This window comes from Tachypleus tridentatus, chromosome 9 (assembly GCF_004210375.1).
Source record: "Tachypleus tridentatus isolate NWPU-2018 chromosome 9, ASM421037v1, whole genome shotgun sequence".
Lineage (NCBI taxonomy): Eukaryota > Metazoa > Arthropoda > Merostomata > Xiphosura > Limulidae > Tachypleus > Tachypleus tridentatus.
Genome location: NC_134833.1, coordinates 114,547,267 through 114,619,355, shown reverse-complemented (window position 1 = coordinate 114,619,355; position 72,089 = coordinate 114,547,267). Strand labels below are relative to the sequence as shown.

Sequence of the window (72,089 nt, the reverse complement as noted above, 5' to 3'; positions counted from 1 at the left end):
ACCAGAAAGTTGTGAAACAAGTTTGTGCAGTAATGAAAAATCTGACACTCCACAGATACAGTGTGAAAAGCCATATCATCCAGACGCACAACTAATACCACGACAGAAAGCAAAATCTCAACTTCCAGGGCAAGTGGTTTGATGAGTTCCCATGGCTGCACTTCGACAATCAGACTCAAAAAGTCGTATGCTTTCATTGTGCCAAGGCGGAAAATAAAGACCTTTTTTACAGGGAAATTGGAGAAGCCACTGGAGTATACCTTCATATCCACCGGTTTTTGCAACTGGAAAAAGGCAAAACAGAAATTCAACGAACACCAATCCTCCTCTCAGCACAGATTCGCTATATCTCCAGAAGGTTCACTTGATGTAACTCCAGTGACTGTCCAGCAACATGATGGAAAAAAGAAGCAGCAGGTAGAATGCAAAAGAAGTCTAGCCAAAATATTCAGAAGTTTACGTTTCTTACTGCGTCAAGGTTTAGCATTACGTGGACATACTGATACGGAGAGGAACTTCCTGCAGTTAATGAAGCTCCTGGAAGAGGAAGATCCTGAATTGACGGCCTACTTGTCAAAGAAAACCACATTCACATCACCCCAGGCTCAGAATGAAATAGTGGAGATGTTCAGACTGAGGAACATAGCACACGAAGTGCAGCAAAGTGAAATCTTTGCATTAATGGTTAATGGCACTCAAGATGTTACAGGTGCCGAACAGGAAGCAATATGTGTACGATACGTAGATGAGAACCTTGACGTCCATGAAACATTTCTTGGTTTGTACAGTGTTTCCAATACAACTGGTGAAACAATATCCTCGACTATACTTGATTTACTGACTAGACTGAATTTACCACTGTCAGGATTAAGAGCACAAACTTATGATGAAGCCGCTAACATGAGTGGTGCGTACAGTGGATGCCAGGCAAAAATAAAAGAGAAGCAACCGTCAGCTTTGTTTTTCCACCGCAGAGCACGCAAGGCTAATTTAATAATGCAACATGCAGTTGAAGCTTGTGAATGTGTTCGAGGTTCTATCCAGTGGGTACATGAACTTGGTGTCTTGCTTCAGAGGTCAGGCAAATACAAGACAATCTTTGAAAATATTGTATCATCAGACAGCCACAATGGTCTAGTTAAATACACCTGCCCACTGTGTCCAACACGCTGGTTGTGCTGCCTATCTGCAATTACATGTGCTAATGATCACTACAGTGACATTGTTGATTCTTTGTCTGAATTAGCAAATGAAAAATCAGATGTAGCAGTGAAAGGACGAGGTCTGCTGGACAGATTTGACAAAGGAAAAACAGTTTTAGGATTGTTGATGGCTCAGCTTCCATTAGCTGCATTAGAGGAACTAAACCGTGCATTCCAAGCAAAATCAGCGACAGTATCTAGCATGATTGAAGTATCTGCAATGACAGTTGAGCAATTAAGGATGTTGTGAACAGAGAAAAATTACAACAAGATATTTGATGAAGCTGAGAAAAAGGTAACTTCCCTAGATCTGGTGCATTCGCAGACCCCCCCCCCCCCAGAAGGATCACAGGTGATGGCTCAGCACGCCATTCTGCAATAGCTAGAGATTACTACAGAAGCCAATATTTTGAATTTGTGGACACAGTCGTAGAACATCTGACCACTAGATTCAATGCAGACAACAATGACTTGAGGCAATATCTGGCACTTGAGAACATGATCACATCTGGCAAGATTGACAACTCGGTTATCAACTTCTATCCAGAAATATCTGCACAACGTCTCGAGTTTCAGTTGTCCATGTTCAAAGGAACAACAAAGCAGTATCTCTGAAAGGTGCAAAGAATGCTTACTGTAAAATGCATGAAACAAGCCAGCAGATGTTTAGTGAAATGTTTCTTCTCATGAAAATTTTGCTTGTATGTCCAGTATTCAGCTGCGAATGTGAACGCAGCTTTTCTGCATTAAGACGGTTGAAGACGTGGTTAAGGTCAACTATGTCTCAGTGCCGCCTCAACCATGTGGCAGTTTATCACACTCACAAAGATGAGGTCGACAAGATAAATATAGAAGAGGTTATGAAATAATTCATAAACAGATCATCACAAATGAGGGCTACGTTTGGGAACATGTAGACTAGAGGACTAAATGAATCTTACTTCAATGAAAAGTATGAATAATTATGTGCTACATTGTATTGATGTGTAATTTTCAAGAGTTCGCAAAGGCATTTTAATTATTTTTATCAAACAACATGAACAGTTTTTCAGTAGATATAAACTTATCAAGGGTAATTACTAATTTTATTAATATTTGAAAACGTAATTCATGCAATGAAAGTTATTAGTAACCTTGTCAAGTACAATGACCATCTTTTATACTGTGCAGTGTGCAAAATAACTTTATGTGACAGTTAATTTGTGACACATTTATCTTTATTCTATTGACATTTTGAAAACTGTTCACAACACCTCACTTATACAAACCTACATGAAAACCTTGAAATATCGTGGCAACAAGATTACTCTGTGACTGCATGTTTACAGCTTTCAGGTACTTACGTGGATTGCAAAAATCATCCCCCCCATCGGGTGTAAAAAATCTACGCCCCTGGTATTAGCCGTACCTAATTTAGCAATATAAGACTGGATGGAAGGCAGCTAGTCATCACCATCCTCCGCCAGCTTTTGTGCTATGAATTGTGGGATTGATCATTACATTATAACGGTTATACGGCTAAAATGGCAAGTAAGTTTGGTGGATTCGAACCCGCAAACTTTACATAGCAAGTAGATCGCCTTAACCATCTAGCAATGCCAGCCAGTTTTAAGCCAGCTATGTCAAAATACTTATACCATCACTCTTTCTTTCTTCTCTGTATTCCGAAAATACACTTTGATACTTTTCGGTATACTGATGTAGTATTCTTAAGTGAAGTGACTTCCACCCAGAATGTTAAAATAAAGTTACCAAAACAACACGATCGATATTCTAACAGTATTACAAAGGCAGTCCGAATTATTTGAGCCTGACAGGGTTTGAGAAAGATAAAGAATGGACGCAATGAAATAATATTTTATTGAAAACAAAACTAAAATAATGTGTGTACAGAAAGCAACACGTTTTCTGGAAATAGTTCTCTTTTATGAAGTTGTACATATTGTTGAAGATTCTCGAAGTTTTTGCTAAATTTAGCACAGACTGAGAAAACAAGGATCATATATACGAAACAACAATGCTGTGTTTTCTCAAAGTACTTGTGCTACCATATGACTGGTGTGTTTTTTCAACTGAAAACTCAAGAAGATTGTAGCCTCGAGCATCATCTGAACAATGAGTGTAAAAGGTCATTGTCTGATCTCACACTCTTATGTAGAATTCACTTGTATGATAATCTCGTGTAAAACTGATTTCTCCCCCCGCCTCAAAGTTCTGAGTTTATCTAAAATTAGCTGAATTTGTACAAAGAAAGAGATGGGAAACAAGTGTAATCACACAGTGAGAATAATCGTTATTTATTAACAGAAGTCAACGGTGTGTTTGTGGGTGTATGTGTGTACTAGAGGATGTTCGTGATCTTTTGTAGCTCTGTGCGAGATCTATGAATTCTGTACACATTCTGCTCCTGTTTGAGAAAGCATCACATCGTGTACTTAATATTATATAGTCATAATTTCCCAGAACGAAATATATTTGTGTGAATTCTGTACACATTCTGCTCCTGTTTGTGAAAGCATCACATCGTGTACTTAATATTATATAGTCATAATTTCCCAGAACGAATAGTGCCAACTGGGTAAATCTTGTTTCTCATTAGAAAGTAAGAAAGGGTCGAATGTCGAGATATCAGCTGATCTACCATTGGGGAAAACTGTTCTCTACTTCACTACACAAAAAGCAACATTTTAGCTGTCTTTCCCATGGATAAACTAGGTGTTGTTTCTGGAGAACGATACAGAACAATGTGTAGCAAGAGCAAATGCAGCCGAAGGAACTTTCATATTATTATAAATATGTTATACTCAGAATAAGAGAACATTTTTTAAAAACCCTCATTATAAGCACAGAATGAAGGTAAGCAAAATATACTATAAAAGAATGACGTTGAAAAATAGATAGCTAAATCAAAGAGGACTTAATGACTTAAGTTCATTACCTACAGCACTGTTGATCATTCCTAACAAAGAGCCCACCGCTGGGACAGCGGTAAGTCTACAGGTTTACAATGCTAAAATAAGGGGTTCGATTCCCCTCGGTGGAAATAGCAGATAGCTCAGTGTGACTTTGCTATAAGAAAACACACACTCACCCAACAAAAAGTAAAGGAGGTTGTATCTTTATGTTACCACCTGACCCGCCAGAAGAAATTATTGCTCTCTAATTCTACTTGCTATGTCTTGACTTTCATAAATACTTCCTATAAGAGGTGTACATGATACCATGGTTGAATGACTCAGGACAATATAGGTAATAGGATGAAAGAACTAAAATACTTATTCTATAACAGTTCTATGTTAAGCCTGCATACTCTTATATGCACTAACGTTTTAAACAATTTCATATACGAGTATAGTTAAAATTCACTCAATTAATATAGTAAAAACACTTGGTATGTCTGAATACTATAAACTTACGAAAATGTGTGACAGCATAAAAAGTAATTTATCTACATTCCTTGCCTTATTTCTCAATAAAATAAACTCTGCATGTGCTGAACTTGTGTACTTCTGAAATTTGTTGAAAATTTTGCTGAAATTAAACTATTCAGTTTTTCCAAGATAAAAGGTAAATAAATTAATGTATTTTTTTTAACTACCAAAACCGTAATAATCCAGGATTAGTGTTTATTGTACATAACACTACCAATTTCGACATTATTTTTCACTCCTGCAACATAAGCATCCTCATATTTTTGTAAACTCACTTTTTCTTACACACCCTTGCTTAATCTTATTATTATCAAGCCTCTGTACTAAAATTATTCTACAATTTTCGGAAGTCTTAGCCATTGTCCACAGTGTTCCATGAATTCCTCACATTTTATGATTCTCTACGTTATTGCACCACTATGTTCACACATAAAATAGTCGACCTTTTCTAACATTGACCATTTTCTTCAAACAGCTTTTGTGGTCATTATTACTCCAAGCATATCATGTCTTTCTCTATGTAGAACTTTATGTTAAAATACTTTAATTTGCGAGTTCTCGGCCAAAGCCTTCATCAGGCAATAATATAGAAAAGTCCATGTATAATTCTACACGTTAATTTACCTATGTTATTGGTCTTTAAAAAATAATTATGCTCACTCTAATTATATATGGGTGTTTTACTTAGTAAGACAAACCAATATTCATTAGTCTCCTTCAAAACACAAAGTTTTAGAGCTGTATACCTTCAAATTCTGTTTTCGTTAACTAAAGCATTACGTTTACACATTTTTGCGACATTTAATTAAAAATCATTTTTCTCAGGTTTTAGTGATATTTAAACATGCGAAGTCTTTGTGTTTTTCCAATTATTCAATACAATTAACTCAATTGAAAACAGTACTGATGGCAAAATACATGTATTATTAACTTTTGAAAATATCGCTATCAATGAACAAAGTCAACTCAATAATTTTAAACTGTATTCAGTAATAACTTACAGTTGTTTTGTTAAGCTATTTATTGTGGTGCAAAGCAGTACTTAGATATAATATAAACAGTCATACCAAAACAGATGCTGTTTATATTTTGGCAACAGTGGTTTTCTTCCTTCGAATATTTCGGAGCAAAATTTGTTTTTATTTTTCGAACTCCAAAACATAACTGGTACTGTTGTAGTAATAACAGATATATTAATTTCACATCCGTATTCAATAGTGTCCACAAGTAATTTGTGTTCAACACAATAATTTGTGATGACGATGAAAAAAACCACTTGTAGAGAAAATTATATATTTAAAAACGGCTAGTATGGATAGAGAAAGCACTAGTAGAGGAACGTACAACGTTTCGACTTCGCAATAGCACCTAGCTGCATCCCATGCTTAGAAATTAAAGCATGTTTAAAAGACCTAGCCAGGAGACTTGTGATACTTTCAACATAAAACAAAAATAACAAAAACAACCGAAAACAACCAACAGAAAGAAGACAACTTCGACAATTCTATTCACATCCAACAGCCAAACGTCCAAGGAAAAATTTAAAAAATTATATTTTCCAGAAACACCTAAAAAAACATCTTAAGCGATATTTTCAAAGATTTTTCTCACAAAACCATCAACATAATTTTACAAAACAGAAAATTAAAAACAGCCTTTCAAAAAAAGACATTAATTCCATCAAAAACCTAAAACAAGACAAAAACATTAAAATTCTAAAAGCAGATAGAGGAAACGCTTTTGTTATAATAAACATGAATGAATATTTCCAAAAAATGAAAAAGTTTCTATCAGACACATACAAATTTAAACCAATACACACAAATCCAACAAGGACACACGAAACGCAACGACACAAAATCCAACTAGAAATAAAAAAAGCAAACATAATTTCAAAAACACTTTATTCCTACCTACGCAAGACAGACTCACGCACACCACAAATATACGGGATCCCCAAACCTCATAAACCAGATTGTCCACTACGACCAATAATGTCCACATAGGAATCGCTTAATTACAACCTTGGGCATTCTTCAAATATGTAACAGCAGCCAACTCATTCATCAAAAACTCCTTTAATTTCAAATATAACTTCAATCACCTTAACCATAAAGCCTTAATGGCTAGTTTCGATGTTATATCCCTCTTTACAGAAGTCCCAACCACTGAAGCCAGCAAGATAGCCTCAGAACTTCATATCCGAGACCCTAACCCATCAATAGACATTCCCAGCAACCCTCATAGAATTCACCACGATGAAAACAAACTTCATGTTCAACAACCACAACTGTATACAAACAAATGTTGTAAGCATGGGCAATCCAGTATCACCAGTTTTAGCCAATATTTTTATGACACAAGTTGAAACACAAGCAATTAACACAGCATTACATCCACCACTATATTGGTACAGATATGTAGACGACACGATTGCGGGATTCAGATCTACAGAACACACATTTAATTTTTTCAATCACATTAACTCTATACATCCCAACATTAACTTCACATGTGAACAGTAAGAAAGCAATCAAATATCATTTCTTAACCTCAAAATTACAAGAACTGACACACAATTCAAAATAGAAATCCACCGAAAAATCACCCATACTGGACTACACATTCCTTGGAACTCAGCACATGAAACAACACAAAAACTCAACATTCTAAGAAACCAAATAAACACAGTCATAAAATTATGCTCACCAGATGAAATTAACGACGAATTTGACAAAATAAAAGAATACTTCATCAACATCAACAAGTTTCCTCCACAAACCGTAGAAAACATTATACGCACACACCTAGACAGAAAGCAAAATCAACTAACAAAAGTAAATATACCCAATGATTTAAAAATTCACGAAACCATATATGGCTGCATACCATATATTCCCGACATCAGCACAAAAATAACCAACATTTGGCAAAAATTAGCAACAAAATACGACATTCCAGTTAATACCAAATTTATTCAAAAAACCAGGCACAAAACTGAAACCTATACTGTGTAAAAACTACACTGACAAACACAATACCAACATTATTTATTTATAAAATGCAATGTGATAACTGCCACGACTTCTATATTGAAGAAACAAGTAGAAAAATTGAAACCAGATTTAAAAAACATAAAAAGTCACCTTCACACGTTTTCGAACACTGCAAATCAAATAAACATAACATAATCATAGAAAACACCCAAATACTAAATAAAGAAACAAACATAAAGAAACGCAAAATTAAAGAAGCTTTATTTACATAGCAACTCAAGCCGAAAATAAACCAATACAAACGAACACCTTTATACCTATATTAATAAATATATCTAACATCTAAGCACGCCCTATACTTCCCTACACTCCGTTACACAACCGCCTTCAAACATGTGGTCAGCTACCGGTCAGTAACTCTTTCTTTCTTTGTGAACCTGACGATGACCGAAGAAGGTCGAAATGTTGTTCGCTCCTCTACTAGTGCTTTCTCTATCCATACCAGCCGTTTTTAAATATATGTGTTCAACACAAATCTGCGCTAGCCCTCCCTAATTTAGCAGTATAAGATCAGAGGGAAGGCAGCTAGTCATCACCATCCACCCCAACCCTTGGGCTATTCTTTTACCAGCGAATAGTGGGATTGACCATAACATTATAACGACCCCACGGCTGAACGTGCGAGCATGTTTGGTGTGACGTGGAATCGAACCCGCGATCCTCGGATTACGAGTCGAACACCTTAACCATGCTGTGCCTCATTGTTTTGAACGGAGTTTGAAACAAGACACAGACTAAACACAAAGTAAACAAAATAAAAATAATCTTTATTTAGAACAAACGTCAATCAAAGTGACAAGCATGCCCTCAGGGCTTGTGGGGTCAGGGAGTCATTTGGCCATCCATTTCAGAAAAAAAAATCATAAGCTTTCCAAGGGAGATTTGAGGAAAAAAGAAAAAGGGAGGAAGAAAAAAAAACGGAGGAAAAAGAAAAGAAAACATGGAAGGGATAGAGAGACAGAAAAATCATCGTAAAAATATCAAGATTTGACTTTTGTTTTTTCTTCACTCATTTCCTTACCATTTGAGTGCGTGCATGTCAAGTAAACTATTGAACAATGGATCAAGCGAGATGATGCAACGACTAATGTAATTCTGTATTTATTTTTTCTTTTACGTCTCATTATGGTTGAATAATAAATATATAGAATGTTTTTCTGCTTTTGTAATTAATATTTATTAATAAACACATAAAATATATAAACATAATAATTTTTTTTGTTTTTATAATTAATACTTATCTTGTGATGAAATTTTTAGAAGAAAAATAAAAATTTCAATGCCTTTTTTGATGAGAAAATCTGGTGATGCGACAGTCAACACCGTTAAGTCACTAGCGACAAAAGTGATTTTTCGAAGCTAGGGGATGAAGCCACAAATTTGATGAAAGGCATAAAATAAATAATTAAGGAAGAACAAAGATAACAGTTTCAAAAACTGACCATTCCTCACCGTCAAATAGCGACAGAACGACTCTTAGAAGCTGGATTTGATTCTGCTACTGCAGATTTTCATAATCCAACTTTTTATGCAAGAGACTTTGTCTTCTTTACTACTGTTCAAGCTTTAAAAGAGCAAATTCAATCTCGTTTTGATGAAAATGATCAAAGTACTCTTTGCAGTTTCTCTTTTGCCTTAATGCAACCAGAAAAAGAAGATGCTACAGATGATGTGTCATTACTTTTTTACTTTTATGGACTGCATGAGAATCAGTTTTCTTCAGAAAAACAAAAGACTGTGGTTGGTCTTCTCGATTAAAAATAACAAAATCTCCATTTGTCTTCTGGATATAAGTTGTCAAAATGAATTTATGAGACTGGCATCTCTTAACTCCTTCCAACTTATTTTCATTTAGTGCAAATATTTAGCACTGTTACAGCCACATTCTATTATGTTGGAATATAATTCTCTGCTTTACGTCGAATCAAAACTTACTTACGCTCTACCATTGGACAAGAAAGACTGTCTCATGCCACCAATTTAAATACTGAACGGGAAATAATAAATTTTGTGATGGAGTATAAAATCTAAGAGATTATCATTGCTTTTGCTCATGAGAAGAATCGTGAAAACTTATTGCTTAGTTTAATTTTATTTGGTCTTATATTATATGCGTTAGAAAAGTAAAAACACTAGCTGCAATGAAAAATTTAAGTTTACGGTTTTTGATTCTTAAAAGTAAATATATGTTGTTACATTTTCAGAGCAATCAAGGTACTGAAAATTTATGTTTACGTTTTTTGATTCTTAATAACAAGGATATGATGTTATTTTTTTCAGAGGGGCCAGGGTACTGGCCCCCCAGTTGGGAAATCTGTCCTGCGGGCCTGGTGCCAAGTATACTGAACAATGGTTTGGTACTGGATATTAGTTGCTCTGCTTTAAACCCTATGGTTCCAAACCTGAATATAAAATTACCTAATTCATTTAATTCTGACTGAAGAGAGCACAACACTACATATACATATATATAAAAAGAGTATAATGCCATCCCTCCCAGTGCACATGTGTTTACCACAACATCTTTGATAATTTCAATAGCAAACGAGTGTATACGTTCTCGAGGTGTCGTGCGACTGCCATTGGTGTATTTTACTAAACAGACATCTTTTCAACAAAAAATAACACGACATCAAACAGAATAACTTGGAGCAACACATAACTAGGATGAAAGGAAATTTGTTACAATCTATCAAAAACTGTCGTATTCTCAGATAATTTTGTTTTTTAATTTTGCATAAAGCTTCATGAGAGTTATCTGTGGTAGCCATCCCTAATTTAGCAGTGTTAGACTAGATGGAAGACAGCTGGTCATTATCACCCAACGTCAATTATTGGCGTTTTTACCAACAAATAGTGAAATTGACCGTATGTTATAACGCTCCCACGGCTGAAAAAGTGAGCATGTTTGGAGGGACGGGGATTCGAACTCACGACTCTCAGATTACAAGTCAAACGCCCAAATCACCTAGTCATGCTCGGCGTTCTCAATAAATGACTTCTGTACAAGTATTCGATATATCCAGTTTATAATGTGGAGATCAAACAGAAAATTTACAAAACAATTTAAAAATGAAACCCCAACCGTATTTCAAGTTGAATGAGCAATGAAAGACCGGACGTTTGATTGACAGTGAAAAATATCTTTATTTTTGACATTAGTTACAAAACAAAGTGTGTACCTACTAAGATAAGTGGATGTTCACATCTACTGAATTAATAAATACGTTGTCAACTTTCCATTTCTCAAGATAAAGATCTCTACAAAATGTTTCAAATTATTATATTTTTATTATTATGTGAATGCCAATGATAAAAATATGTAGTTTTGTGTATATATATATATGTATGTATTACAGTGTGATGTATATTTAAGTGGATTCTTTTGAATTTCTACGAAACAATAATAGGAGACCAACCTACATGACAATAACAGATTAGCTCTATTCTGTTTATTTTCTCTGACGTTTCTATATTTATGTTCTCTATTCTGTTTATTTTCTCTGACGTCTCTATATTTATGTTCTCCATTCTGTTTATTTTCTCTGACGTTTCTATATTTATGTTCACTATACGTTGCAAGCCTAATTGCACAAATAACGTTTTAACATTAACTCCACAACGAAATGTAAACCGAACCTCAAATATAATGTCTCAGTATAAATTGCGAAACACATGAATGTTTAACTTAATATACTAACTAAGGTCTGTTAGAAAATCAAACAAGAATATCATCAAGTAACTCAACAATATAACAAATGTTATAATTCTCACTTAATACTCATAAGTAGCTACAGAGGCAGATAAAAGATCAGAGGGACATGGGGCTAAATTTTTTTTTACCAGACGTATAGTGGTTGCGACTAACAAGTAATGTGTGTGTGTTTTTCTTTTAGCAAAGCCACAAAGGCAACAACAACAACAAATACTGAATCTCAAGCTGTTTCATTTTTGGAAACGATAAAAAAATAATAATCACATATCTGCAATACTCTTTCACAAGTTAGTGAGCAACATTCGGTCTTGTACACCGAATGAAAGGGGAGTTCTAATTTGTGATGTCAAAAGTCAACACATTGTGCTCAGCACAATCAGCATGCAAAGCATACTAATGTTACGGAGGCCAAGAAGTATGCAACTATTTTGAGCCAAAAACCCTAATGCTTCATCAAAAAATGTATAGTGTGTAGAAAACAGTAAATACCATAAGCAGCTGTGTTACAACTATAAATCATATTTCTTTACATCGCAAAAATAGGGGGTCCGACCGATATCTCATGTGGATGTATATGGTATTAGGTGTTTCTTGAATGAGAAATGAGGTGCTTTAACAGAGACAAAATTTATTTGGATAGCAATGTATACAAACGAAAAAAATTCAAATACATAGGAAATTAACAATTCACGCATTCACGTATACTCGCACACATTTATGCATAGTTCAAATTGGTACTCGTATAGTATTCCCAGCAGTAGTAGAAGATCATGTCATCTGTACTTGTACTATTGTCTTCCTAGGTTTTTTGTAGCAAAGGTACTTGTGATATGTTTAGTATCAAGCGATTTAAACAAGTCATTTTTCATGCACAAAAGTGCCAGTGCATTAAGTCAGTCTTAGCACATTGTTGATTGAGGGTGTTCTTTATCCTTTTCAGCATCGAGAATGATATATCTCCTTAACTATTGCTTAAATGATGTACAGGTACATCCTTAAGATTAACAAAACATTTAGGAAAGTTGATTTTAGAGATGGGTCTCATATCATTCTCAGTATATTTTGAACTTTGGATTAAGACGGTTTGTCAACGAATTCTGCCTTGGAGAAAACGGCATATTGGACAGTTTCTTCCTCTGTGCAACTCTCCAATTCTATAGTATACGTACTAATCAGCTCTTTTGTGTCATTGTTGAAGCCCTCTATAGGTATGGATTATATGTTTTGTATCTGGGAGTTTTTTAATGAACCACTTATTTCATGAAACCTCTCCAGGATAGCACTCTATAATACTCTCATTATACCAGTTTCAAATTATTACAATTACAGTATAAAGCTTCTTGACTCTTAAGTGCACTTGAGGCTTTTCAAAGTCATCATTTGTAATGGAAGCGACAACTTTCATTGTGATTTTGTACCACAGTTTTAAAGTTTACATTGCATCTAAATGGGTACTCTATCTTGTGTGTTAAAACCTCTTTATTACCAGAGACCCTAGTTTTTCAAGAACATCGTGTAGGCGTTTCCACAAGCGGGTTGAAGCTAAAAAAAAAACACCTAAAGCTTCTGCACAAAGGCAATGAATAAATAAGCTTTAGTAGAACAGTCCTCAGCCCATTGTACAACCAAGTTGAGAGAATGACCAAAGGAGGGAACATAGTCTGCCAGGATGTTTATCTCTTTGAGTAAGGCTTACATGCCAGTGTATTCATTGCTCATATTGGGTGCATTGTTGTAAGACTGTTCACTGCAGTCTTGAAATCTCATGTCATTCTTTTTCAAGGAAATTTATCAGACTTTAACAGGTCCTGCTCTTGTGTGATTGCTTAACAGTAAGAATGTGGCAGATTTCTCTATAGAGCCATCATTTAGTGCATATCTAAAAATTATTATCAGTTCATCCCTGTTGGATATATCTGGAATAGAATCAAGTTTGTGTTTTTCTTATAGCAGAGCCACATCGGGCTACCTGCTTAGCCCATCGAGGGGAATCGAACCCCTGATTTTGGCGTTGTAAATCCGTAGACATACCGCTGTACTAGCAGGAGGCAAAATAGAATCAAGAGATACTGAGTAAACTTAGATGTTTTCATTTCCTGGATAATGGCAGTGAGGACTTCTTTGTGTAAGGTTTAAACGAATTTGTCATAAACTGTTGAAGATAAGTATGAAACATGACCTTTTCCCATACTTGTGTATTTTTAAATGTGTTCAGCAAAGAAAAAAAGCATCATACTCAATAAATAGCTCCAGTATTCTTAATACTTGCCGTTATGCACTGAACCAACTATTTTGTTACTTTTTCTAAATGCTGGCCCTCTGGATGATAGAAACTTTTTGTCTGAGAAATTATGTTTTAGAACTTGTTGTCAGTATTTTCCCTTTCACTTCATTTGCTCTGTTAAATTTTGTCGATTCGTCTGCTTTTATTTTTCTGAATAACGAATTGATGGCGTAACATGTTTCCAATTCTAATAACCAATTGTTGCAATGAAGAAGTTTCCATTGCTGTTGGAAACAATATGTATATTATACAGAAGACGTTTCCTCTTCGATGGTGAGTAGCAAAGCCAGTCTCTTTTAATCTTTTATACATTCAATTGTTCGCAATAAAAATGTCTTAGAGCATTAGTGTTTACACTTGTAACCTAAAGTGGATTTTCTATATGTACTAAAATCTACATCCTTGTGTTGGCAAGATGCATTCTCCGATACACAAACAAAATATCTTAATTTATCAGAAACTTCTGTCCATACCCCAATGTCACATGTAAAGGATGGGTATCTTCATCGCCATTGTAATAATTTATTTTTTTTATGTTTATAAGGGCTTAATTCAATTTCATGAGGTTTATGGTTATCAGCATCGAGAGTCGTAGTCGCTACCCTAATTGTTTTCACGTTCTTTACTGAAAGTTATGTTTTGACACTTTCTGATTGAGAGTAGGGATCAATTTGAAAGAACGGAGTTAACGGTCATATATATCCAGAGATAAAATATTTACATTGTTGTTACCACTATTTTAGTTGACGAGAGTTTAGGCACTAAAAGACAGACCCCATTAATTCGTTAACTTCATAGTTTTAGCTACTATTTTCACTATTTTGTCTTCTTCCTCGTATAATACATAAAATGAGCACTTATTGAATAATGTGTGAGCGTACTTGTGTGCGCGTTTGTGCACGTGTGTATGAGAGAGTGAGATTTTAAGACGAGCTATCTCACACTTATCACAAATTATTACTTATTTTTTGTACTTAATATTAAAATTTGTAAATTTATACTTGGATGTTTTGTATTCTATACCTATTAATGATGATTGTCAAGTTGTGAAAAATTATTTACATCTGAATCCAAACAAAAAATTAATATAATTATAAACTTTGTAAACACAATTTCAAGGTTCTGCTCAACTGACTATAAAGGATGAAAAAAACTTTCTAAAACATTTTTTCAGTCATACCAACAAATTTCAACTGATTGTTGTCGAAGAAACTTCCACACAACTATCAGAACAAAGACCTCAAAACTCAATTCACAAACAAAACTGACACTAATACAATAAACAACAACACAACATGATGCTGCAGTTTATCATTTATTCTTGAAATTAATTCAAAACTAATAAACACTTGAAGAAAACATGTCATTAACCATAAAATTTTTATTACTAAATTACTAAAAATTATATAGTATCACACAATATCAATGCTATTTATAAAATAACGTGCAATACAGGGGCGTAGCCAAGGGTGGGTTGGGGGTTAACCCCCCATGGATCCAAACTTTTTAGGCAAGTTCAGTTGCCACCTGTGAAGTTTCATAAAGATCCGTGATTGAATGGCAGATAATTTCACACACAACAAATGGTCAAATTCAAATTTCTGGTTGAACACTCTTTTAATACAGCAAGTTTTGTCAGAACTAGAGAAATACAATCGAATATTTATGAAAGGTTCAAACGCTCGTTCGTTCTTGCCAGGACATCTATAACACAGTTTGGTTCAACTTTAATATCACGGTGAATGTATAATGAGGCCATGCCATTCAATCGATCTTCAGTGGTGGTATTTCTCAAATACGTTTCGAGTCTTCTGAGAGTTGAAAACGAACGCTCCACTGAGCTCGTTGACACAGGCAGCGTGGCAAATACTTTCAACAGTCTAGAAATGACTGGAAACATTTCTGCATTGCATATTGCATATGCATCTATGACATTTTTGGTCTGTTTTTCGCAAATGATTTGTATCAAACCCTAAGTTCACCTACTGCAGCTAGTGAAGTGCTGTCAATGTCAGCCTTGTATATATTGACCAACTCTTTAATTTGGTCACATTGTTGTGCTGTAGGTTCTGACTGTTCTGTGGTAGATCCTGATGATAGTAGACACATGAAGTTTGTAAGGAGAGTTTTGAGACTGGACAGACGGTCACATATTTGTGAAAGAAAGTTATCAACAAATGGTACAAATACAACAATACGAAAGTGCTCCTTATTAAGAATATTGAGATAAGTGCTGTCACCTGTAGTTAGGAATATATTTTTTTTTACATGTGCTCTCAATGAATAAACACGTATCAACAGGTTATGGGCCCGGGAATGCTCTAATAGTGCTTAAACAGATGAAACTGTTTTAAAATTGTTTAGAACAAGTAATCCAGGAGATACTGAGGATTACTGTAGAACAGTTTTGGATGACATTTTTTGTTGGATGGCACAGGATTTACATGGATACTTTATCACAAGTGCTGGGTGATTCGTTTCCTTTGTCTGGAAGCCATTGTGAAATACCAAGATAAACTGTAAGTAAAATATTGATTGACATTCTATTTTCTCAAGTCATATAAAGGGAGAATTAGATCTAAATCAAAGAAAGGAATATTACAGTTGTGGTTGAAATAGTTTGACAATGGAAATTAAAATATCAATTGATAAGTTGGAAGAAAATAATTGGGCCACATAGAAATTTCAAATGGAACATTTATTGAGAGGAAAAGGCCTATGGGGCCATGTGACTGAAACAGAGGTAATGGCAGAGACAGCCAATGATCAAACAAGGGCAGATTTCAACAGGAAAAAAGAAAGAACATTTTCAAAAAATTGTTCTGAATGTTCAAAGTGCATAACTATATCTTGTCACCTCATGCACAACTCCCAAGGAAGCATGGGAGCTCACTGCGAGCTCACTTTGATAAGAACACACTAGCCAATATATTCCTGAAAAAGTATTTTTGATGTGAGATGAAATAAAGCATGATGGTCCAGAAACATTTGAAACAAATGAAGGAATTAATGGATCAGCTTGCTGTGGTTGGGGCTGAAATAGCAGAAGAAGATCAGATTGTTACCTTACTTGGTAGTCTGCCAGCTAGCTATGATACAATTGTAACAGTCCTGGAAACCAAAATTGATGATATCTCAGAAAAAGACCACATCGAATGAAAAAAAATTAACTGCATTAGCCACTCGCAGCAACTTCAAACCATATGAAACACAAGAAACAGAGAAAAGGGGTAACAGCTTCAAGTGCTACAAGTGTGGAAGAAAGGTACATATAAAACGCAATTGTCCAACACTGAAGGAAATGGTCCACAAAGCTAAGAATGTAGATATTAATGTGACAGGAGATTATACTGATGAAACAATGGTGTTGCCTTTGTAACAAACCAGGCTAAAGGAATAGGAAATGGGAAATGGTTGGTGGGTTTTGGTGCATCTAGGCATGTGACACACCAGAGGAACATATCATCAAATTATCACAAGTTTAGCACACCTCAACAAGTTAGGATTGGTGATGGAAGAACTGTTGAAGCTCTTGGATTTAGAAACTGTAAACTAGAAATGACATTTAAAGTCAGTAATTCAAAGCATGTCACAATGCAGAGTGTCCTTCATATACCAAAATTAGCTAGCAATCTATTTTCAGTAGGAGCTGCTACTGAAAAAGGAAATATTGTGCAGTTTGGAGTTAATCGCTGTTACATCCGAGGTAAATCAGGACAACTCTATGGCATGGGTACAAGAAAGAATGATGGTGTATACCAACTAGACTGTGAGACCAGTTTTATTGAAAATGCCTCAGTAGTCTCAAACAGCAGCATGAATGGCTTGGATATATGGCATCAACGACTAGGGCATATCAGTGTTTCACAGTTACAGATGCTTGTTAGGAGTGAAAATGTAAGTGGAATCAAATTGCAGAAGTCTGATGAAGCCAGTTTCTGTGAGGGATGCATTGAAGGTAAAATGCACAGGAAGCCATTTAAGTCAGTGGGAGAAATCAGATCAAAGGGAAGACTGCAACTGGTACACAGTGATGTCTGTGGTCCTATGCAAACTCCATCTATTGGAGGTAGCAAGTACTTTGTTACATTTATTGATGATTACTTAAGATGCTGCAGAGTGTATTTCTTGAAACAAAAGTCAGAAGTCCTTGAGAAATTCAAGGAATTTGAGAAGTTGTACTCAAATGAATCTGGAGAGCACATAAAAACCCTGCACACAGATAATGGCGGAGAATATACGTCAAATGAGTTCCAGCAATATTTGAAGTCAAGAGGCATTCATCATGAGATGTCAGTAGCATATTGTCCAGAACAAAATGGTGTTGCTGAGAGAAGGAACAGAACTCTTGTGGAATCAGCAAGAAGCATGCTGTCACATGCTAAGTTACCAAGAATCTACTGGGCGGAAGCTGTAGCAACTGCAGCGTATGTGGGTAACAGAGTATCCACATTGGCAATAAAAGATGTTAGTACGCCATATGAGAGATGGTATGGGAAGAAACCAGATGTAGAACACATGAAAGTGTTCGGATGTCTTGCATATGCACATGTTCCAGAAGCGTCAAGACAGAAATTAGACATGAAGTCTACGAAAGTACGTTTCACTGGATATGATAACTGCACCAAGGGATATCGACTGTATGATGAAAAATCCAGGAAGATTTTCATACGGCGAGATGTTATCTTTAATGAAACAGAATTTGGTCAAGAACCTGTGACAAATGAGTATATCTCATCAAGTGAACAGATAGTGGACCAAGAAACAGAAGTTAAAGCTAAAGATAAAGCTGAATGACCAGCAAGAAACAGGAAACCCCCCATCCACTATGGATATGATGATTGTCACACTGCAAACTTATACAGTATGTTAGAGCCAAGCACATTAAGTGAAGCAATGTCAAATGACAATGCAAAGGAGTGTAAGTCAGCTACAGATCCGGAATTTGAGTCTTTACAAGAAAATGACACCTGGGATCTGGTGGAATTACCAGTTGGAAGAAAACCTATAGGTTGTAAGTGGGTATTCAAAGTTAAGTATGGAAATACTGGAAATGTAGAGAGGTTCAAGAGTAGGCTGGTGGCCAAAGGTTACTCGTAGAATTATGGTCTGGATTACGAGGAAACCTTCTGCCCAGTGATGTGCTGTGCATCAATCCGCTCCTTGATTGCATTTGCTGTGCAGAACAACTTGAAAATTCACCAGATGGATGTCATAACTACATTTGTGACTGGAAATCTGGATGAAGAGATATACATGGAACAACCGAAAGGCTACGCTGTTTCAGGGAAGAAAAACCTTGTGTGTAAACTGAAAAAAATCACTGTATGGACTAAAACAGCCACCACGCTGTTGGAAAAATCATTTCATGAACAGATGATGGAACTGGAATTTGTTCAGAGTTCAGCAGATCCATGTGTTTACATAAGGAAGGGTGAAAATCTAGGAATAGTTGCAGTATATGTGGATGATATTATTTTGGTTGCTGATAGTGATGATGAAATAATCACTATAAAGGAAGCACTGAAGGAAAAATTCCGCATGAAAGACCTTGGAAAGCTCCATTACATCCTTGGTCTCAGTGTTGTTCAGGATGAAAAGAATGGATGTGTATGGTTAAATCAAAGACAGTATATCCAAACTATGCTGGTGAAATTTGGAATGACTATGTGTATGGCAGTTGCAACTACATCAGATGTAAATGTGAAATTGCAAAAGGATGATGGTGTTAGCACTCAGGTTGACTGCAGTTTGTACCAGTCGTTGGTAAGCAGCCTTCTGTATGCTGCAATGGTAACAAGACCAGATATTGCATATGCAGTGGGAGCAATATTGAAATGTTGTGCTCAGCCCAACACAGCACATTTGACAGTAGCAAAGAGAATCCTACATTACTTGAAAGGAACAGCTGATCTTAGTCTTAAGTTTGAAAAGGTACCAGGAGACGTTATTACTGGTTACTCAGATGCAGATTTTGATGGAGACCTGGATGATAAAAAGTCCACATCAGAAAATATCCTCATTCAAGCAGGAGCAGCTGTAAGTTGGATTACCAAAAAGCAATCCACGGTGGCCCTGTCCACCTCAGAGGCAGAGTACATAGCCTTGAGTCTTGCAGCACAGGAAACAGTATGGTTGACAAGACTATTGCAAGAAATAGGTTCCGAAGTTGATGACCCTGTTTGTATCATGAAAGATAACACCAAGGAACAATCGCCATGGCACAGAAACCAGTGGGTCATGCAAGAACAAAACACATTGATATTCGTTACCACTTCATTCGCCAATGTGTGCAGTTTGGATTAGTAAAACTGGAATATTGCCCCACAAACAGTATGACTGCTGACATTCTTACAAAGCCACTTGCTAGAAATGCATCTGAAAGGTTCAGAGATAATGTTGGACTGGCACCAATGGATAAATGAATCAGAAAAAGTGACGATTATATTAACATATTGACAGTAATTGTAAGTTTGTGTAAAACTTAAAATTAAGTGGGAGTGTTAAGAATATTGAGATAAGTGCTGCCACCTGTAGTTAGGAATATTTTTTTGTACACGTGCTCTCAATGAATAAACACGTATCAACACTCCTCAGGGCTAGTGGTTTGTGGGTTAGCACGGTACATCTGTCTTTTAGTCTGGGTTGGCATTATGATGCCAATTTGAAGCTCACTATACAGAGTTTGAGCCTCACAGAAAATGTTGCTAAATTCATTCACAGTATTATTTCTGTGAACTGAAAAAAATCTTCCACTATTTCTGCATGATGCATCATAGCACATAAATCAATGTTCTGTTGCCGCAGTAAGTTGCACAGAGGTATACTAAAGAAAAACAATTTAGCAATGATAAGTAGAGTGATGATGAATTCTAGCTGTGTTACAGAACACAACAATTGATTGGCTTGTGTGGCAAAATCTCTGTCTTGCCAATCTGATATGGTCTCAAGGGCATCTGTCACTGCATGGATTATTTCTAGAAAGACAATGACTGAGTCATGCCTCTCAACCTACCGGGTGGGGCAGAGATCTTTCAAACGTTTTTTTTTTTTCGATTCAGGTGCTTTATTCTCCACCGAAAGAGCCAAAACGTGCTTTCGTTTGGGTGTATTGAGAAAGTTTTCAATGCTAGAAATTACTCCCATGCAATTTCGCACAGGAACTTCTTTACAAGCATCAGAAATTGCCAAGTTTAGGGAATGGGCACTGCAGTATACATAGGGTGCAAGTGAGAATTTATCAGTTATGTGTCTCTGCACACCATTGAATTTCCCACTCATAGAGGCAGCACTGTCGTACCCTTGTCCTTGCAGGTAAGCCATGTCAATACCATATTTTGTCAGATTGGTTATGATAACGTCAGCCAAGTTTCTGCCTGTCACATCATAAACAGGTATAAATTGCAAAAAATGTTCTCTCATTGAGACAGAGTTGTCATTGGCATGCAAATATTTAACACACAGCGAAACTGTTCAATGCCTGAAATATCTGTTGTTTCATTAGCTAATATTGAGAAACACTTTGCAGCATTAACCCTGTTGACCAAAGCATCAAGAACATGAGTATTACAGACATTGATGATTTCATTTTGAATTTGAGGACTCAAATATGTAGCATTCCTCTTTGTACTCTTAAGGCTTGCTGAAAGCTTGACATTATCCTTTGCCCTGTAGTGCAAAATTGCCCAAAAATTCCCATCATTATTGATGGGCTCCTCATCAGCTTCACCAACAAACATTGGACCAGAATCATACTTTCCCCTCAAAGTTAAACCATGTCTCCTACACAGCAATACAGTATCAATAATAGGCATAAAATAATGCCAGTTCTGTTCAATTTCTTGCTTGTAAGTTGCATAAAGTTGCAAGTGCACAAATGAACTTGTGTTTACGACCTGTAGAAAATTGTTAGCTTTTTCTTTGCTGTCTTGGTGGTACTGTTTCAATTCATGTACCTTGAAGTCTTCAACAGCCTTCTTCCAGTTTGTGTATGGAAATTTCACTAGTTGTCCCAATTTCTGGCTTCCAACACCAGCACCATCAGGAGCAAAAAGACAGCAGTACTTGCAGAAAGCACCCTTTGCATGTTGACTGTAGAGTAGTCATCTCCACTGTGAAAGCCAACGATGCTGAAAACGCAGCTTTCTTGGACCACACTGGGGGAAAACATAATCACTCCCTGGGTTCCAGGCATTCTCAAGGAGGCATTTTATGGTTTCAGCGTTTATCTAAAAACGACAGAAAGGCATAGTTCTAATTAAGTTATTTTGCACATAGGAAAGTTTGTTATGGGAGTACAATAACCTCGAAGAGAAAGGCTTAGAGTTGTACTTCACAGAGCAGGCCTAATATCCTGTGGCTGTAGGCCTACAATCACTAGCAGCAATAAATATTCAGTCTAAAACTCATCAGAGTGTTTGCATGATTTTTAATACAAAAGTAATATAATGAGGAGCCGACTTACCTGTATACTAATGCTGACATCATCGGAAATGTAATTTCCAATGTCCGAGACTGGACCTGAGGTGGTAGTGGCAGCGCTGGCCACGGTGATGACTCTGACAATTCAGTTGACAATTCTGATTCAACCTGATTGGCTGCAGCAGATTGATCAGGTTCAGCCTCATGAATGGGTTTAAAGAACCCAATGCAGTGTCTTTTGCATTTTCAAGCTTGACATAGTGAATGAATGTTCATCGCAACTTTTGTTTGTCAACGTCACATTCCTTTTGTTAACGTCACATTCACAGTACTATTGGCGCCATCTATAGTGAATGATTCACTATAGATGGCGCCAATGGTACAAGGTTAGTGCCATGGTGCTGCCAGCCTGTCACGGTGCCACTCACTGTTTACTTGGGAAGTTAATTTTTGAAACACACAGGGAATCTGAACATACACTGTCCATGAAATTTGAATACAGATTATAAACACTATTCATATATTTTGCACTCTCCTGAGTGACTCTATATTTTATATGTTGATGACAGGACTGTAAGCCTACTTTGCTAGGTCCGATAACTTTAAGTTATATATTATATATAGGCCTATATATTTATTTATGATTAAAAATGATGACAAACACAAATTTGAGAAAAATGTGGTCTCAGAATGCATAATTCAGGTTTTTCTTTTATGTCTTTATTTAAAACTTTCCCGGCGGGTATGCCCCTCGGACCCCCTAGCATGTCTTCGCGCCTACGGCGCTTGCATCAAACACTCAAACTAATCCACCCCCAATGGCCATTTCTGGCTACGCCCCTGACGCAATAATAGTCTAGAATTCTACGTCAGAGAAACGAGGAGAAAATTGGAAACGAGATTCATCGAATCTAATAGAGACCCTCCAAAGTTTACCACCATTGGAACTCAAAAAGTACAGTGTATCTATAAAAACCCTATAATTTTAAACAAAGAACCAAACATCAAGAAAAGAAAAAATAAAGGAAGCTATCTTAATTGACTGAAACAGTCCTACTATAAACCAACACATCAAGGTACCAAGATACCTTTACTAAGCTGTTAAGTAATCTCCTGTCAAGTAACCTATTTGCTCCCTACTGTGTATATCTAAACTAATTGTACTTGAGGATGGCATAATTTTGTCGAAACGATGTACATCTGAATAAAGTTTTCTTCATTACCTATCCAAGCCATTTCCAAACTTGTATCTTCACAGATAAACTTCATCTTGAATTATTTCAAAGTTCTATTTCAGTTTTATTAAAATGCTTATTTCTGATATCACTGTTGTAACTTTGCCGTTTCGACGTTGGTTCCTTAAATTTATATTGTGAAAATAATTCATTATTCAGTTTATCCAAAAATAATAAATTAGTGTAATTCTCCTTGAGATTACTACACAGGTTTGTACACTTTGTAAGTTATAAGTTGTAAGCCTGAGTAATTTTACAAGTCACTATCAAACAGAAATACATTAACTAATGTTTAAAATAAACTTACTTGTATAAATTCACGTCTGATCGATTGATCAGTTAACTGAAAACAAAAACTTTCTGACTAAATAGCCCCTAGTAGCTCAGCGATATCTCTGTGTTTGTGTGTGTTTTTCTTATAGTAAAGCCACATGGGCTATCTGCTGAGCCCACCGAGAGGAATCGAATCCCTGATTTTAGCGTTGTAAATACATAGATGTACCGCTATACTACTGGGGGGGGGCGATATCTCTGTAGATTTACAATGCTACAAATTTGGCGTCGATATTTTTAATGGGCGCAACATAGAGAGCCCATTGTGTAACTCTGTCATTAATCTTAAAACAAAACTAATTGAATGGACTATCTAGATTACACTGATTCATTCCGTAAGCTTAAATACTAAGTCACTATATTTTCGTAACGTCAATTTAGAATATCCTAGAGTTACTCATACAGACATACTTGATTTTAACTTCGTGCACTCTTAGCTAACAAACAAATTACAACATTAAATCATTGCTTATAGCATTAATAATAGTGACGCATTATTTACGCATTAACAAAACAAATAAAAACAAGAGGTAGAGGGAACGATATAAATATATTCACACTTTTTACGTGGTTTGACTGAGAATAGTGAAACCTGAAGATACATGTAGTGGGTACTGTTATAATATTTGTTGTTTTAGAGAAAACAGAATACTTCGATGAGTCAAAATACGTAACCTGCTCGTTCTTATGTAATTAAAATAAAATTAAACTCTATTGATTATTTTGGATATTAAAATATTAGGTACAACATATTTACTGAAATTGTGTAAAGTATGAAATAATATTGCTAATTGCAAAATATGAAAACGTTTATTTTACTTTGGACTTAATAACATTGCACGTAAAAATTAGATGCAAAAGACGTGCGCCCTCTTCTGGAGTAATTGAGTTGTCGATGTGGTTCAGTTTAGTGTATTGGTATCACTATGTTGTTAATGGTATTAAAGGAAAATAGGTAACGGTAAGGACATCGTACCATGGGATGAGTTAAGGAAAAATAGAAGAAAATATGGAGGCAGTCTTAAGAGATAGATGGACAGTAATTGCAGCTTTAGGTGCAGGAGTCGTTGTAGGTGTCAGCGGAATTTACATGTACTACAAACTTAATAGAAATGTAACACAAGAATTATCTAATTTAGCTGGTACTATTGAAAGTTTAAAAAGGGAAATAGAGGAATTAAAAGTCAACCATTTAGACCAACGCAGTCGCATTCCACTAACATTACAATCAATAGCTGCAGCTCCACCAAGTTCCGTCTCGAGCGTTCGCGTAGGACTTGAAAAGTCGAGTGATAAAAGAACTGTCCTATCTCAGTATCATCTTTCAGTAAATAGTTCAGTCTCAGATGAGACAGATGAAGTATATTATGATTTTACTGATGCGTAAGTTTTTTATGCTGCATTTTGAAGTTCAAAATAGAAATAGATGATTTGTGAATATAATTACCTCAACTGTTAAAACTATAAAAAACATTAGCAAATAGATTATGGAAATTTTAACTACTATTTCTCAAAAGACACCGTAGACATGTACGAGTTAACTTCCTGATACTTGGAATATTTTTTAGCGTGATGCCTAAGGTTTTAATTTGTCTATCGTGATAAGAAACGGTAAATGTATGAAAAATTCTTTGTACCTTAATGCGAGTTTGATAGCATTTATACGTGGCTCTTTTAAATTTTACTTGTAGAGTTACTTCATAAAGATCACTATGCCACATTTTCTAACTCAGCTTGTCATTGGGCAGCTACAAGAATTGAAATTTGATTACCTGCTCAGTCACCGAATAGAAAACAGTGCAATAACATTTTTATTTTGAACAGGTTTGAAATAACTTGGGTATATTTTTATTCATTTTTAATTACGTAAGCCTTTAACAAAGTATTTTTGTTTGTGATTTTTAAATCACCATACAGTAAACATCAGATTATGTAGAAAATAGGAAAAAATGTATAAATAATAATTTAAACTGTTTCAGAACGGTAAGTTTCTTTGATGAGAAAAATGTCACTGTTATTTTATTCTAAAAACTTTGTAACTGCAACTGTAATCTCTGTAAAAGATGTCTGATGCAAAGCATAGAAAATAATAATCCTATTACTGAAATTTTTATTTTGAAAGTGATGGAACTTGCTACCAGAAATTATTTTGGAAATGATTAAACCTGACATGAAGTAATACACAACCTTATTTTGTTAGGCTTTTATGTTCTTAAGATAATGCACAAAAAATTGTTCTGTATCTTAATCTGTAACATATTTTAATTGGGTTCCTCATTAAATGTTAATATTAGATTTTGTAAAGATCTGTTAGAGATGTTAAAAAAGAAAAGGTAGAAAATTGTCTTGGAGGTAGAAAGAAACTGCAAGATATATGCATATTTTCCAGGAATTTTTAGGTGTGTTTAAACTATTTTTCTCAGTAGCACTTTTCTGTAACTTTGGCTTCATTTATCTATGGAACATACAATTTTATTTTGTAAATAAAAACAAATGGATTAAATCAAAGATTATAGAAATCTCAGTATGACAAGACACATTACTACTTTTACTGATAAATGACTTTCATTACAGAAAGTATTTATTATATTGTCACCATTTTATACAAAAAATAATTAAAATAATAATTTTAAGAGTGTCATTAGAGGTTCATTTTACTTTTGAATGCACAGCAGAAAGTTGTTAAAGGTTTTTTTTGTACACCATTTAGAAATTAAATTTAGTTGCATATATTAGTGCCTTTAAAGGTTATTGTGGGTGGATAGCTTTGACAATACATTGACAGATGTAGTTAAATTACATACCCATTTATTTCATTATTATTACTAGTGAAGAAGGGCTTGATTCATGGGCCTCAGTTAGTAAGCCGTTTATCCAAGCCAAGGATGAGGTTAAGAGTAATGCAGCATGGATTGAAGAAATTGACCAAAAGCTGGATGGGGATGCTTCTCAGAGAGAAGAGGCTTATACAGCACTGTTGGCTAGAAGTGCAGAGGTTAGGAATATTTTGTTAAAACATCTTAGAAATTGGTAGTGTAGCTGAATAAAATCACTAGTTAATTTCCAAAGTTTTAATTTTACTGTAGGATTGAAAAAATTGAATGAATTTTTCTTGCATATACTTTATAGGTATAGGCTAAACAAACAATTCAAGAATTTTAACTTATCGACACATAATACCATAAAGTAATGGATAGTGATAGCCTTCTAGTAGGCAGAAGGTAATAGTCAGTTCAGTATTTATTTAGAGATGGCTGGCTCAAAATTGTAAATTGTACTGACCCTGCAATCAAAAGATATCTAGATTGTGAAGTCAGAAGTTCCAAAATAAATTTACCTGTTAGTTCTAAAGAAACCACATTTAATGTTATCTGTGTTTCAACTTAAGTTACTTATTTCTAAAATTTTATTTTAAATTAGCAAAAGTACTCAGCTTTGCTGGGATTATTAGGATGATATATTCTAGTTGACTATGTCATTGTTTGTTTTCTGAACCCATTTTAGCATAAATGTATAACCTATTTACTTTTATTGCTAAGCAAAATGACAGAAGTCATTGCTAGAATGAATTGTTACCAAAATCCAGTGCTTTCCATATACCAAAAGTTATATAAGGAAAAACTTTTTTCCTGTGTTTTTTTTTTTCTAGTATGCCTTATTAAAAAGATTCGAACATGCATGCTCACACTCACCCACGTTTGTCTGTCTGTCTCTGATTTCAATTCTTTTCTATGTGGGTTTTCATTATCTCGTCTCATTAAAAAGATGAGCACACATGAATGCATGTGGGTAAGCTAAGTAATGCCAAAGTAGACACCCTCAGAATCAACTTATTGTAGGTGCAAAATATTAGGTTTCTAGGTTTTCCTCATAGAGTTGTGGCAGCCACACCAACACAGATGTACACACTCATGCATGTATGTGTGTCTGGCTGCCTGAGACTTCTTGTCATAATATAGGGAACCACTTATTTTTATATGCTGACACATAGACATGGATAACATAAGTAATAACACCCAGGTGTACATTTTCAGAGTCTACTTAGTAGTATAGTTCTAAAACTTCAGGTTTATAGTTTGATTTTTCTTAGAGCTATGGTGGCCACATTTCTTTGTGGTTTTTTGTTGGCTTGTCTCAGAAAAAGAACTGCATGTAGATGTGCACATGCACCTGGATAAGTAATAATATCCAGTTGAACACTCTTAACATCTATTATGGGTTTCTAGGTTCTTTCCTGTTGGAGCTATGGAGGTCACACACACACACACACACACACACACACACACACGTTCGTCTGTGACTTATATTCATAATATAAGGAACCACTTCTTTTTCCATGTGGATTTTCACCACCTTGCCCCATTAAAAATGTGTTTGTATGCACACGTGGATAAGTGATACTCATGTATGGGTATTATACCCTTAGGATATACTTACTGCAAGTCCAAAATTCCAGATTTTTAGGTTCTTTCCTATTGGAGCTATGGAGGTCACATATGCACAGACATGCTTGTGTGCACTCAAGCTCACACACATCAGTCTGTCTGATTTCTGTTTCTAATATTATGAATAACTTTTTTCTGTGATTTCTTTCACTATTTTGCTAGATTGAAAAGATGTACATGTGAGCATGCAAATGGATCAAATAAGCACTAATACCTAGATGCACACCCTCAGGATCCACTTAATATGGGTGCAAAATTTCATGTTTGTAGTTTCTTTTTACTTGGAGCTACAGCAATCACTTTTTTTTTGCTTGCTCACCTAATAAAAACAGCCATGTTTTTGTATGAGGATAAGTAATAATACCCAGGTGCACTCTCTCAAGGTCCACTTGATGTGTGCAAAATTTCAGGTTATTTCCTCTTGAAGTTATGGAGGTTGCACACAGACCCACAAACCTCTATTATTATAGATAAATAATGCAGGAGACTTTGGATTTAATTTTTGTGACATTTAATGTTGTTTTTCTTACAGTTTGAAAATAAAGCAGAAATTTTGTGGAGGCTTGCAAAAGCTGCCCATCTTTGTGGAATAATTGCTGAAAAAAGACATGATCTGGAGAAGAAAAAGGAATTAGTAAAAGAAGGTATTATAAACTAATTTTTCATAGAACAATGCTAGTTGTTTTATATGAATAGTGTTGAATTTTAATAATGTTATTAAATAATTAGCATAAAATATATAAGATCAGTCTTTTTCAGTCACTGAAAGATTGAACTTTAAGTTTTCATTTACCCATATATGTATACAGTACTGTACAAAAGGTCTAGGACTAAGTTGAAAATTAGATTTCAGGCTACTTTCAAAGAATAATGGAAGGCATGTTGAATTCAAAACATAGAATTTTGTTAAACTTGAGTACAACAGAAACTCAGTGGAAGTGCTTGAGCTCGGTAAACAGCTGATATTTTGTGTATCACTTTTGATTTAATAATTGAAGACAATATTTCAGACAATATTGAAACATATTTAATCAAAGTGTCTTGAGATTTTATTCTAAATGCCTCCTGCAAAGTTTCTTTGGAAGTAACTTTTGATTTGTCAAGTTTTTGATCTATCAAATCCCAGAACTGCTCAATTGGGTTGAAGTTAGAACTGGGACCAGTGCATCACTTGATTGACTCCAGCAGCAGCTTTTTTAATTAAGTAGTTTCTGCATATGTTGAATGAGTATTTGGAATTATTAGAACCCTTTATCAATAATATGCAAGCCATTGGGTGTACCATGGCAGATCAGTATCTGATGGTACTTACTGGTCTATTATTCTATTTTGCAAATATCTACTGTCACCTCAGCAGAAAACACCCACAAACCACTACACTGCATCTCTTATGCTTCATGGTAGGTACTATGCAATGAGGTATATTTCACCTTTCTTCTGCTAAATGTACAACCTATGTTTTTTAACAAAATATTCCAAACTTGGATTCATTCACCCATAATACCCTTTTCCAGTTATCAGCATGTCAGTTTTTGTACTTTCTAGACAACATCAGTGTCTTGACAATATTTGGAGATTGAAGTAAATGTTTTTAACTGCTATGTGACCAAATATTCCATTCTTGTTGAATATTTTTGATACTGTAGATCTAGACACTTTTCTATCGTTTGGTACATAGTCATTTATTTCATGTTTGAGATCAGTGGCAGTCTTCCTTCTGTTCTGAAGACTGCATAAAGAAAGATATTTATTATCAGTATCATTGAGTTTAGGTGTTTTGCCTCTTCCTTTCCTGCATACAAAGTTACCTGTCTTGATCTCATGATCAGGAGTGTTCTTGACAATGTGTGGGGAGTATTTCAAATCTACAGCAATTTGACAGAGAATCCAACCAGCATCATGTAAAGCTTTCATGCAAACTTTCTGCTCTGCTAACAATTTTCGATGCTTTTTAGAGCCATCATATGACAATAAAATTTAACATGTAGTGTCAAACACTATTTTTATCAAGGTTTATTTATGGAGTACTATAAATTGATTCCTTCTGGTATATACTAGTACTGCTTGCTATTTTCTCATATAGTTAAGACAATGCAATTGGTACTATAACAGTTATTTTAGACCCTAAATTTCATCACTATGTTCATTCAAGCAAGAACTCTTATGAAGTGCCCTTGGTACAAGTATATGGGAATTCTAAAGACAAGTTTTCTCATCATGACACATTCAGTTATCAAGAGAGATCAGTGAAGAATTACCATAGTGTTGAAATTTACATTCTGTAATGTTATGGAAGAATTAGTCCTGTAAAATGGAAATAATGACAAAATATTCTCTTGTTCTAACATTTTTTACACAGCACTGTATGCTCACACTTGCATGTGGTTAAAAAGTTATACCTTGTCATAATGTAATTTCTAATTTCCATATTTTACTATGATTTAAGAGTCTTTACTTTTCTTCTTTTTTTTCCTGATATGGTTTTGTAAAAGACTAAGTGGTTAGTATCTTTTATTTTGACATGGTGTTTTTTCAATGATAATTTTTATTTGATTGAATAATTTCAGATATTCATAGGAACACCTTGACAATGTGGTACTGGAACAGGATCTATATTTATGTGGGACACACAAGGGAGCTGATTTACTGTGTACATAAATTTAGTATGGCATATTAAAAGTGTTACATTGTTACAGTATGTTGCACTTCTGCTTGTGTTTTATTTTATGACCATGCAGTTTGATGGTAGTCCTGCAGTATAATTTCATTTACAGAAGTTTCCATAGGTAGATTGTTTTGTCAAAAGCACATCATTACTCCCTTCACTTGGAAGCAGTAGCTTCTGAGTGGCTATTTCAATGGTCCAGGTGTACAGAAATCCACATATCCTACATCTGATTACTTGACTAGTATGTCTTTGTGTGGAATAGCTTGAATATGTGTTTCAGTCTTCAACTTCTTGGGACATAGTGTTTGAGCAGATGTGCCTTCACAGCAATTTATGTGTATGGGCCTTTTGTTCCTTTTTTAGATAGAGAATTTTCTTCATTAGGTGCTGTTTCCTAGGAGATGTGAAGACTTTTGCCGTTTACCTTTATTTTTATATTCTCACTGTTGCAAGATAATAAATACACTCTGTTTACCACAGGTATTATTGTCCCCTGGTGATTCTCATCTCCCTCTCATGTTGATTCTACACACCTCCATTCTCTGTTGACCAGGATAAGTCTTGTCACTTCCTTTCATTATTTGTTTTTAATTTTCAGCAACCCCAGTTATAACTACTTATAATGGGATCCCACTCTGTAGTAAGTGTTGCTTAGCGAGGTATTCTTTGCCTCAAAGCTAAACTATCTACTGATTGCACTATAACACTTATTGCATAGATGGGGTGTTTATGCAAGACCACTGGATGTGTGTCATATATTTATGTTTATAGATATTAATAGGTTTCACTAAGTAGTTGACCTCACTTATGAACTTCTCGAGTAAAGCAGGAGTTTTCTGCCCATCCTTGCTGGCCCTTTGAATGAATGAATTGGGGTCATTCTGCTTTTCAAAATATAGAATCATAGACACCTAGTATGTGATGTTTCTTTCGACTCCTCACCACTTTTTCTTCCACCTCTCCTTTTTTTTTTTTTTCTTCCAGTGGAGCAGGGAACTCCTTCCCAGTTCCAGGTTGTTGGGCTGATGGACCATGGAAGCTTCCTCCTAAGTGAATTTAGAAACTTAATGTACCATACAGATGCATGATTATCCATTCAGGAGAAGAGAACAAAGCTTGTTTTCCTCCTTGCATTTCCTGTGGGTGCTTTTTTCCCAGGTGGACAGAAGTTGAAAGGTAAATAGGTTTGAGCAGTTCCAACTCGTGCTGGTTTCACTTTGTAATACTGGGTTTGGGATGCCACAGCCATGTTTCTATGGTTGTATGCAGTAGGGGCCCCTCTTCACATTAATTCCAGTTGCAGGAGTTTCTTTCCCTGTTCCTGTGGTTGAATTTTGAAAAACTTGTCTGCATTGTAATGCCAGTGACAGGACACGAGTACACTGTACCTATGGTTTAGTAAATGTTAGATCTTCTCATAACTCTGGATGCAGGATGTCACTTCCCTGCATTTATGATTGACGGATTTATGATTTGTGTTCGTAATACAAGTTTGGATATTGCCTTTTTCTTGCAATTGAGTTGAGGAAATGCCATGACCCATTAATGCCAGATTCTATTTGTTGCACTTACTTCTACAGTTGTTCTGAGAGTTTGTCTAGTTTCAACCAGGTGTTAACTTTGTAATTCAGATCATTTGATGTATGAAACTCTATTTACTTATGGTTGGGATTGAGGAGTATATATATAACACAGTCCATATGCCCTAGAAACTGTTAATGGTTTTATATTCTGCATTATTTAACAATACTTTTATCATCAACCTCCTGATGCTGAGGACAAGTTATAGAACCTTATCCATCTGGTTAAGGTTGTTAGTGTATAAAACTAATTCTGTTTATATTTTGGTAAGGACTGCACCTCTCAGAACAAATTTCATTGTGCACATTCTTTTTTTACTGCCTGTTTCAGGTGTGTTTCCAACTTTGGTGATGAACATATCTGTTCAAGAAGTAGTGCAGTATCCTGCGCGTGTTTATTTTCATTTCGGAGAACTCCAGTTCATTCTGGGTTGTCAGTTTCCACTTAGTTTTTATCTTGTGCATCCACACTGATCCTTCCTCATATTTTTTTTTTAAATCTGAAAATGTATTTCAGTTAGGTACTTGTCTTCTCACCCACCCTTTCTTCTCACTACTGGTGTCATTCATTTAGAGCCTGCCAATTCTCAAAAGTGAAGATTGAGCAGAAATAGCAGAGAAAGCTAGTTGCAGAAATTTAAATCAGGCAATACTATTGGTAGAGAGTAGTTACATGGTATATACGTGTTCAGAAATGGCAAAAAATTAGATATGTAGACTGGTGTACTGATTGTGAAAATGTTTTAGCAATGCTTAAAGGGTATACAGCTTTGTGTGAGGAAAGTAAGTACCTATCTTGAAATACATTTTTGGTGTAAGAACCGTGTTGACCTTTTTAGAAAGCTCTACACTGGAATTTACCCATAACAAATGTCTTGCAGAGCCAACCATACATGTGGTAATGTGTGCAGTATATTTCAAGATTGCAAGAATTTTGAACAAGACTCTTATTATGTTTTATATATTATGTGTATGTAGTGTTAAATACTAATTATTTCATGTCAAACCCCTTAGTATTTCCCATAACTAAGAAATAATTCTTTATTTTATCTTTTTGGTTTGCTTTGTGACGAAGATACCTCAATTTTATCATTCCTTATTCTCTGACTGTTATGCATGATTTTCTTTTTTATGCTGGTTGATAGTGAAGTAACTTTGGACAACTCATTTAAACATTTGTCATATTTCTGGCACTTGTAAGCATGCATTGTACGTGATTAATTTCTGAATAAAGAACAAAAATCAACTGTATGTGCTATATGTTTATAATAAATAAATCAACAATCATTAATAATTTTAATTTATATAAGTCTTGTTGTACATTATATAGAATTTTGTTGGTTTTTTTCAACATGATTTCTTGTAAAGATTTTAAGTTCTAAATATAAACTTGGCTAACAATAATATTAATTTGTAAACAGTTCTTAGAACATCAGGAAAAAAGTGACACTTAGATGACTTAAAATTTAGTGGTTTTAAGGAAAAATTAATTTTGTTTTTATACTTTACATATATTTAATAAAAATGGCTCATCCAAAGATAATCAGTGGTGGCATTATAACTTGTAATCTAAGAAATTATATAATAGTTTAATACCATACAGATAATTTACTTTGATCTTAAATAAAATTTTCTTATTAGTTAAGAACATCTTTTACTCATTTCTGTTCTGTCATTTGTTTCACAACAGGTACATATTTTGAAGTTTATAATAAAAATCAATGTAGGAATTTTAAAACACACAAACAAGTACATTGTTTTATAACATCATTAGATTATAATCCTCCATCAACAGGAGGGCAACACATCTATACATGGTAATTTCCACAAGCACTAGCATTTGAACAAAGGGTTATTCTTTTGTTAGCACTGGCAGTTTCAGAAGTTTTTTCTTAATTTCTTTTGCATAACAGTTTGATCTTTTACCTTGAGTTATTCATTCTTTGACTTGCTTATTTTGTTTTACTTATAATCTCTTGGTTTGCACTACAAGTACTGCACCCTCATTTTTAACCACATTTAACTACAGTTTATAATTGAAGACAACAAATATTTCTAATTGGAGGCATTTTGGCCATAAATTGCCATATTTACTTTTCTTCTGCTTCTCAAGGATTCTTCTCTTGCTACTTCAGTGATGACCAGAGGCTCTTTGTCTGCCAGTTATGTTGTTGTCATTGTACTTTAGGTGGTGGGTTTATTCTCTTCTGCCTAATTCATTTCAAGTGCAGGTTTTTTGTTGTTCTGTTGCTTCTGCTGAACCTACTCTGTCTTATGATGACTTGGACCATCTCTTTCTAGTGTTTGCCTTTCCTTCAGGTTCCTCTGCACCTGTCCTTTGCAACTCTAATCACCAAAGTATGTAAAAAATGTTTTCTTTTTATTTTCCAGTAGTTTTTACTATACTTTGTTTTATGAGCCTCCATCTGCTAACATTTTTTCTTCCTATTCTTAGACATTTGCTTTCATGCTGATGCTGTTCTGTCCTGTGTGCTGATTTACTTCAGCCCTAACCACCTTTTTTTCTAGTCTTAGTCTCTTGAACCTCTACTTCCCACTTAAACAAAACCCATTCCTCTGCATTGTTCCTCATCTGTAATATACTCACTTTCATTTTATCATCAAACAGTTTATTTGATATTTATTTGTACTTCACCTTTTCAGAGACTCTCCATCACAACTCCAACAGTTATGATGATGATGCTTGTTCACCACCTTGAGTTAGATCTCTTCTAGTACTGCATCCTTGTGGACCTAGTTTATTCATTTTGAGAACTTTCATGTTCATGATTCCATCCTTTTGGGTGCTCACTTCCCATTCTCTTATCTCTGAGACCTCTATCTCCCTTCTTTCCTTCATGATAGTCTTTGGAAGTCTTTTCTATTCTTTGGTATATCACTGAAGCTGCTCACTAGTATTCTTTCCTGATTTCTTTGGTTTCCTGCTATATCTTATCACAAGTGCCCTAACAGATTCCCCATCCTCTAGAGTTTTTGTGGGATTGCTTTTTATTATCCCACTCTCTCAAACAGCTAGTTGTTATTCATGGGAGGTATCCTGTGCTGCCTCTTAGCTCTGGTTCTGTGGGAATTTGACTCTTATATATAACTGTATATTTGCTTTGCCAGTAATATTTGAGTCTTAAAGATGCTTTCTCGTGATCTGGTTCGATGTTTTGACAATTCTCCTCACCATTTCTCTTGTGATTTTTCAACCTCCCTTTGATCTTGTGTATCTTCAAGACCTCTAGGAGACTGTATCCACTGTACTGGCTGTGGAAGCTATAGAGCAGGTTTTTCATCCAACTTGGGACATTTATTCCCATCTTTTTTTGTCCTCAGAATGATTGCAAAATGTGGTGCCTTGTCATATTATCCTCAGGATACAGGCCTATTATACTTCTCCTTATACCTGATTGTTATATATCAAATATTTCTTCAGTATGAAATGGTGTGATTTCTAGCCCAAGCTCCACTACACAGCCACACTTAGCTGGCCACATGTAAGATAATGCAAGTTAAGCATATTATATTCCATAAACCTTAGTGAGTCTTTAACAAGAAGCAAAAGATCTTTATAATATTTTATTTTGCTCTACCTCCTCCTAACAGTTAATACCACAATAACATTGGGCAAAGGGTATTCCTCACATGAGATGGATGTGATTTCCCACCTAGTGCTGCCCTACATGGCTAACCTTTGCCTCATGTGTGTCGCACACAGTGAGCTTACCCATTCTGATGCTGTTTTCATAAGGGAGGTCATCTTTATTATTTCTTTCTTTGCACAATGAGGGATTCTAGTTATTTGTAGTGAAGAGAAATTAGTGTAATTTCTAAAGTTTCTTTCTTACCTTAAATGTATTTTAGATTCCTTTTTGCACAACATTCCTTCCTCCCTCCCCATTTCTGGTGCATTTTGTTTACCTTATCAAAAATGAGCCTGTGTTCATGCACTAGGGATTATTGTATATGTAAGGTCAGTTGACCTCCTGTTGGAGGAGGGCTATAGTCTAATGATGATTACATCAAAGGCTGGAACAATATACATTGACATGTGTAGGGGCCAGAATTTTGTTCAAGATTTGTGGCACATGCAGGAATTTACATGGCAGTGCATGCTACATAAGACCTTTTTTGTGGTGCAGAGAGTTGAATATTTATTTGAAATACATCTTCAGGTAAGGAAAATTTAACTTTTTATTGTAAGTATTAAATTAATGTATGATATATGAATTATGGTATTTGTGTGTATATATATATATACATCAGTAGTATACACATTTGAAGTTATTTGGATGCAGACATGGGTGCCAAGATTTAAATGTCTTTATGGTGGGGACATAACACTGAAACATTTTTATATTAAAAATAAAAATGTAAAACTCTGTAGCTTGACATCTCTAGAAGACAAACTGAGAATGACTAAATAAAGTGAAATTTGATGAAAGGAGGAGTAATGTCATGGTTTGAACCATGACACCTGAAAGGTGTTTTGACTGACTTTTAAAGGATTGTTGCAGGGTGTCTCATTTCTTTTGTGTAATGTGATAGGATATTAGAATATCAGATATAGTGCTTTTTTACAGAAATGTCAAGGGTAACTATTTGGTATTGAAGAAATACATTAAATGTATGTCAATTAAAGTTTGAAACCCTTGCTTCTTTTTTGGTTGTAGCTTTTAACTATGCAAGCTCAGCGCTAGAAGCTGACTCATCAGATCCAGAAGTCCACAAATGGTATGCTATCACTGTGGGAAGCTTGTCCAATTATGGAGGCCTCCATGAGAAAGTGAAAAATGGATATTCTTTCAAAGTAAGTAAATAATTTAATTAGTAGTTGAACTCAAATATGTTTGAAAGCACTGACATATAAACAAACCAAAGGAAAATCAGTCACTTCTGTAGTTGATTGTAAAAATGTAGTTTCTTGTAACTGGCACTTTGGTGAAACTGAACTATTACATGTGATTGAAGTTTTTCATTCAGCAGCTTTATTTTCAGTTTTCTTCAGCTTTTTTACACAATCCAAACTTACTTTGTTTTGAGTTTCAGTTTTAAATCTTGACATACAATGACTTGGAATCTTGTTGTGCATGTAATAACCTTTCAAACAATATAAAGTTGTGAAAATTAAGTTGCATATAATCCTTTTTTCACAAGTTTATTTATCACAGGTGTGAAAGAACCTAAACTAATATGTTAACTGATTCAGAGTCTATCTGGTTAGGCTATTCTGCAAATTAATCACCTGAAGAGAAATGCAATTCTGTTTATCAACAAACTTAGGTATTTAAGACCTGTATTTCTATTATTTTAAATTTTCTTTTGCTGGATGTGAAGCTTCTATTTCTAGAACTCTAGAAATATTTCAAGAATATTACAATGTCCTGTAATATAAGGACTTTTTTAAAGTAATGAGAGCAGAACATGTACGATTAGAATCTATGGTCTGCTTATTGAGAACATGCTTTAGCCAACCATCCTTTGTTGATCAGAGCCACTGCTTTTCTTACCAGTATTTTAACACCATGCTAAAGATAGATTCCTAATCATTATAAGATAAACACTTTCTATGCTGTAGAAGCTGGGTAACAATTAATTATACTTGTCATAAGACATTAGTATTAGGCCCCTTATATGCAATGTCAAAAATATAATAATAATTATCAGCCTTTGTATCACTTTGATTTACTTGCATTTAAGAGTACAGAATACATTAATATTCCATTATTCAAATATAATATTTATTATTACTCCTTTTCTTTCTTTTTTTAATATTTGAGGATTAAATACAATATTATTAAAAGGATAAGAACATAATGTTGTTAATGACAGTACAGAATTTAAAATATATTGGTATCAAATTTAGTAATAAATATTTGTGGAAGTTTAAATCTAGCTCCTGTTATTATTTGCCATGGTATTGGCCACACCATTACCTGTTGTTTGTATTTACAGACAAATTCACAAATACATTTTTGAATTATTTTGGCTGCTATGACTTCAGTACTTTAATTTCAGTTGGTCTTGACTAGCAAAGTTACATTAACAGTAATGGCATTTTAAAATTATATTCTATATAGATATCAGATATTTGTAACTAAAAAACCAAAATCAGTGTTTTAAAGTTTAAATATAAAAACTGGATATTAATTGTTAGCAAGTTCAAAGTAGCAGGAAAAGTTTGGGCAAATTTTATTGTAATCTAAATTAATTTGATGGACTACTTTCTGCATGACACAAGGCTGCAAAGGCCACTGTACTAATCAGAAGTTGTCACAGTTCAGTGGCATGTTGTGAAACATTTGTTAAGAGAAAAAACAGTACAACTCAGTCAATACAAGCTAACTTTTAATGTCTAATTATGTTTACAAAGAATTGAGATATGGAATCAGCCTGCTTATAGTTCCTTAATTTAATAAAATGGCTTAATAATACTTTGAATGCAAGTTGTATTAAGTTTAATCTCTTCTAAAGGAAATTCATTGTGAAAAAAATTTAAGTAAATTATTAAATCTACCAACTAGTGCTTTGTTTGTGGATTGTATTAAAACTTAATTTGTTAATTGTATAATTTTTTGAAATAAATCCATATTCAGTTAATTCTCCCCTTTTCAAATTTTATAGACCAAGAATATTTTTTTAAGTTGTTACAGTTTAAATTAAAATTATTGATCTAAAATATGAATTTAACCGTATTAATAAATGCTACACAGAAAATATTTCTCCCAATGATATTATATGAAATTTTGAAGCTTATATGGTAACCATTAAGTTTAACTAAATATGTATTTATGATCAAATTGAAAAACTTAAAATTAGCATCAGTAGAACATCAGCTTTTTTGTTTCATGTAAACAGAGAGGTTCTTAGGTTTTAAGTTTGTTACCCTAATAAACAATGACACATTTCATTGGGAAAATTCCACTAATCAATTAACCAATTCCACTAATTGATCATTCTTGTGTAACACTAACCTTTGTATCTTTAAAGCTAAGCAATTAACTTGGTATAATCAATTTCCCAGGAGCACTAATTACATCAATCAGTGTCATATAAAATTAATGTGTAATCAAAGTTACTTTCAAATCAATTGATCTCATGAAAATGGTCAAGTAATTAGAATTAACATCTCCAGTTATTACTGTTTTTGATCATTTTAGCTATCCAAGTAGTCAAGTTATTTCCAATTTTATTTCTCATTTTTATTAATTAAAGTTTGTTAAGCTTAATCAGTGTCATGAATTGCAAAAAATGACATGCACTGTTAAGTTTGTCCCTTTGTACAGCAAAGGTGCACTTAAAAGATCCTGATGCTTAAGCCTACATTATGTTTACCACCATATACTTTGACTCAATGTAGTTGTCCATATAAAATTTATAAATTTGATCCTTAAACTAAGACTAACTTATGATAACTAGGATCTAATAGTAATCTCACTTGTATCTTTTATGTTTAGCAATCTTTTTATTTATAATCAAGTAGTGTTCATTTTCATAAAAGAAAATTCAGTAGTTTTAGTAGTATTGTGAAAAATTGTATTTAAAAAAGCTTGCAGAATGGTATTGTATTTTCAGTGTAGATTTGGGGATAAAATTAATGATTTTATACATCAACACAACTAATATATATAATATTCATAGCTATCTCTTGGTGATTAAACAGATGGGTACTTTATATGTAACTTTGTGTTTAAATGGACAACATACATGAAAGCACTTACTAATTTGTTTTAGGAAATAACATTATCATAAGTATAAAATTGGTCATTGTTCTGTACAAAACAATGTTTGAACACAAAGTGATCCAAAAATATATTTTGAATAAGCAAAAAGTAAATACAACACTTATTTGTGATTTAAATTGAACAAGCATGAATTAATAAAAAAATGAGATTTCATAATGATGATATTTTACTTAAGAGGCTTACTTAAATGGTAATCAGAAATACTAATTTAGTTTTGTAATTATAACAATATTTTGTAACATTAATCAATCTTGATTTGATTATTTAATGGTCATAGGTAATTAATTTAATTAATGAACCAGTTCTAGCCCTGGATAGTACATATTGGTAATAGTGTAATTTTTCTCTGCACCTTTTGAAAGTACTGTGAGATGTTTTATAATTATTGTTATTTGCTCAGGAACATGTAGACCTTGCAGTGGAACTCAAGCCAGATGATCCAACTTTACATCATATGCTTGGAAGGTGGTGTTATGAGGTTTGGGAATTTAGTAACTTAATTTTATTGGTTCACAAAAATAAGTTAAATGTTTTCTATAATGAAAGGTTTACATAATTAACACCAGTGACATTTCTACATAACTACTTTAAAGCAAGTTAGTTAAAAAAAAATATATATTACAGTTTGGTAGTACACTAAATGCAATGTGTTGTTTATCCTTCTTTTTGTTGTTTTGGGTATATCAAAATTTGTTGTTTTTACTTTTAGTTTAATCAGACCTACTAGTTAATAATGTATCGTAGATTGTTTGCACTTGAGTAAAAGTAGCCCTTCTGTAAATCTTTTCAAGTCTCGACTCTTGGTATCTAACAGAAATTAATGTAATCTTCAAATATGTATATTACAGTGAAAAAAAATAAATAAGTCACTAGAATAGAATGTTCCAAAACTACTATAACATCTGGCTTTCTTGATAAGCTCTAAATGGGTTATAAAAATTCAGTTGTATGATTGGAGGAGCATCATGATGCTAACAGGACAAGAAAAAATTTAATGAGTGAATAATCTAGGTGATGAAATGAACTCATACAGAGGAGAATCTCAGAGGTGCCAACCATTATGATTTGAGTGTCATCATTACGATTTTGGTGTATACATTACAACTATATGCTCATACAGACAAATATCATGCCTTGTTGCAACTCCGAAATAATTATATGTTATATAGGCCTATACAGTAAAGTGATAAATTGTTCCCCCAGGGCTTGAAAAGGGTGAAAAGAAAATTTCTAGTGAGATACAAATAAATTTTGATAATAAATAAAAGACATAGTCCAAATGGCTACTTGTAATAATCATGTTTGTGCTTGAAATAATAAAAAATATTTGTATCTCTGACGTCTACCAATAGTTTGAGTGCAGTGCTTCTCCATACTGGGAACATGGGGGAATCTATAGTTATGTCATCAGTGCTTGTCAGCCAATCGGTGATCGCATAGATGGGTATTTCTCGTTTTCTAAGCTGCATAGAAACACCAATGCGATTGTTCACAAGATGGGAAAAAAAAAGAGGCCTCATTCACCAGATTGTCTTGTTTCTGGCAAATCTAAAAGGACTAAAACTGTGAAAGGGCTCTGTCTACAATCACTCAGTCATTTGAAATAGTTGGCATCTCTGGAATATGCTCTGTATAGTACTTAGTAAACATGTTTTATCAGTCATGTAATGTTGATTAACAAACACCTTGAAAGTTAAAGCAGGGATGGGCTTCTGTGGTGGGTTTGATAGATTAATTAATCTCTTAGCAAATCAAGAAAATAGGAGATTCAAACTTTATTTTATTGTTTGTAATTATATATAGTTTGGGTTCCTAACTGATTTGGAACTTCAGCAGCTTATGTTTGATGTTAAAAAATTCTGAAAAGGAGAAATTAGAGCTTTGACACATCATGTGATACAAAAATGAAGACTGGCAGTTGTTAAAATACTTATTTTGAATTTCTTTAACTTAGATAATGTACACAACTGAATTATAAACTGTTTTCATTTTAAACTATTGACAATAATAAATCATTTTAATTAAATTTTGAATGTAACATGAAAATGTCACAACATTCACAAAAGAGTAGGTTCCAATATGGTACATTACCTATATATAATAATATTATTATTATTCAGTGCTACCTTCTTTCTGCAATTTGTTTACCTGCCACAAGCCTTGCTCTCCTACTTGCCCTCACAATTATGATGGTTCCATTGTGTCTTGCATGTAACTTATGCGAGAACCCTCCACCAATAGGAGTGCGACATGGAAGGTCTTCTACTGTTGGTTGTGACATTGGGGGTGTTTCCTATTCGTTTTATTACCAGTTTAACAATTTTTCTGTTCAGTCATGAATTTGGTCATGTCTATCACTGAATATCAAGCAACCTTATCCCACACTTTCCATTCTACCTGGAAATGTCTTGTATTTACTCCCTTATCCTCTCCATCCTATTATGCTCTTTTCAGATTAAGATGTCAGTATGGTTCTTCACTGCCTTGCTTTACCTCTGTTTTAACCTTTATTCTCCTGTTCTTTGTTTCATTTATTCTTTAAGACCTACTTTCTATCTCTTTTAGTCTATGGGTATCATCGGTCTGAAATGTTTGCCCTTGACATCTTCTGTGCTCTGTACTGTTCCACATTTGTTATCCTTTATCTGGATCAGTCTTTTCTTCTGAAACTTCTCGAACTCATGAAGATAATCTTTCCTTCTCACTAATAGTGCTTCCTTCCATCTCCCACCTGGATAGGCTTCTGAGTTCAATAATAGCTCTTTGTTGTTACATTTCATGCATGACTTCCTTCTATAGTTTTCTTTCCTGCCTTTTCATCCCTGGCAACAATTCTATGTTTATGACCTTTCTTCTTCAACATTTGCCAGTTGTATTCAGTATTCTAGGGTTGATGTTGTACCTGGCTTCTGTGACTGTTGTGAGACTGCATACAATTTATAGGGGCAATCCACTTCCATGTGGTGGTAACAAAAAGTTAATGATGTGCTCCAGTACTGTACAGTCCTGTCTGAGGGGATGAGATAGCACATATAAACTAATAATAACAATGCTCCATTTCTGTACAGTGGGCTCTGAGGAATTACATTATGCTCAGTTCCTATAATTATCCAGAAGGTGCTGTTTAATATGTTTTTTGAGGCATTCCACTTCTGTTTGGTTGTATCCAGGAGTTCATGATATGCTACAGTGCTGAACAGTTTTGTCTGAGGAGATGATATTGCTTTGGAGTTAATCTGTCACATTGCAGTTTACCCATTTGATTGGGATCTGTCATTCTACCTTTACACAAGTGTTGATTCCAGGTGACTGAATTTAGAATTCAAGTTGACATAAGACACTTAACGTAAGGTCTGTTCCTAAGATATCTGGTTAGTTATACATTACACACATATGCCTATTTTAAAGATTGGTTGTCTTCTGTTCTATGGAACATGAGGTTGGAGGTTATGCATCTGATATCAATTAGTTTTGGACAGGAGTTGACTGATTGCATGTAATATAATATGCTGTAGCCACTACACTTTGGTACACATCCAGTTTCCCCCACATTACTGTCTGTGGAGAATCCACCTACAGCCTCTCTTCATTGGCATTGAGAGTATATTAAGTGGTTCTGATACAACTCTCACTATTTTCTTTTCCTTTCAGTTGTGCTCTTTTCATTATTTTTTTTTTGTGACACCTTTTTGCACACTTGGTGAAATGTATATATAGTACAGAAGTGGTGTGGTCTTCCTTGGATGGTTCTTTATTGCAAGAATTATTAGTATATTCTTCAGATGTTTTTTTATATCTTGCACAGATGTCTTTCCACCTATTCAATGTGGGATTTAGCTACCTGTGTGAGATGAATTAATACACTGAATTAGAAGTTATAATTTTCTTATATTGAAAATATACTTCCTGCTCTTCCTCTCCCACTGAAAACTAGTGCTTCCTTTTCTGTCTGAATTTGACTTGTTTGGAATAATGGAATAGATGGAGCCACATGCATCAGGAAGTTGTGTCCTGTTGGTGGAGGGTTGTAGCATGATGCTTTGCATGCAAAACACAGTAGCTAGGAGTGCAAGGCTTGTGGTATGTAAAACTATGTTTGCATCTAGATAGTAGCATTAATCAGGTATAGCTTTGTGTGTAAGAAGATAAGTATTTATTAGAAATATATTGTTGGTATAGGAAAAGTATATATCAGGAAACAATTACCTCTCTGCAAATATTCTGTTGAGAAAGCAAAAAAATATTAAAATTTGATTCATGTAGCTAAATCAGTAAATTTCAGGACATTGTTTTTAATTATTTTTCATTTTTGTCCCTTTACGATTTGGATATTGTAACATTTAAAGACTTTTCCATTATATACCTTTTTCTCTTATGTCTATCTTTTGATATTTGTCTTTTTCATTTTAAAATGGCATATTATTTATTGACTTAACAAAATTTCCCAAGCTTTCAGTAAACTTTAAAAGCCTTTTGTAAACAAAAAATCAGAAATATTAATTAAATATGTTTATTAAAACTTTCTGTTTAATTATATCGGTTCCCCTAATGGCAAAGCAATATGTCTGCAAACTTGCTATGCTAGAAACCTGGTGGGCAGAGCATGGATAGCCCATTTTGCAGCTTTGTGCTTAACTTTAAAACAAAGTAATTATATGGTTTCAGTGTTGACTACTCCAAGTGCAAAGTGAATTTCATTTTAAGATTAAAAATACTTTTCTCTGATTTCATTTTGCATGATCCATAAAATTTCCTAAATATCAAATGTTGTTCTGTCTTTTTTTTTTTTTCCCAGAGAAATTTTATATACATTTTTTTCTACCATATCTCTATACAAGGTTGGTGAATTTGACTGACATTGTATTCACCCCAAAAAATTTAAATTACCCAATTTTTTTTTTTTTTTTAGAATGACTTCAAATTGTAATGTGAAACTTGTTTCTTTTTTCTTATCTTAAATAGCTTAAATTTCATAAAAATGTTTCTGTTTATGCTTAATTTTATTGTTTTTTGAATTATATCTAAACAAATCTGCATTAATATCTAAAACTATTTGAGGAGTGTGCAGCTCACATTACCTTATCCAATTACATATCACACAAGCTACTTGTGAGATGCTTGCAAGAGTACCTTTTGAAAGAAGTTTTTTTTAACCTAATCTACCAAAAAATATTTTTAATTTTTACATTTCAGTTACTTTTACAATAAAATAAAGTATTCATCTGGGTCATTGTCTTTTACTGTTTACTATCAATGACATTTTACCCTACTTTTTGGTACTCTTGATACCACTGTAATTAATTTATTTAATTGGATAATGCTCCAAAGAACACAGAATAACAATAAGCAAAAAGTGGAATATGTCCAATAATTATAATTATTCTGGCTTTTTAACTACATGACAAGAATTGTTAGAAATTCAGCTAACCCCATTAGTGTCTTTTCTGTGGAAATTGAGTTTTATGTGGAAGAAAAACTGACAATTATCTGTGTAGAAAACAATATAATACATCACTTGATTTATTGAAACTTTGTTTTTCTGTTGGTAATAAATAATATATTAAACATCAGAGATAATTATTGGCAAGTTGTGAAAAGAGGGTGTGGTAGGAGGGGGTCTAATTTTTTTGCTTATGTCTCTGAAACAAACTGAGATTGAAGGATATAAAAATGGTTTTCCCAGAGCAATAACTATATTATAATGAGTAAATTTTGTTAATTCTACTCTTCTCAGAGTCGTGGACAATTAAATTAAAAAGGTGGAAAGACATGTATAACAAACATCACAATCCTCATACTTGGGAGATTTTTTTATTTCCTTAAAAGTTTAAAAACTTAACACAGTATATATTGATGATAAAGCAGTTTCATTAATTGTTGAATGTACCTCTGTAAAAGATTGTGATATGGACACTTTGACCGACTTGATGCGAAATGGTTAACATGTTTAAAAAAAGGGTTTGAGGCTATTAATTTTTTAGCTGTAGCATTCATGTTTTTTTTTTTTAACCATTCTATTTTGAACATGCAATATGAAACATTATAAATACACATTAATTAACAAGCTAAATAATGCAGCTTTGAGGTATTTTAACTTTTATCAGGTTAACAAAAGTAACGAGAAGTGGAACATTATATGACTATACAGATGAAGTGAAATTGTTTAAAGTTTTTTAAACAACTTCTTGAACATTTGCCTAGGATCCTTAAAACCTAAATAGGTCCTTCCTTAAGAGGTGATGTTAGGTAATGTTGACTAGCTGTATTCCTGTAGACAATCAGCCCAAAATTAGGGACAACTAAATATGGGGAGTATTTTGTGTAGCTTTGTTCAAAATTTCTGAAATTAACTTCAATCAAATTTGAATGAAAATGAACTATTCTAGCCATTTATGGGTAGTTTTCATATTATGAAGTAAAATCAAAATAAGTTAATTTGTAATATCAGTGTTTGAAATAATTTAGGAAGAAATTACATGATTTTAAACTATAGACTACTAACTGATGTCCAAGAAAGTTTACTTTGTTTGATATAATAAACATAGATTAATGTTTAGTTATGATAAACATAATAAAATTAAAAAATAAATTGTAGTAATTTGTATGCATGTGGATGAATGGTAAAGTTTACATTTTCCAATGCTGAAAGTATTTCTCACACTTACTTCCTATGACATACATCTTTCCTGCTTCTTCAGTACAGTTATTTACAATTTTCACTTGCCACTAGCCTGGAAGTTCCCACCTTAAAGTCGCATATGTTCATGCATATAAGCATGCACCAATTTTCATAGCATAGCTGGCTTCCTCTGTACCAATTGTTTTATCATAACTAAGATTAGTCAAAATGTGACCAAAGGTAGGGAGGATAGGTGAGAAGTGTGAACAAAGGTATCTATCAGAAATACATTTTAAGTGTTTTAAAGTGTTAACTTCCAACATACCTTACCTCCTATCACATATCCTTAGAACCCCACACTGAACTGGTGGAGGGACCTCAGTGCAAATGTTACCCAGATGAGTCCTCTGCAGGAAGCACCTCAAGGGAACCCATAGACTGTGACATCCTACACCATGTATAGGGACATGCCTGTGGGACATTCCTACCTCCTTTGTATTAGCTTACAGTCTTTACCCATAAAGATGTGTTGCTAGGTCAGGTGAAAAACAAGCATTGTCAAAAATTCTAATCAGTATTGTAGACCTGCCAATTTGTGTAGTGTGGCTATGGTGTACCAGAACTCGTACATGGTGGGTCAACTCCAGTCCAAAACCAGGCAGCATTGAGTCTGCGGTGTGAGGAGCATCCCTACCAGCTTCACTTCAATCCCAGTTAAGTAGAATGTAAAGGTAATATATGCCATGCAAACAACATAAGGATTTATGATAATTCATACTGTGACAGACCACCCAGGTACCAAATATCTGAGCATTGGTCGGATGGAGGAAAGTCAGCTGATGGGATGAAATTGACTATGCCAACCAAACATCTTTGCCCTACTCTACAGAGTGGAATTGATCACAGTCAAGAGGAATCCTTGAAGGTCCACTATCCAAGGGGCAAGGGCTCCTGTTTTCTACTAGTATAAGAAGTAGGGTGAAAGCATGCTGGGAAGTCTAAATGAGGACAACATTGTAAAACAACCTGATTGGTGATCATGAAACACTTTCTTAACAAACAGACCAGTATCAGTTTATTCAACTAGGCATGAAAGATGGGCATTTATCCCCAGCCTATTTTGTTTGTGATAGTCCATAGGTGGGTATGTTCTGGATTTGGCCTTGTTTAGGAAATTATGCACAGCAAGAATATTTCTAGGAATCTTGTGGAATAACCAGTCTCATAAGTGAGCACTGTATCACTTGCCACTGAGTGGGATTCAGTGAAATATGGGAGAAAGCCTAAGAAGGTAAGATATAATGAACTTACTTAGTAAGAGCCTGTAAGATGCATGAAGAATGGCAGTAGGAGGCAGTCTAATTCAATGAAGAAGAAATAGCCAAAAGATGAAGATAGCATGCAAAAAAAATGTAAGGGATCATCTACATGCCAGTCTTAATAATCTTCTTCAACAGATGGCAGAAGTGAGAAGCCAAAAAGAAAGTAAGGTGCGGGAAGCAGAATAACACCCTTTGTGGCATTTGGTTTTGTCTAGCCACCAGATGAAGTTGGGGAGCAGAAAAAGATGATGATTGAAAATCTCAAGCAAAGTTCCATTGATCATGTAAGAGTCCATTGTAAACTTCATAAGTGAGCACAACACAAGGGGATAAGGGATTTCATGGAAGCTCAAGTCCCCAAAAGAGAAAAACTTCCCAAGCTCAGAGAAACACGTATAACAATGGAAACCAATTTCTCCATGTGCTGCAAATAAACAGAAAAAGCCTGGGGCATGATGATATGTGAACTGCAAAATATGCCTAAATAAATGAGATCTTGAGTATGTGAGATGCGGCTTTATCAGTTTGGCCAACCAAAGAGCTGTTTCCCTAAAGAGAAGTGTGTGGATGGCCCTAGGAGTCTTGTTGGTATAGTCAAAAGAAGCCAGTTGTCCATATAACGGTGAAAGCTCAATCCCAATCCATAAATTTGCAAAGCAAAGGCTCTGACTATTCTACATAAAACATATGGGGCAGATGCTGCTAAAAGGAAGAGCATGGAAATGAAACAAATTGACCCTGATGAATAAATTGAAGGTAAAGTCTGGATGGAGAGGAAATAAGACTGTGAAAATAAGTACCTTAGACAATCATCATGGTCATCTAAAGAGTCAAAGCAAAAAAAAGATGTTTTTTCTTGATGATGAGAAACCCACTTGAAAGAAAAGTGTATTTCAGAATGGCTGGTATAGGTATCAACACTTTCATTGATAAGCAGAGAACATACCAGCCATTCTGAAATACAACAAAAGATGATTTTAGGGTCTCTGTGGTAAATTGAGGTAGATCAAGAAGGTGATTAAGATTTGAAAGATATGACTGGAAACCAATCCCACTTTCTTTGGAACAACAAAGAGATATGAATAATACCCAAGAGAATAATAAAGAAAAACCTATTTGAAAACATATTTAACTAACAGGTCCAATGCTGCCTTGAACAGATGTTGGCAAGAATTGAGAACCATGATTGGAGGAAAGGAAAAGGGAAGAAGAAATAATTTTGGAAGATAAAAAAATCAAGGGAAGGCCATCTAACAGGACTGAAACTACCCAACAATTGAGTGCAAGTGAAACAGGTCCTTTCTGTCTCCCAAATCTATTGGATAGTTAATGTTGAGACTTAGGCAACTGATATGTATGAGCAGTATAAGAATGAGCTGCAACAGAAAATTGGAAAGGGGGAGAGAGAGGAGAGGAAGCAGAAGGACAGGAGATATAAATAGGTAAAGGAGGAGCATTGGAGAATAGGGGGAAATGTTGGTGGGCAGTGAACTTTACACCCAAAAAGTTGAGAAAGAACACCAAGTTTATGAAATTTCACAGGTGAAAAAACGTGTGCCTTAACTTGTGAGTGCAAAATGGAGAAGTAATAATCAAAAAATCAGTACAAAAAGTCAGTTGCACTGGGTTGTGTAACACTCCTGTTGGTGAAGGTTTGTTGCATGCAACAATACAGCATTATCACAAATAAATGTGTGATTTTGAGGTGCGAGTTTCAAGTTTTAGAGACAAAACATTTTGTATATAGAGAACAACACTAAAGTGGAAAATATATGTATGAGTAGAAGTAAGGTATCTTGTTGGAATGTTTCATTCCCTTTTTTGCAATAGTATTTATGGAATATTAAGCAACACTGGAAATAAGATTGACTCAAAATAACTCAAACTTGGAAATGAAAATGTGCTATGTAAGGATCTAACATGGTGCACAGCTGAAGAACTGGTCAAAATTTTGAGAATTTCTATTTTCACAGTAGTGATTAATATGGTACATAAATTCTTTACATAACTGTCAGAGCAAACCTTCCTTTATAAATGAAAGAATTTAAACTGGAGAAAATGTTTTGTTTCTTGAATTATGTTGTTTTTACAGATATCTAAGTTTGATATGCTTTTGGATTTAAGGGGAAAAATCAGTCATTCTTGGTGTCCTGTCCTATTTTGAGGAGTGACAGCTGTGGTTCTCCATTGTTTTCTATTCTTCACTTTCCTAATAAATTTAACATTATTGAACCAAGAGAGTTTGTATCTGCTTCTCACTTTTCTTTAATTTTACCCATCATAATCTCTGCAAGTCTTCCATCAGATCTAACTATATATCCTACTAGCACATCTTCTATCCTAAACTCAACAACTGTCTTTGGAAACTTAAGACTTTATAGCTGTAACACCACACTTCAGTTCCAGTTCATCTATCACTTCTTTTATTTGATTTATCTTTTTTTCATAATTAAATAAATATGATCATCTGCTTGTATCATATGTTTACATTTAATTTTGATGTTTATTGTGGGAGCTTCTTCAGATCCTAAAATTAACATAGTTGTAGCTCAGTTGACATTCTGAGTGTATAGTCATTCCCGTTATTGACAAGCCTGTTAAATAACTATATTTTTTCTCCATATTCACCCAAAAGTACTGTATCATCAGTTACCTATTTGTACACATTATTTCCATTTTAACTCCATCTATATAAATGATTACATTTTTCATCAGCCACTCTTCATCCAAAGTATTTAATACTGATGAAAGTACATGTTCTTGTCTTATAACTTTCTTAACTGCAAACCAAGTGTTTTGTCCTTAATCCATTCTAATTGGTACTTCCTGACGTCAGTATTAATAATTAAGGTTTCTCATAACTGAATGACCTAACCGTATGATTTTTAATGGTTAATCAGTCTTCACAACTTTATTCAAATTTTGTATGCCTACCTTGGGCTATGACATTATGTTGCTCAGGTAGGAAATTTGAGAATTTGTCAGTATTTAAGTTGTTGCACAATGAGGAAAACTTTTTTTATGACACTGGGGTAAATCTACTTGTTGCACCTATGGCTATATATGTCAAGTTGTATAAATCTGATTACAGTATCCAAAGGTTAATTCAGTTTTAAAGTTACGTATCTGTATACATTTCAATGAAATCAACATGTATCATAACAGATTTACTTTCAACATTTTTTACTACTAAAGAAATTGTGACATGAAGTACTAATAATTTTTTTTTCTACATGCATATTGCATGAAAAAATATTTTAAATAGTGCTAGCTTTTATAATAAGTTATCTTTTATCATATTTCATATTTATAAAAAAATAATTCTTGAATGAATATTGTCCTTATTATAATCTAGATTGCCATGTTGACATGGTGGGAAAGAAAAATTGCATCAACTTTGGGAAGCCCACCACCAGAATCATCCTATGAAGAAGCTCGACAACACTTGTTACAGGTAATGCTAACTTGTAAATGTGAAAAGTACATTTAATGATTAAAAATGCAGAAGGTTAAGGTAACAGTTTTGAACTTGTTATAAACCTAAAATGGATGAAGAAAATAAATTGTCTTCTTTGATCCAGATGAGGCTTGTCAAAAGTAAGTTCTTTAAGGAACAAGTGGAATTAGCATCCAATTTAGAGGTGGATGGGTAGTGGTACAAACAAAGAAAGCAAGAAGGGTGTGCACTAGTCTCTTTTTTTTTTTTTTTTTGAGTGCTGCATTATTGTATCATATTACTATTTTTGCAAAAGAAAACGCATCTTTTGTCTAAAAATATTTTGTCACTTTTTTTTTTTTTTTTTTCAAAGATGATCTGGGCATTTCTTACTTGGCTAATGAATCTCTAATGTCAAGTAAATACCACCATGGGGCTACCATTATGTTTATTTTTGAAATGTCATAACCCTTGGCTGATCTTCTGTAAATCAAATTTACAATTAAATAATGATAATGTTTTATTGTCACCAATAAGGGTAATAACGTTTTTATTCAAAACATAACACTGCTATAATTAGAAATAATAGGGTAGTCTGTTAGCTGTTTTGTTTATATACATTGTTCAAATTAAATTGTTTAATTAATATTCAGTAAAGATTTGAGTCCAAAATATTTTGCAGTCACCTGCCCTACTCACTAAACAGTGAACTTAATTCATGACAGGTGTATTTGATTTGGTGAACATAATAAAAAATGTAATTTTAAAGAGACAAATAATAAGATACCTTTATTAAGCTTTAAGCAATCTTTAGCTATGTAACTTCTTTGTTTCTTTCATACTTTCATTCCTGTGTGTAAGTAAGCTACTTGAATTTGCTGATGATAAAACTCTCCAAATATTGTAACATTTATTATTGCATTAAGCTTGTGGAACTTTCCATCACTCATTCATCCCATCTCTAAACATACAAGCTTATCTTTTCTCAACTTATCTGTTTTTGCACTGAAGAAAATTTCTGTTGATGTCAAAAAGATATAATTTAATGTTCAAATACTCAAATTACAATTGAAAAGAAATTTTAACATTTACAAGTATTATTACAAAATTTCTAAACCTGATCTATATACTTATTCTACTGTTAAATGAAAGTCTAACTATTGGTCTATTCAATCATAGTTTTTCTTTATAGCTGTTTTCAAAGCTGTTTTATTATAAATGATCAAATCACTTGATGTGACATAGCAAGGTTTCAAAAAGACGTACAAAAACATTAAGAAATGCTTGAAAATCAAGAAATTGATAATATACTGTCAAGGTTCTTAACAAATTTAAATTTATTGTTTGGGATGGGTAGAAAACTTTAAACAATTGACAAGTGAGTTGTTTTGTTTACAGGCAAAATATTTTGCAGTTATACAGAAATGAAAATGAGCTTTTCTTAATGGCTTACATAAAGTTAATAAATGTCAGAAATTGAAAAATATTAATTTAAAATGCGTTGAGTTAAACTTTTAAAAATATTGTTAACATACAGAACTTACTTTAAAATTTGTCTCAAAAAATTAATAAAGTGATGAAAAATTAAAATCCAGAGGAAACTGTTTCTCCAGGCATCAGGTATAATAATTTGTAACAGTTGTTTTTTGATCCTAAATTTTGTACACAAAAATATACATGCAAATTACATCATTTATATTGTTTAACATTTAGTTATTTCTAATTGATAAAGTAAATTAGTCAGTGTATTTTCACAGTATATTTGGATCTGTTATTAACTTTGAATATACTTGAAATAGAATCTTACTGCTTGAAGATAGCAATAATGAGGTAAAAACTAAGAGCAAAACATTACTTGAGATTTTAAAATTGTTAAGAGAAGATCAAGAATAAACATACAGAAAAATAAAAGATTAAGCAGAACATAAGAAAGTAAAACAAATCTAAGACGTAATATTGGAAGAATATCACAGGAATTTAATGGAGGAGTTAAAAGAAAAAGTTATTTAAAAAATAAAAATAATAATAAATATTGAAGACAAGATTGATAAAGTGACAGAGGATATCCAGACAGTTTACAACAAGATTGAATATAGAAATGCTGTAATAACAAAATATAAAGCATAAAGAAAGACATTAATGAGATAGAAAAAAACATCAATGGAAGAAAAAATTGAGAAATACAAATTAAGTACAAAGATTAAACCAGTCAACAACTTTCTTGATTGGAAGATTTGCAGTATGTTGACTGACACTGGTTCTACAGCTACAATAGTTCAACCTGATTTAGAAATTAAAGATGAGAAATTATCCCCTGAGATTAATAAAGAAGAGAGTAATGTGAATAGAAGGTGCACATAAAGTTCCAGCAAGATAAAAATTAAAAGTTACTCTTACTGGAGGAAACGTTTTCTTCATGATGTATGGGTACTTTATACTGATGAAGGGTGCATACTGAGAATTGATTTTATGTGGAAATATGGATGTGAATTTAGGCTAGCATCACAATATATGACTAGGAAATTTCTTTGCACCACGTGAAAATTTCTACACCAGAAGATTGAACTTCTAATGAAAACAAAGAGGTCAGTAATTGTACCACAAAGAAGTAAATTACTCGTATTCCAGAACTTGTTACCAGTAAATTTACATTTAGCTATTGGGCCATAATGGAACCAAACACTTCAGCATGTTCTGATGGATTAATGGTTGGTTGAACTCTCATGGTTTTGAAGACTAAAAATGCTGTTAGTGCCATGAACATGATAAAATATAAAATTTGAATTAAATCTGGATGAGATACTGCAAGATGTGAGGCTGTACATGTTGCATTTTCACAATAAAGAACATCAAAAGTAGTCACTTTTTATAAAAGGTGTAGAAACTCTGAAACCCTTATACAGAAACAGCTTACCACATTACTTACAAGAGTTGTATGATGGTAGTTATGCAAATCTTAAAGTTGATTAGTGCTTGTGGTTACATAACTTGTTCGAAGAATATCAAGACATTTTTTCCAGTGGATCTCATGACTTAAGCTGATCAAATAAAATACCTCATAAATTTATATTAACCGTGTAACTCCAATATATCAGTTAGCCAGATGAAGTCATGAAGGAACAATGAGTAGTAGAGCAAAGTTCTTGTCTTGGAAACCACATATTATACTTATTAAGTGGAAGAATGGATCCACAAAGTTCTGTGTAGGCTATAAGAATATAAATGAAGTTCCAAAGAAGGATCCTTAATTACTGCAAAAATTTCTCAGTGTTCTAGGTCTACTTTATTAAATGTTTTGATCTGAGCATTATCACTATAACCTGCAGCTTCCCTTCACAAGCATCTAAATTACAACTATAAAGTACATCTTACTAGCATAAGTACCCGAGTTCACTAAGCTAATTAGGTTGATATATTTTAGATTTAATGATTGCTGTGGACTCCAGCTGTGTTTAGTGCAGAAAACCTCAAAAGGTTTTAATGGTATTTAATATATCTATCAACTGAAAAGAGAACTAGTATTTGTTTTTGATATTATATTATAGTTTAATGGAGGCTGGCTCTTTTTTTAATTGATTTTCTGAAAAAATGGTGGATTTGTTCCCCTTCCCCTGAACCACTACTTGAATCTACACTTACTTGTACAGTGTTAAATAATAGTTATTAATTTTCGAAAATGTGTAGAGAAAGTTCAGCCTCCCTGGACCACTCCCATTGATCCATGTCTGCTTGTGTGTTTTCTTATAGCAGTGCTACATCTGGCTGTCTGCTGTGTCCATCGAGGGAATTGAACCCCTGATTTTAGCATTGTAAATTAAAAGGCTTACTGTTGTCCCACTGGAAGACATCATTAAATAATAAATTTACATTTTAGTCAACACTTTGTAACCAGAGAACTGAAAAGTCCTGTGGTAAGTCATTGGACTTGCAACACTAAAATATGTGGGTTGATACAACACAGTGACTCTGCCTTAAAACTGAGAAACAAAAGAATTGGTAGTGGGTACTGTCAATTATTTGCCTTCCATCTAGACAGCAGTTGAAAGTTAGTGACAGTGGCAGGTAGTATCAATAGCTTTGCAATAACAACAAAGGGATGAGCAAGTTATAGCATGGGGGTTGAGTGCAGTACCCTCAAATCATGAAGCATCATGCACCCCACCTCTATTATATAGATTTGTGTTTAACAACAAACATAATAGCACTGTGTTGGTTACTTGGGTATCAGAATAATTCTAAACAGTAATAATCTGAACAGCAAATTCCAGTAGATTATTTTCATTACAGTCAACTTAATCATAATTTCAGTATTAATTTGTTTGAAAAATCAAAAATGATAAATAATTATGTTATAATATTAGATAGTTGACTATTTTTGTAACAGTATATGAGAAACTAATTAATGTAATTGTTCATAGGTTATTAATTGAATTCTCCAGCTGTACTCCAATTGAGAAACAGGAGTGATAAGGAGAGACAACCGAGAAAAATGCTATTCTTTGCTTCTGTACATCATTAATATTTTTCAAAGTTAATTGTTAACTGTTTCATATGAACAGTTCAGTATTTTAATGAAATGACAAAAAAATGACTGTTTTTAAATTAAATGCAATAGAAGTGAGTAAAATGATTTAACACCATTAGTCTATTAATCTGGATTGTTATAGTAATATTTGCCACATTAGCTGTGATCAGGTGTTAAAGTATGACATAATTGTGTCAGTTTCCAGTTGTTTTAATAAGTTCTACTTGTAACTCTAATTACGAAGTAGCTTTTAGTTTTATTCTCCATAACTAATTAAATGTGTAAAAATCTGAAAATGAAGCCAGTCCTGTAGAGATATTGATTTTGAATGAGTTTGAGATAGGATATACACACTGAATGCTGTAAATTATTTTAAAACTTTTTTGTTTTACATTTTGTTTATGTAGGCTGACCAACTAAAACCTGAATGGAAAGAAAACATGCTCTTTATTGCTAAGGTGAGAGAAAAAGTTATGTCAGTTTCATGGTGGCAATGTGTCTATAAACACTTTACAAAACATAGGGAGTCTTAAAATGAAACAATAAGAGAAAGAAAACTGCTAGAATTTTATTAATCATTTTGTAATTTAATTTAGATATTATGTATACTTGTAATATATTTATATTACATATAAGAAATAACTACACCACAAACTATTATCAGGTCTTGAAAAGCTTAGGTTTTTGTAAGAAAAGACAAACATATTGTTCTGATTAAGGACGGATATGAGTGCCATATTTCACTTGTTGGCCTCAATTTGTACAAGGCAAAGAAATCAAAATTATGTAGCTAAATGGTTGAAATTGTTTATCAGAAAATTGCTAATTATGCATAAAAAAAATTAGTGTGCATTGATTACACAGTAAACTTTTAAGTTATGCAAACTTTATCTAAAGTAAAAACAGCTTAAAACAATAACATTTAAGATAATTTTAGACATAATTAATGCAATTGTACCATTGATAGTAGTTAACACTTTTTTTTTTTTTATAAAATAACAGCAAACACACTTTTAGGTTTTATAAATCTTTTGCCAGGCAATTAAACACAGTCTTCCTAAGCAATAAATACAAGCTATGTAAAAAGTTAAGTAATAACTATACAATGCACCACAGATTATATAGTCATATAAAAATTAAGCAAACACCACTGGTAATTAAATTAAACACAAGGTCCTTGGTTCAACTCCTGGAATCTCTTTTCATTTATTGTTGTTTTTTTTTTTCACTAAAATGTAATGTTAATGTTTCATAATTTTATTGTCTTATAGTAAGGCAGTGTTATCTGGCATAGTGTGATATGCAGGCATTTTTGACTATTCATTGTAGCTTCAACTTTCACAATCATTTATTTAAATGAGGATGCAGTTATGAGTGGAGTACACAAGTCACTAACTTGAGGAAATTACAGTTAGAATAGAGAGATGCTTAGAAATGGAGATTACACAAAACATCAAACTTTAACAACACTTTTATTAGTTGTCAACTTAGCAGTTTTCAGTAGTTCTTTTATTGCTCTTAACAACTCTTCAGTCATCATATTACTAGAGGTATACTTGGACATGGTCATGTTTCTAGCTACATTATACATTGTGTCTTGGTTACACTGATTGACTAAGAGAAATAACATTTGTAGCTTACATCAAAGTTGGAGTGGTGAACTGACTTCTTTGAATATTGGATATCTTCAGCATCTTGAGCTTTTTTCTGTCTACAAAGAACTTCTCAACTGAACTTTTGCCTAGAGGAAACTAGAAAAACTCTCTCTTCCTGGGAGAACTAACCAAAACTGTTCTCTTTTTCTTAAAAGAGATTGAAAGAAACTGATTTTCAGCTCCAAACATGAATTTTTAAATATTTCCTCAGTATCTTTAAGAGTTTCCAAGTAGTATGCACAGCTATCGAGAAATAATTCTCACATTCCATTGGTTAATTTCTGGAACACATTTATACACTCCATGAACAAAACCTAAAACCCTCAAGTAATTGGTTGCTTGTTGGAAGCAGTGAATCAGTGGCCTTTTAACTTGGATGACAACACAGTCTGTCATGGATATGGCCTCAAGTGTGTTCTGCCCATGGTAGTTAACCCCAACTTTCTCATAACTTCCACTTTATCATTTTCAAACTCATGTTTTTTCCTTCTACTAAGCATCACTGTGATGGCTATGAGCATCAGTTTTCTTTTCTATATCTCTCTCATTATTCTGCAGCTACTTAGTTAACTGTAATTTGCCGGTTTTAAGCTAGAACTAGGTGATTTTTCGTATGTCATTTTCCGTGTGTGGACATAAAGATCAAAAATCTTTCTTTACTGTTTTTCTTAACTTTTATTTAATTTTTGGAGTAATTGTATTTCTAGTTGCTTCAATAACTGCAGTATTCGAGTTGAACATTGGTACCTATATCTTGTATTTTAAATAGCAGGTGATTAATTATACACTGTAGAAAATATGTCACTGCTACTTAAGGATTAATTTATAATATTGGAAACTTCAACCACGCTATGAACACAATACTTTTAGAAGAACCTGTCTATTTTGTGTTTACAGTTTCTTAAAAACAGTTTGGTAGATTTTTATTTAGATTTGAAAGAAGTCTTATCATAACAATACAGGTATCCCTACTTCTTGAGATACAGAAAATTAGAGATACTTTCAAAACATACCTACCATCTGCTGACACTATGGCTATTCCTTAATATTGGCTTTGCCTATCTTGGTCTCGTGTGCTCCAATCTTTTATATCCCACTCAAATGTTTTTAGCAATATCTGATTAGCAAATCTTTTCACCCACATTAATGCACCCTCTTTCCTGGTACTGTGTATAAGGACCTCACTCAGATAATGTGGTCTCTCAGTGGCACAGCTGTATGTCTGAGGACTTGCAATGCTATAAAGCAGGTTTTGGTACCTGTGGTGGACATAGCACAAATAGCCCTTTGATTAGCTTTGTGCTTAATTACAAACAAACATATAATGTAATCACTTTTTTCTCCACAAAGTCTAAGGGCTGTTTTTTCCTTGGGGCTTCTGTAGTTATTTTTTGGAGTTGATTCTGGTTAATATGAGGATAATTTGGACTTTGTTTTTCTAATGCCTTTCTTTATTAAGTTGAGGTTAAAACTACTGATGGACACCTGCTGTTCCTTCAACTTCAGATACATGGGTACTTCAGGTTCTGGTATTGAAATTGGGCTTTTCTTTCAGTTCTCCACCTCCATTATCCTCCAAACTTATGGTATAACAAAGTCCAAATTCTTCTCCAAATAGCCAGGATCAACAACAAAAAAAAGCAATTTAAGGAAACAGCTTTCAGGCTGAATATATATATATATATATCCCAACAGATCAGAACATAGACAGCTTCAACTATGAGTGACCTCTCCCTGATTGTAAATAGATGCTAGATGACAAACAAGGAATATGAGGAGGTTGGATTATTTGCCACGCTAACAAAGGTAGTATGGGAATTCATATCCTCAAATCTCACAGCTAAAATTTTTTTTTAAAGGAAATTATAATTATATACAAATCTACAAGGTGATATGAAAATTGCAATTCATAATGGAACGAGAGACAGCACTTCATCAAAGAAAACCATGACCAGTGCTTTGTGGAGGAAAAGTGATTACATTATTTGTTTGTAGTTAAACATAAAGCTACACAAAGGGCTATCTGTGCTCTGCCCATCACAAATAGCAAAACTCAGTTTATAGCATTGTATGTCTGCAATGTGCAGCTGTGCCACTGGGGAGCTACATTACTTAAGTGAGGTACTTATATACAGTATCGGGATAAAGGGCACATTGACCTGAGTGAAGATATTTGCAGATTATATATTACTAAGTGTGTTTAACTGGGGTATAAAAAATTGAAGTATGGGAGACCAGTGAAAGGGCAATATCGAGGAATAGCTATAGTGTCAGCAAATGGTAAGTATTATTGGAAATACATTTTCAGTTTATGAAAATGTAAACTTTCATCAGAAATTACATAACTGATTATAACTCATCACAATCTGAGTTTCCAAGCAAAATTAGTCGTAGAGGTTAAGTACTGATTGTGGTGATTTATTATTAGTAGAAAAACATTAAATAATACCATTATATGGTAAAATATGCATCACTGAATGTGATGTAATACACAAAGCATTGAAGCTGTATTCAGTTGATTACTTGGTCAATTAGTGGACTGTATATTTGTTTGATAAAAAGTCTACAAGTACCAGAAAGCAGTATTCTACTGAAAAATATAGAAGTAGTTTAATTAAATGAATGTGAAGAGTTGCTTTCAGTTCATCAGCTTAATCTAGTTCATATCATAATAGTTGTTGCTCATGCAGTTTGATGATATAAGTGCCTCAACTGCTGCTGTGTCTGTCATATCCATAGTTGGCCTGATGAGCTTTGAAATTGAGCAAAAGACCTTATCTATACTATTCTGAATATAAAAAGATACAATATGGTTGACATATTGCTATACATTCTTTACTTTCCCTTATAAGTTTTTGGAACTTATACTCTAATAAATTGTCACAGTAAAGCAAATGTATAATCTATATAGTGTATCCAGTGGTGTCATGAACAGTGTATTAATTTTTGTTTTAAATACAGTAAAAGTAAAGTGTAAAGTACGTTGGATGTTCATGTTTGCATGAATTTATTTTGACTCAAAAAAATGCTCTGAATCTTGTTGATAAAGTCATGCATTATAAAATAAATTGTTTAATGTAACAACTGGAAATAATACTTTCCATTTTAATTTCCTGAATCCAAGGTGTAACTTGAAACACTTACTGATTTTAAACTGTTTCATTCTTCGTAACCAGTGACTGTAGAACCCCAAGGTTCAAGTATCGGCATCACCCAATACTGATTCCATGGGTTCTTATTTCAAGTTTACATACAGTTTGGTATTTGTGACATATTCATATAAAAACATGTTTATATCTTTCAGTTTTTGTAGATGTTAATTATGCAAAGAAGGTACAGCAAATCATTCAGATAAAGTAAAAACATTTTTGTTTATGAGTTACCCTTTCCTGAAACACAGTTATATTTTTAAGTTTTTTATGGCTTTTGTGCTCATAAATGATAAAATAGATTTCAGCTCAGTTACTTGAAATTCAAATAACTTTTTTTTTTCCAGACTTATATTGGAGAAGGTAAATACCCTCAGGCATTATCCTGGATAGACAGAGCAATCAAGGGTTCATGTGTGAGAGAAGATGTAAGTTGATAAAATACATGGTGTATTTTTATCATTACAAAAGTAAGTATTCATTGACTTAGATGCTCTTGAACAGGGGTTGGACAAAAAATTAGAAATGTCTAGTGAAATCACCTCCATAATATGTGGTTTCTCCTTTGGCTGTTAGAACTGTTTCAGTTTTTTTACAGTAGGGCACCTGAAAACTATGTAAAGGAATTATATTTCATTCTTCAAGAACAATGTGACATAAATCACACATTGATCTTCCAACCATTGTTACATTTAGGTGATGAGCCATATAGGATAATCATCATGCTGTAATAACCTTTGATATTTGCTCCTCTTGCAAAGTCAAGAAGGTATGCAGATTGAGTGATTAAACCAATGTTAATTGGAGTTCCTATAATCTGTCTTTTTTTGAGTGTCTACATAAATTGCATGTCTTTCTTAAAGTATTTGAAACTTGTGGAATAGTTTACCAGTTTTTAAATAATAGAGGTGATCTGTGTAGGAGGTAACTGGAATAAACTTATAGCTAGTGTTTGGGTGTTCCATAAATGAGGTGTACTCTTATTTATTTTGTGTTACTTTCATTAACAGTATTAGTTAGAAGGTTTAAAATATTTAACTTTTAGTAATTTAAATATTTTATTGTTATACTTTCATTATGGAGGTTGTATTACATTGTTAGCTTAATATGTGGATTTAGTACTAACTTAAATCTCTTAAGATGGCCAAACCTAACAATATATTATTGGATTTATGGTGTTAAAAGCACCAACTGGCAACACAATATATTCTGATCATTGTAAGTACAAAGGTAAGAAAAGTATATTTAATTAGCGATACTATTTATTAGGTTGATTTTTTTTAGTTTGTTCTAAGTAGGTAGCAGTTAGTAGCCTGCTCTGATTGGAAGTTAATAGTAAATATTAATTAGCCAGTTGAGGATTTAGTCCATTGAACACCTGGGAAAGAACTGGCACATTTTTGGTTTGGTTTGTTTTAACTTTCGTGCAGAGCTACAAGAGGGCTATCTGCACTAGCCGTTCCTAATTCGGCAGTGTAAGACTAGAGGGAAGGCAGCTAAGCACCACCATCCACACTCAACTCTTGGGCTACTCTTTTACCAACAAATAGTGGGATTGACCATCATATTATAATGCCCCCATGGCTGAAAGGGTGAGCATGTTTAGTGTGACGGGTATGTGAATCCATGACCCTCGGTTTACAAGTCAAGTGCCTTAACCACCTGGCCATGCTGGGCTGAGCACAGTTTTAGTCAGGTGTTTCTTTTTTGCCCAATCCCTGTATTAAAACACATGTACTATTTTGTCTTTCAACATGGGCTTAGTCAATTTCACTGGTCATGTGACCTCTTTGTACTTGTTTAAAGTCTTTATACATTTAATATTTCTAATTTTCAACATAGTGTGTATTTTCATGAAATTTGGCAGTTTTCGTTTAACAGTACAAGTCTTTTAAGCAAAGTATTTTTAATAAATTAAAAGATTTATCCAATAATATATTGAGTATTTATTTTGAATGGCCCATGTGCAAAATAATTTTCATGTTAAGATTAAAAAAATACTCTTTCTCCTCTCAAAAATCTCAATTTCTTTTTGAAATCTCTAGGATGACTTCAGATTGTAACACGAAACTACATTCATTTATCTTGAGTAGCTTTAAGCTCATAATTGTGTACATCTGTTTATAATTTTTATTGTTTTATTGCCCTTTGAACATCTCTAACAGCTATCTGCACCACTGTAAGTTGTAAATCACTGGGGATATATTTATTATATTATTTATTTTACCTAGTCTAATCCTAGCTAAGGTAAAAAGATCCCTATTTAACATGTTATTTACTTTTATAATAACAAATAAGGAATAAACATGAAAAACAAGAAATAAAGTACTTACCCAATCTGTTTTCTTGCTGTCAGTTTCAAGGACATTTAAGCCTATTTTTGTATACTAATGGTAGTAATGCACAATTTTAATTTAACCAAATAAAGCACCAAATAACACAAACTAAAAACACACAAAAAATAGATAATTTGCCCTAACTCTTACAATTTTTCTGGCTTTCTAAATATGTGACAACAGTTTTTACAAATTATCGAAGCTATTTGTTAAGTTTCCCACTGGATTGTTGCTTATAGTGCAAGAGAAATTGACTATTATCTGTTCTAAACACAATGACATACAATACATCATTGGATAAATGAAAACCTTGACTTTATATTCATTATATGTAACGTATAATTAAACATAAGAGAGAACTATGAACATAACCTGAAAGTAAGGATTGGGCAGGTGGGATCTGATTTTCTATTGATAGCTCTGTAACCAAACAAAAGTAAAGACAATAAAAATTATGGTTTATCTGAACAATGATTCTATAATTAATAATTCGGTTTAAGTTTTTACTCTGTCAAGGAGTGATTGGGGGGGGGGGATGAGAGAAGACAATATTTAGAGAAAATTTCATGTGTCATATTATTAATGGAAATTCACGATATTTTAAAAGTATTCCCTTGTAGAATTAGGAACTTGAAACTTGTATACTATTAAAATATAGATTATTAGCTAACATTTTATGCTATATTCATTAGTATAACATGAAAAAAGTAGTTTAGTAAAATACTGAATGTAAGACACAAACTTTGTCATGTATTGTAAAGGATAATCTGGGGAAAAGGGTTTAAAGCAAAACATTTGGAACCAATAATGCTGAAACTGGCAAAACATGTTAAGAATATTAAGTAGGTGTGAAATGTGATAAAAGGCTAGAACAAGATTTCTAATGTTTATAGTGTTTCATTCTCAATTCTTCTGACACAATGTTTTATCCTTAAAAGACTTTCTGTTAGCTTTCATTTAGATTGACCTATAACACTGCTAACCAAAGCTTTTTTGTTTTCTGCCTTACTGCTAAATATTATGAAACTGGTTTCTAATTTAAACAGTCTTAAAAGCAGTCTTGAGATACTGGGCTGCAAGTAGATAATCTTTGAAAAACATTTTCTTAATGTTTTTGCAATGGGCTTAGTGTAATATCCATAACTTAATTATTTTACTTTAACTTTTGATGCAGAATATATGTGTACCTTCAAAAAATTTGGTAAATAAAGACTAAGTCTTTCATATACAAAAAATAAGTTTTTAATGAGATATTTTTACGAAAGATTTGTTTGTGAAAATATTGAAGTGAGAAGTGATTTTCATGTAATAATTAAAAACTATTTTTGTCTTAACAATCTCAAATATTAGTTGTTTAAAACATCTCTTAAAACCTCCTAAATATGTTTCCAATGTTTGTTTTTAGTAAATATGTATATTTTGTCTATTATCTTCTCTACCCTAACTATATGGGATTTGTCAATTTGACCAACTTTGTAACCACCATAAAAAATTTGGGAAATATAAATTATACTTTTTCATTCTAGAATACCTACAAATTATAACAAAAACATGTTTAGTCTAAATAGCTTAAATCTTCTGTTATACACACACATTTATTGTTTTTATTGCAGTAACAATGCCAACATGTACTCATATTACTGTATCCAATAATATAAAATTGAACTTTAGTCTTTACAGAGTGAAGTGTTTTGCTTGTGCTTTACTGGACAAGTATTTAAAATAGTCACATTCAAATATTATATATTATACATGTATATATAGATTATTAGTATTTATAAATTGATTCTTAAACATAGAATAATAAATAAGTATGGCAAACAATTGTCTTCATACTCATTTGCTACTTGCCATAGGTTGCTAAGCCTTTTCAAATATTGGATAAAGAGGATGTGAAGTAAAAGTTTTTTTGAAGTTTCATATATACATTTCCAGTTACCAAAAATCGCAAGTAACTACCAGAAATCAATACCAGAAAATTCTATGATAATTTATCAAGCTTAGTAAATAAGTTGTATTTTGTCTAAAAAGGGATGTTATTTTAATATTTATTTTTAAAGTAAGAAATTAACTAACGTATAACACTAAAATTTCAATTATACAGTTTGACAACTTATTAACATAAATTCATAAAATTTTGACCTGTGACCCATCACAATAGGGTTAAAAGAGTGAAAGAGTTCTGTTTCAACTTTGCTTTAATAACCTCAGTCTTTCCAAGTCCCATGAAAGGATGCCATTATACTGAAAAAGAAACCTGTCAGTTTACTGGTATTGTTTGTGAAGAAACTGTATGATCTAATACTTGTACTTGATTTCAGCCTGAGATAAAAATGGACACTAGGACCTGGAAGAAAATGACTACGATTAAATACTTCCTGACATTTGAAACAGACTGACTGATCTTTTTTGTTAATACTGGCTGTATGCTAAAATTAAATTGCAACAAAATCAATACCAGGCCCTCCTTTAATTTGCCATATAAAGCAGTATATAGGCTTAAGCCTAATATATGACGTTAACCTGCATGGAAGAAGGTAACTACCAAACATTTTTCTTCTCAGGCATGTTGCTTTTCTGAACATAAAGTATTTGTTTACACTTATAGGTTGTTAAATTAATTATTATTGTTATTAAAGTTATTTCATCATTATACCTTATGAAATGTTACAGGATGAACTGGCCCAGTTGGAGCTGCTTACCCTTCAGAACAGTTATGAAAAGTACAGGTCATGAATATGAAACAACATTCTTGTTATCTAAGAATATCGTATTTGTTGAATTTCAATTGATAAAAAGAAAGAAAGAAAGAAGAAAATAATAAGCTAAACAGAATAAGTATATTTATCTCGTCAGGGCTATGTAGCTATATATATACACACACGTTGGTAATGGTAATTTGATATTATTTGTTATTCAATGTTATGGCGAAATATACAAAATATTATAAATAAAACATTTAAAAATTATAGCCATACTATTGCATATTAAATATATATTGTAAATTGTTTTTAATGAAAACCTAAAAAATACAGCCATGCCTTTGGTTATCTTGCAAATTTAAGATAACATTATATTGAAACAACATGGGACCTATTGGTCAATCTTGGCTCTCCATTCTCTAAACTAAGTAAAACTGTTAATAAAAAAAACAACTTAAAGCCAGCCCTTATCAAGCTTTCCTTTAAACTCATTTAAATTTACTGCTTCCATAACATCCAAAGGTAAACAACCCTGTTAGAAAAATAAAATTGTCTTAGATGAAGATGACTTTTACCTTACCAAAATTTGTTTGTGTTCCATGGTCCTACTATTATCAGTGTTAAATATGATGCATCAAAACTATCAATTCCCCTTACAATCGTAAACACATCAATCAGATACTCTAATTCTTCTTATTTTAAGAGAAAACAATTTCAAGATGTTAATCTTTCCTTGTATGACAACCCCTCCATCCCTTGCACCATCTAGTTAACTCTCCAATGAACCCCCTCCAACAGTTCAGTGTCCTTCCTATTGTAAGGAGCCTAAAAATTGAACACATATTCCAAATGTGTCGTAAGTGGCATGTACAATGAAATTACAACATCTTTAGACTTTTATTCAATATTTCTGTAGATACAACATAAAATCCTATTTGCCCTAACACTAGCAACACACTACTTGGAAGGCTTAAGAGACTGGTAAACTATTGCACCAAAATCCCTTTTTTCATGACACTGTAAAGGTTATTTCCATCTAAATTATACTTACAGTTCACATTATAATAACCCACACGCATTATCTTACATGTATTATATAATTACAATCTATTTGCCCCTCACTAAATGATCTAAATCCATTTGCAAGTCAGCAACATCCTCTTCACAGCTAGCAACACTCAAGTCTTTAATATCATCTGTAAACTTGTGTAATTTATTGACCATTCCTTCATCTATATCAGACAGAGCAAAGGTCCTACCTACTTGTAACATTAATCCAGTTTGACTGAATTCGATCTGTAACAACCCTCTGCTTTCTTCCATCCAGAAACTCTTCTATCTACTTTGCTAACTTATCTCTCACACCTACAGATTTTTTTACAAGCCTTTTATGTTGCACCTTGTCAAATGCTTTCTGAAAATCCATATGTATCAAATCACACCTTCACCCTCATCTGAATAAACAATAACCTTTTCAAAGAACATCAAATATTTGTCAGGCAAGATTTTTTCCTTAGTGGAACCATGTTGACTATTCAATAAAATTCTAAACATTGTTAAATGATTTTGTGAAGCATCTTTTAACAGACTTTCCAAAAGTTTTCTCACAACTTGCATAAGACTAATTATGGGTCTATAATTACTGGAACAATTTGTCACCTCTCTTGAAAGAGCAGTTACAGTAAATTACTTCCAGTACTTTGGTACCTGCCCATTATTCAGCAGCTTAAAACAAATTACACATCCAATCCTTAACCTTCTTCAAAACCCTTGTAGAAGTATTATCTGGCTCAGATGCTTTATCATTCTTTAAACTTCCCAATTTTTTTCTTAGAATTAGAGCAGTTACCTTGTTCAGTCTTGTTTTCCATATATTAGATGTTCAAAATGTCAAATATTGATTAATTTTTGTCAGTAAAAGCTGAAGAAAAAGCAAAATTTAATAACCCAAGTATCTCAATCTTCAAATATGAGCCTTCCTTTATCATCTCTCAAGGGTCCTACCCCCATTCTAATATTCTGATTAACCTTAATTTGTTTAAAGAAATCCATTCTGGTAATTTTTACCTTTTCAGTCAGCCTTTTCTCATATGTCCATTTTGTTATTGTGATTTCCTGTTTCACCACTCTCTTTATTTTCTAAATCTCCTATAGTATCAGTGAATTTATAATGCTTTTTCTTTAATTTTATCTTGTACTCTTTGTGGAGCAACCTGTTGTTTTTTTAATTTGGAATAATTTTCTTTCTATAAGGAATATGTTTATCCTAAAAGTTTAAAATTTTACTTTCAAGAATTTTCACATCTGATCAGTGTCTCCAAGTAACTCAGCTGCCTAATTCTTGTTGCATCTTGCATCCTACCAAAATATACTTTTTTTGAAATTTGTAACTAAAATATCATTATTCCTAATCTCCATATGCAGCAAACAATTGAACCTAAAATACCAATGATTACTTACACCCTGAGTTTCCCAAATGTCTACCCTATTGATCATTTCTGCATTTAAAGTTAACAGTAAATCTAAAATAAGTGTTTCTAGTAGGTTCCTTGACCAATTGGTGAAGAAAGCTCTCTTGAACAGTTTCCAATAACATTTGCCCCTCATAGTTTGACTCTAGCATTTCTCAATATATATATGCCTGAAATAAAAATTACCCATAATTATGACTTTATTAACAGCTTAATTTTCATTCTCATTGTAAAGTTTCTCACCATTTTCATCAGTATCATCTGGTGATCTGTAACAAATTCCCACAAAAAGCCTTTTCCCATTATATATTTACTAATAGAACCCCAAATGGATTGTTTCTTTGCTGTTATCTTTGACATCCTCAACTTCAACAGAATGCAGCTCACATTTTACACATAAAGCCATTCTCCCCCTCTAAATTTAGTATTCTATCCTTTTTAAATAACATTTAACTATGTTTCAATTATTCCCATTATAATAAAATCATCCATTCCTACTGGTGCTCTAAAATCATGTTTTATTTCTTATACATCTAGCATTACAATAATAACAATTAATCCTACCCTTAATAACTACTTCTATACTTATTTCCTATGCTAAACTTTACTCTGCCCCTTATTCTTTTTGCATTTAGCTCTCCCCAGTATCTAGTCCTAGTTTAAATCTTCCTTTGCAGACAAGCTAGCCCCTATCCTGTTTAAATGTAAACTATCCACTGCAAAATCTCCCACTAAATTGGTCCCACAAGTCCAAACAGCCAATCTGCTCTTCCTTACATACAAACCTAAGCCTAGCATTTAGGCCTATTAAAGTACTTACAACTTTATCCCCATAGTTAACTCTGGACAGTATCCCTGACAAAATTAAGCTACAGCTTTTTTCTTTAAATGCCATTATAAACCTCTTGTATTTATTTATTTGCTTCTCTGACCTACATTTTCTTACATCATTAGCCCCTTTATTGTATCCTCTGTTCTCTCAGTTATATCCTCCACCTAAAACCTTGGTAGCATAGTTTGATTATTTTCTCGTTATTCATCCCTTATTCACTATCCTATTATGGAATCACCTGTAACTATAAATTTCTTGTCATCCACATCCTTCTTTGATACTTTTGTTTTCCTTTCCTCCAATATCTCCTTGTCTGCAGAAGCCAAGTGCTACAATTTGTTGGTTAATATAGCAGGCTCAGTACAATACTTTTAGCCCTAATAGTACTCTAATTTCCTGATAGTCATTTGTAGCTGGTGTATTCCTTGTATATAACAGCTTAAGCTCCTCTTGAAATCCTGCTATTTTTTCCACAGTCAGTATTTCACTTTATCTGTTGCTTCTACTTTAATTAGACTAGCCTCCAACTTCTCCAACCTACAAACTCTACATAAAAATTGAACATCTTCACTACTAGCTCCTTTAAAAGTATATGCTAATCCAGAGTTCCCAAATAAAACCAACTTGTTACACCTAACAAACTATGAGTGCTTAATCCCTACACTAGACGTATTTATTCTTGTATAGCTTAAATAAATACTGAATAACAAATACGAGGAACCTATTGTCAACACTGTTACTGTTAAGCCTAACATTTAAGAACCTTTTTTTTTTTTTTGTCACTATTTTGTCTTCACATTAAAGTAATTAAGTTTATCTTAAACTATATAGAACTTAGAATTTATTACAATTGGCAATAACTAGTCTTTAATTTGATATATACCAAATGGTAATACAAAGTATTAGCCTGATTTATATTATAACCTACCTGTAAGCTGAATTTAAACCAGTGGATGTAAGTTTAAGTAAAAACATTGATCCTTAAAACGTGAAGAAATCACACATTAGTCTTTAGGTTGTATTTATTTAATAAACCAATGTATTTAACCTGTTTTATGGTTTACCAGTAAGTTTAATTATACCCAAGCCAAAAGTACCATTATACATACTAAGCCAAATGTCATCATCTTGTAGTGAAATTTACATCTCTAAACTCTCAAGTTAAAACTTTGATTTTCTTAGTTTTATCTAACAATCTTACTAAATCTATTTTTTTAATCCAATTTACTATAAACGATATTAGTATTAAATAATTTCAAATAAAAAGGTTAACTTCTCAAAGTTTTCTCTTCTGTAGCACCCTTTTCTTGTGTCATCTGTAAACATTAATAATATAATTGTAACAAGTTGTAGTTCAGACTGGCAAATCATTAAGCTTCTATATAGCAAGAGTTTTCAGCAAAACACTGTAGTGCAATAATAACCTGTTCTTTAATAACAGGCCTTTTAAAACAACTAATGTTCAGTAATAAACTATAGAAAAATACACCTGTTCTATAATAATACTTCTAATCAAACAAGTTCAGTAAAACATCAGAAGAAAACAAGTGTTCTTTAACAATGAAGCTTCTATATAACACTAAAAGAATACACCTGTTCATTAATAGTAAAGCTTCCATACAACTTATATTCAGTAAAACACTAGAAGAATACATCTGTTCTTTAATAATAAAGCTTTATACAAATAAGGTTCAGTGAATCTCTATAGAAGAATGCACTTGTTCATCAAAAATAAAGCTTCTATTCTATACAACTAAAGTTCAGTAAAAAATGTAAAAGAAACCTATTCTTTAATAGTAAATATTTCTAAACAAACAAATTCAATAAAAAACTAACATAGTAAGCCTTCTTTTTAACTAAGTTTGGGAAAACATTGTAGAAGAATATATCTGTTCTTTAATAATAAAACTACTAAAAACTGAAATTTGGTGAAAAACTGCAAAAGAATGCACATCTTCTTTAACAGTAAAGCTTCTAAACAAATATGTTCAGTACAGCACTGCAGAAGAATACACCTCTTCTTTAAAAATGAAGCTTCTAAACAAATAAATTCAGTAAAACACCATATATGAATAAAACTCTTCTTTAATAGCAAAGCTTTGAAACAACTACAGTTTTGTGAAACACTATAATAATGCTCCTGTTCTTTAACCCTTTATCATCTCTAGTTATGGTAATAGAAACAACCCTTCTATGGATGATAAAGTGCTAATAATAAAACTTGTAAACAACTAAGAGCCAGTAAGGCACTACAGAAGAATATGCCTTTTCTTTATGAAGGTTCATTGAAACACTATAAAAGAATATTTAAATGCAAAAACGGCTCGTTTGGGTTGAGAAAATATTTTACATAGAAGAGAGAACAATGTTTCAACCTTCTTCGGTCATCGTCAGGTTCACAAAGGCATAAGAAGTTATCCTCTTTAGTCCTCAATGATTATTTTATGACAAGTATTATCTAAAGTACTAAATAAGATACAAAAGTTTATCTTCTGATTAATATTGTACGTATGTGCCTTTTTAGTATATTAAAATCAATTAAAAAATTGTGTTAGTTATACAAAGACATTTTTTCTTTTATTAAAAAATAATTTTTGGTTTCAACTAGAATAAGATCAGTCACTGTACTGTAATAGACATTAAGCATCACTATCTTTAAATCTCAAGTTTTGAAAACCAAAAACTCTTAAGGTCTAAACTGTAATTATCTTTAACTCTTATTAAAGACAGGTAAAATAAAGCTGAAGTTCATAAACACATTTTTAATTCAAACAAATGAATAGTCTGATTAAAACTATTTTGTTTTGTTATCATCAAAGTTACACAATAGACTATTTGCCTATTTGGATTGTGATAATACAAGGTTCAAACCTCAATATTTAACATTAAAAGCCTTCATGAAAATAAGCATAATTTGGAAA

At 33.2% G+C, this 72,089-nt stretch overlaps 1 protein-coding gene and 1 long non-coding RNA gene across 3 annotated transcripts; one reads left to right on the top strand and one right to left on the bottom strand.

Moving 5' to 3' along the window:
* Nucleotides 1–21,789: 21,789 nt before the first annotated feature.
* Nucleotides 21,790–23,378, bottom strand: LOC143227457 (uncharacterized). The gene is made up of 3 exons (XR_013014999.1): nt 23,308–23,378; nt 22,153–22,344; nt 21,790–21,916 (listed from the first exon to the last, which is right to left on the bottom strand). It is a non-coding gene; the product is annotated as an uncharacterized LOC143227457 (long non-coding RNA).
* A 1,169-nt stretch (nt 23,379–24,547) lies between these two features.
* LOC143226103 (regulator of microtubule dynamics protein 1-like) lies at nt 24,548–70,454 on the top strand. 2 transcript variants are annotated; one of them, XM_076456608.1, is made up of 9 exons: nt 24,548–25,060; nt 26,507–26,672; nt 28,655–28,766; nt 37,050–37,186; nt 40,522–40,599; nt 51,418–51,516; nt 56,431–56,481; nt 61,175–61,255; nt 65,837–70,454. In XM_076456608.1, exons 1-9 carry the CDS (start codon nt 24,687–24,689, stop codon nt 65,897–65,899), a joined length of 1,161 nt encoding a protein of 386 aa, XP_076312723.1. In that variant the 5' UTR covers nt 24,548–24,686; the 3' UTR covers nt 65,900–70,454. The 2 variants fall into 2 exon arrangements, with proteins under 2 accessions (XP_076312723.1, XP_076312724.1); XM_076456609.1 differs by having other exon boundaries at nt 61,175–61,297.
* Nucleotides 70,455–72,089: the final 1,635 nt, after the last annotated feature.

Coding starts and splice junctions, on each gene's coding strand:
- LOC143226103 (XM_076456608.1), top strand. CDS start 24,687: ATGGAGGCAGTCTTAAGAGATAGATGGACAGTAATTGCAGCTTTAGGT. Junction 40,600..51,417: donor TTGGAAGGTGGTGTTATGAG/GTTTGGGAATTT, acceptor ATTATAATCTAG/ATTGCCATGTTGACATGGTG. Junction 56,482..61,174: donor ACATGCTCTTTATTGCTAAG/GTGAGAGAAAAA, acceptor TTTTTTTTCCAG/ACTTATATTGGAGAAGGTAA.